The sequence below is a fragment of the Vicugna pacos genome, unplaced genomic scaffold, assembly GCF_048564905.1.
Source record: "Vicugna pacos unplaced genomic scaffold, VicPac4 scaffold_21, whole genome shotgun sequence".
Classification (NCBI taxonomy): Eukaryota; Metazoa; Chordata; class Mammalia; order Artiodactyla; family Camelidae; genus Vicugna; species Vicugna pacos.
In genome coordinates, this window is record NW_027328742.1 from 7688370 (window position 1) to 7760458 (window position 72089).

A 72089-nucleotide genomic window follows, 5' to 3' on the forward strand; every position below is an offset into this window, starting at 1 on the left:
AATGTCCACTGAGAGATGACTGGATAAAGAGGTTGTAGCATATTTGTCCAATAGACTACTATTCAGCCATAAAATAATAATAAAATAATGACATTGGCAGCAACATCAATGGACCTGGAGAATGTCATTCTAAGTGAAGTAAGCCAGAAAGAGAAAGAAAAATACCACATGAGATCGCTCATATGTGGAATCTAAAAAAAGAAAAGAAAAGAAAAAAGAAACAAAAAAACTTATCTAGACAACAGAAACAGACACAGAGACATAGAAACCAAACTATGGTTACCAGAGGGGAGAGGGTGTGGAATGAATAAATTGGGAGTTCAAGATTTGCAGATACTGATTATGTATAGAATAAACAGCAAGTTTACACTGTATAGCACAGGAGAATATATTTAATATCTTATAGTAACTTATGTTCAAAACGAATATGAAAAGGAATACAGGAATTTTCCTATTAAACTGAAGTGTTCTGCTGTACACAGGAATGTGACACATTATAAACTGACTAGACTTCAATGAAAATATTTTTAAAGAGACCAAAAACGAGAAAAAAGAAAAAGGATATTATCTAACAAAAAGAATAAAGTACTGATTCAGGCTACAATATGGATTAACCTTGAAACTGTATAATAAAATAAGCCAGACACAAAAGGCCAAATAGTGCCCTTTAAGGTGAACTGTATCTAAGCGTTTACTGTACTACTCCTGTAAATTTTCCAGAGGTTTGAAATCTATCAATATCAAAATAAAATGTATTATTCATTAAGAAAATAAAACACTTCCTCACAGGAGGGCTTTAATTATTAAATGCATAAAGGCATGTAAAGCTCTTGGAACAACAATTTGCAAGTCCATAGACAGTCACTGCTGTCACTGCCACTCAGAGGGTGGTGCCAGCGCTGATGAGAGCTGTCTCCACTCGCTCCCCTGCAGACAGTAGAGAAGGCCTGAGCTCTGACAGGCAGGGTGAGCTTGAACCTGGGTCAGACACAGCCATGTCCCAGACTCTGCGTTACCCAACTTTCTTATACAAACTACAACACGTAATGTAAACACGCTAGAGGGATGTATCTTACAACACAGGGAATACAGACAATGTTTTACACAGTAACTATAAATGCAGCATCTATTGTACACCTGAAACATATCATATTTTAAATCAGCTATATCTTTATAAAAATTAAAAAATAATTTAAAAATGTTATCACTTTAATATTCAATTCGGTTTTTAAGTAACTACTAAACAGCTTAGAATGTATAAAAGCTTTTAATTATGCTGTTTGTTTACATATTTATTTACTTTCAGCCTCCTGCTAAAAGAGAAATTAAACAATTTTTTAAACACAGCTTAACAACCATAACAACAAAAAGGCAAAACTGACAGTGAAGAGAAAATGGAGATTCAATAATTAAATGAAACCAGGGGGAGATAAAGTCATAAAAATGGATACCATGAAGTCAGGGCAAGTGTTAAAGGCCGACTAGAAGTTCAGCTGTAAGATTCTTGGCAGCTAAAGCAAAAAGAAAAAGATAATGGGGCGGGTGGTAGAGCGTGTGCTTAGCATGCATGGGGTCCTTGGTTTAAGCCCCAGGGCTTCCAATAACAGATAAATACACCTAATTACCTACCCCCAAAAGAGCCCCAAAGTAAAGAAAAAGAGGAATTTCTTTTCCAAAAAACCTTGATATTAAATTTGGATTAAATACTTAAAAAAAAAAAAAAGAAAAATAGAAAAGATAAGTGACACTGTGAAGGAAAAGCCCAGCTGGGCTAACAAGCTAAGTCACAAATCTAAGTGTGATAAGTGTTGGTTTACTGATCTAAGTTTTGCTGGGCTAATTGGTAAATCTGAAGTTTATTGTCAGTTTACTGGGCTAATAAGCTAACTCGTAAATCCAAGGTCAACAATTGTCATTAACGTGATCTGTTCCAAATTGATAAGCTTCAGTGTACTGATTCCTTGCTTATTGTTGTTTGAACCTTATTGGCTAATAGCCCCATACTTTTAATTAACCCTTTAAAACCTCATGTGCACGTCTTGGAGGTGCTCAGAGCTTCGGAACAGAAGCCCCTCTGAGCCCGCCGGCGTAATAAATCTCAGTACTCCCACCCTCTGAGTGGTGCTTGATTCTTGGCTGGCCTGTTGTTTCCCTAACAACACAAGCGATAATGACCGTGACATAAATCTGTGGTGGCTGCTGGCAGGTCCCAATGTCTCACGTGGGAAAATCTGAAACATCCTTCTCACCACTCAGAGTCATCCTCAGCCCACCCCACCGCTCCCCTGTTAAATGCAGGAGCAGAGATAGGGCCCCGCCTTTGCTCTCTCTGTGTCATCACAGTGAGACAGGATGGAAGGGGGCACAGCACAGCCATTCAAGGAAGGCCACAGCAATTAACATCAAAATGGTGAAGGATTCAACCCTCATTAGGCCTTGAGGCTCAGGATGAAGAGATTTAACTTCTAGCAGATCTTGAGCTTCATTATACACCCATTGTAATGGTAACATGGTGAATAACAGGGCCCCCGGGCACCAAGGCAATTCCAAGGCTAGCCACAAAATGTCATAGGGTGGGAAATGGCCAACTCCCTCGGAATCCCAGCCCCTTGCCCTAAGGCTGCTCCTTCTACTTATTAGCATATGAAACCACCAAGCCCAAGAAAACCAGCAACACAACACCACCTCGGGGTCACCACTCTCTCTCCTTCTTCAGAGAAGGCCCACACTCAGTCTGGGGAGTGTGTACCTACTTTTAATCTGAGCATCAAACCCCCACATCTCGTGATGTTTCTCTTGCCTTTCAATGTATCTCTCTGAATAAATATACCTATACTCAACACTGGCTTGCTCTTGAATCCTTTAATGCACGAAGCCAAGGAACAAAATCTGGTGAGGCACACCCCAGGGGCTCAACCAAAGCCTGGGACACAGCCCTTCTCATGCCCCACGTTTTTCTTCCTGTATCAACAGGACTGGGTTGTGAAGGGAGATCTGAGGCCCCAGCTAAGGGACAGAAGCAGCCTCCAGGGCTCCAATTGGCGGGCAGTCTCTCCCTCAGCATGGGCCTTGGCATCTGCCCGTTTCCCTGTGTTTCTCTGTTGTGCTGACTCCCCAGCCAGAGAGCGTTCTCCTAGGCCTGTGCCCACAAAACCCTTCTCTCCAAAATACAGGCACATTATGTCACAATCCTCTTGTTCAACCAGGAAATGTTCAACCCACTTTTTCCCTCCCTAGTAAAGTACCCAACTGTCCTCCCTTCCATCACATCACTTCTTTCTTTGTGAGAACACTGCACTCTCCACACACCATCCTGAACACAGGTGTCTTGCTGGCTGTGACCGAGATGTTTCTTTCTCACACAGCCTGCGTCCTTTCACTTTCCCCTTGTTACCTTAAAAAAGCCTTTCCTGAGTCACTCACCCCTCTGATTCTGAACTAACAAAGTGCTGAGCTTGCAGTCACTATGTGCATACCTCCCAGGGTTTGGCTAGGTTCCCTTCGCATGATCTTCATTAAGGAGCTGCATCAAGAAGTTTGAAGAGGCTATTCTTAAATCTGAGTGGAGGAGCCTGTATAAAATTTAAATGGCTTTGAAGAGAGAGTTAACCAGGGACAGAGAGGTCGCAGGTCCTAGTCAACAGTGTCATGAGGCAAACTGTTCTTCAAAGGCTCAGAGTGGCTTTTGAACGCGGAGTCGGCAGGGAAGAGGTGACAAGCAGTGAGTGGGGTGAGTGACACAGGGTACGCCCCCCCAGCTGGGGAAGAATTCGATTTTATTCTAGTTTTCCAAACAATTTCTTACTACCTTTTTCTCTTATTTTCATATACCATTTCCTACGAATTAATAATATCAATGTCAGTCATTTGGGCCACTTGGGAGAAGCTACACGATGCCATTCACAGGGCTGGGACATGAAAGCCACACCAGTCTAGGTTGAAAGACCAGTGGGGGTATTTACAAGGTAATCACGGGCATGCAGCAAACTCCCCAGCTTCAATGACCTCATCTGAAAGGTTGGGCCAATAAAACTACCAAGTAAAGTGCGTAATGATTATTGCCGACAGCTGTTTACTAGGTAAGTGCCTGTGACAGCTGCCGCTTAATGGGGAATGAGTATGACCAACAAGGCCCAGGCTTCCTGGCCACACGCGCCCTGCCTTCCTGCCTTGGTGCAGCAGCAGAGCTTGTTTAGCTGAGATGAATGCCCCCAGAGCAGCCCCAACGGGAAATCTCCCAGCTCTCCACGGCTAGACGTGTTCCTTTCCTTCTCAGAGCTGATCACAGTTGGCTGTCGTCTGTTTTTATGTTTATCCCTTTTGTAACTGCCTCCCCTCCGGAGTTTTTGCTCAAGCAGCACAGGGCCAGGTGTGTCTTGCGGCCTGCCAGACATTCTGGGTAGAGAAACAGCCGAGCCCACATCTGGCTTTGATGCTGGACGGAGAGGGCAGAAGGCCCAGGGGCCCATGCTGAACCGAGGACTCTGCACACAAACTTATGGCCTTACTTTGGGCAAATTACAGTCTTCTTTACCCTGAGATTCCTCTCTGTCCATGAAAATAACTGCCCATGGCACAGAGAGTTACAAGGATTAAAGGAAATCACCAAATTCACAACCTATTCAAGGGGCTACCAGTGCATCCTCAACAGACAAATGCTGCCTTTACGGCTCTGACACAAGCTAAGCGGGGCGGCCGTACACAGTGAACACTGCTAAGTGCCAGTGTGTTAAGTGCTTCATGTGTGCTATAATTCTCTTTACAACTTACAACAATCCCAGGAACACAAGAAAATTATCATTCCTATTTCACAGATTCACCAACAGGTTAAGAGAGTTTACATTCTAGTCCAAGGCCCTATGCTGAGAAAATGGCTATTTAAACCAGAATATGGCCCCAGGCCTGGGCTCCATCTCTGTCCCACCCACCTGACCACTTGCCTATGAATTCCACCTGTCCAATACCCAAGTTTGCAGCCGGCCAGCTCTTAAATGCAATGTGTGCCACCGTTTGTCAATGTTGGTTAATTACCATAAACTGTTCTCAGAAACCACTATAGTAAAGAAAGGTGGACTTAGGGAATTCTGCATTGCGTTCTCCTGTATGTGAAGAAACCCTTCCCTACACCTCCAAATCCAAATGTATGCTTCCTCCGTGTTTATATTTGCACACGGCTTATTAAAGCAGAAGGTACCTGCAGTAATTCCATCTCGGTTGTTTTCCAAGGTTGCAGATTATCCATAATCAGTCCGTGAACGAAAATACTACAATGTGAATGAAAATACTGCAACCATGTCAGTAAACAAAGAATGCTGCATCCAAGTCATTAAAGGCTGCCGCCACCCCCCAGCGAGGACAGGCCTACAGCCCAGCCTCTGCAGCCACTCACAATGGTGCCCTCTGAGCAGACTCAGATTAAGAAAGGACAGGATACTGGCCCTAGATAGCTAGGTGCCTGTCTAAAAAATGAATTCAGTGAGTCCAAATGTTTGCTTCCTCCCATACATACAAAAGCACTAAATTCTTGAAATTGAGATACCTGGCTTTCTTTAAATAACAAGCAATCTTTTATTGTTCCAACAACCTGATCTTTGTTGTAAAGCTCCTATATATCGTAGGTCCTCCTCAACGTCCAGCGAGCACTCCCTCAGAGAGATCTGAGAGGCTGTCATCCAGGCTCGAGTCCTCCCACCAAATAAAACATTACTCTTAACTTTTAGGCTGCACATGTATTTCAGTCAACAGATTTGGACACCATGAAGGGACCCAGAGCAGACTTCTCTCCACCTAAACTCTCCGAGTAACTGGAGCCTTGGTACCAGCAGTGGCCCTATGTACCCATCCACCTCCTCAGGGAGTCCAGATGAATTTGGGTGAGTCTCTCCTGGTTCTCGGATCTCACATATTGGTTGATGATCCTGAGTTTTATCTGCCGCTATATCCAGGTACCTGGCCCTCCAGTTGAAAGAAAATGCGGTGAATTACCCACCCAGTGGAGACATACTGGGTGGGACCTGGTTGGAAGATAACGGGAAATACCCACCTTGAGGAGATGTCCAAAGTGGGGCTGGTGGAAACATATGAGGAAAATATTCACCCAGTGGAGACGTCCCGAGTGGGTCCAAGTTGAAAGACACTGGGTTCAGTACTGAGTGGTTAGGTAAAAGGCTAGTCTAATATTTTCCTCAATTTAGTTACCTCCATTGAATTTTTCAGGGTAAAAGTAAAACTCTTATGAGGAACCTTTCAACTCCAAAAATAGGACCATCCTCCTGGCTGGTAACAGCTTTCACGGGTGACAGAGTAACATGCAGGAGTTGTAGAGGCAAAGACTTCATGCCATAAAGTTGTCCCTGTGGGAAATCTTACTAGCAAATTTGTTCTGAGAACCCAACCTTACAATGGGGAATAAAACTTTCAAAAAAAAATATAAAAAACAGAAAAGAAAAGAAAAAGAAATTACAGATTGTCAGCCTCCAACTATTACCCCAGCCAGGTTTATGTACGTACAAAACTTACAACATTAAATGGGAATTAGAAAAAAAAAAAAAAAACCTCACTCTGAAAGTAAATAACCATGCCTGATAAAAACATTTTTTGGAATTCTGAACTTATAAAAACAAAATCCCCTTTAGGGGGAAATTGGATTTCTCTTCCTGTGTCCTTGAAATGTAAATGTTTTATCTTTCTCTGGGTGTTTTAAGTGTGTGTATGTATATATATGTTTACTTTATTTTTCAAAGGAAACCTTGGACTCTGCCATACAAAAGGTTCAAGTACTGTGTACATATGGTGGCCACGCAAATAAATTGGGATTCTAAACAATTCTTTGATAGTACCAATTTTCAGATATTTTGCCATCTTTAACTTTGTTGCATCAGCCTGGACCACAAAGGCCTTTAGCTTTTGGAGAGTAAACCTGTGAATTTTATTTAGGTAACACCCCCACTCTCATGTGGAAGAGTCTCTTCATGTTATTGGTTTAAAGTCACTACATATATATATATATATATATATACATATATATATATATATGTATGTATAAATTGATGGCCATATGATATATCTTTTAATTTCAAAAACCTTTTACATTGGTGAAAGTTGAAAGAGATCTCATTATAAACAGCTGTTTTATTGGTACCTATTAAAATCAAGTTTAAAGGTAGAAAAATATATCTAATGGTTAACCTAAGAACTTAGTTAAAAAAATAAAACTGGTTTGAAAAGCTACATTTGTGTTTTTCCTTTCCGATTGATGTTTCTAGGGATGCTAATAAAAACTTAGAATAATTAATGTTAATTAGTTTGAATAACTGGAAAAAGGATTGTAAAAATGTCAAAAAAAAAAAAAAAGATAACGGGCTTATCCCAAATGGATAAATATTTTTATACTGTTATTTTGAATGAGATAAATAAAATGGACATTTTTGGATTAGGTACAAGGTTTTGATACTACACTACGTAAAGTTAAGAAAAAGGGCCAAAGAGATCACCTACACCCCTGAACATTAAAGTTGAAACAAGCCCGTTTTATTCACCACAGTTTAAAATATATGTATATATAGACTGAAATACTGATCAATGATTGGGACAACAAACCAATTAATCAAATTAAAAACTGTGAAGGGCCTAAGCTCTTTGGCTGAAACTTGGGCATCCTAGAGACTTCTATAAAATTATATACAATGCACAAAAAAAAAAAAAGGCTTCTGGCACTCCTTCTAGAAATAAGAATTATTGATTAAACCTAATAAATATAAAAATTAAAGGTATAAGATTTAATAAAATTGAGATAAAAGTTTGAAAAATTGGTATATTTAAATGGTCTTTATATAAACCTTTTGCTTAATTATGTTGTGGGACAGATATATTTCAATGGAAAAACACTTCCCCTTTTTGGTATTATAAGGCTGGGCCCATATCTGTCCCTCTGAAAATATTAATTGAACAAAGTAAAGAAACCAATAGAGTTACATGAGCCATGCAATATAACATAAAACTAAAAACTAATATTGTGTGGCTAATAAAAAAAATAATTATAGGTTTACCCTGGGTTTAACTTATAACTCAAGGAAAAGAGACCTTACTAACTGCTTTATGCAAGCTTTGGAAGACATGATAAAACAAACCTTAAAGTTTTAAAACATAGAATTCTTTACAGCTATTCTCACTGATACAAAAATGCCAATTAAGGAGATAAAATTCGGTCTGGGTGACAGAGCAGTTCTCTAGGGAACTGGAAGAGCGTGTCTTTGTCTTGCAGATCAGAAATGTAAATACAATAAACAGTGACCTAGGACTGAGCCTAATTAGCTCAATGAAATAAAACATAAGGCCAAGAAATTTTTGGCATTTTATAACTCAAAACTCTGACGGGTCCTTCAGACTTTGTGAAGAAATCTTAACTGTCTACTTCATAAATAGTAAGCCTTTGTGATTTGAGTAAGCAAATTCAGCTTACTCCAACTATTATTATACCTATTTCATAAGTAAGTTTTAAACTGAAGCTATGAGATCTCTAGCTTTTGTCTGTTTATAAGCCTGCGTACACATTATATATGTGAGATATTTCTACTGCTAAAAAAAAAAAACCAAAGTCAAAGAGCTCTGCTTAATTGATGTAAAAAATAAAAGCTTAAAAATTAAGTATTTTTAAAATAAAAACTGAACAAATTGACTTTCAGCATCACGTGAACTGGAAAATATTCAATATTAAGATAATATTCGATATTGTTTAGTTTAAGTATGTTCTAATTAATATAGACATCTTTAAAGTCATCAATATTAAGTGTAATACCTTTACTGTACCTAGGTTAAATGAAAGTCAAATAAGACCCTGTTATATCTGTTGCAGATTTGTCAAGAAAAAAATAACAGTAATGTGGTGTGGTAAAATTTTAAGTAAATGAAATGCAAATGAGATGAGAGCTTTGGGTAAATTATTAAAATATATTTTTAAAATGTATGCTTAAGATAATCTCTAAATGTTTGGTATCTTTGAATTCTAGAGTTGTGCTCAATTAAGTTTAATGATAGGATTTTATTAAATAGCTATGCCATTTTAAGATAAAATAAGATTGAAATATGAATTACTTAACACTTAACTTCATCTTACAGTGAAACTAAAGGTGTTTAGAAATATTAATAAATCATTGGTGCAACACTGAAATAGTCTCTATTAGTAAGGGAATGATCTAAGTATCCTAGGAAAGTAAGATAAATGTGTAAAGGAAAATATAAGAATGGAATTATATTTTGTTAATGAAGAACAGTGACTTTCTCCTGCAGCTGGTTACTTCTGAATGGAAGAGAAAATAAGGGACACACTAACATGAGTACAGAAAGCTGTGGAAGGTTTGTGGAAAGGGAAACCTGAGGAAAGTTTTCTACGTGGTCAGAATTGGCTAAGTTTAGTATCAAATTGAGCAACGTAAATGAATCTTAGACGTAAGCTGGTACAAGACTAGATTTGGTTTTCTCTCTGTTAAGAGGACAAAATTTTCTTAAAATATTAATCCACCTTCAGTAACAGATTGTAAAACTTCTTATACCACTTAGCTGATCTGTTTTGCCTTTACCTTTGATGTATTTTCTTCTTAATGAATAAGTACTACTTTACAGTGATCTATATGTTTATCTGACCAAGTGTTCTGAAATCTTTTAACAAGCTCCCCAAATATCAATTTCTAATTAAAGTTCTTTTAATCTCCAGTTAACTTTGGGATGCTCAGAGGGCCCCTGAAGCATCCCAAAGAGAGATTTTAAACTAGTAAGTTTCATTTGGCATGTTAAATAACATGGTATTGTCAAATGAATAATAAATCTTCTAAGGTTATATTGAATGAGAAAATACTATTAATATTGATATTGTAGAAATTATATGGACTCCCTAAAATTCTGGTATATCTGAAATGTTACCAGTGATAATTCTGGTTATAGTGAACAGGTTTCTTTAGCCATTATAGTTTAACGGTGTTTAACCATGCTTTTAAATCTTTTGTCATTTATAGACAGTTAATAGTTTTCTTCTGATGGTTTTGCAAAATGCTTTCTCTTCAAGCAGATTTACTGATTTCTAATACATTTTAAACTATAGCAGTGAACTAAACTGGGTAAGAAATTTTAAAGTTCTAATGAAAACTCTCATTAAAAAATTAGTTACATGGGACTGAGTAAACTGGTGAATATAGTTATAATTTTTGATTTTCTTTGAAATACTGCTGGCTTTTAACCTGTTTCCCAGACATAAAGAATCTCTTCTCCTTAAGCTAGTTATGATTCAAAGCAATTTAATAAATTATACCTAGGTAATCAGACTTTGAACAGTTATCTTTTCTCTCTATCTGATCCCTCAAGAGACTAAAAATACTTAGGTCTCCAGTGGCTCTACCAGACAAGTTAGGAAGATCATCTCCTAACAGATATAGGATTATAAAGGTATTTTAAGGATTTTAAAGAGAAAAGAATTTACCTAAATCTGTAAGGCAGAAACCCACTACAAGCCTTGACATGGCTTTCCTGGCCTTAGCAAACCTTATTAACATTCTACCCTTAAACTCTTTATTAAAACTTCCAACACAGCCAATTTAAAAAAGCCTATATGATCAAACAATCAGACTTAACTTATAAAGTAATTAATCTTCATTTGGCTTTATTTGGGAAAACTGAGGGTAACTTTAGAGATAAAAAAGATTATATTTTAGTGGATTTTAAATTCTAGTTTTGTTAATTGAGGTCCACATTTACTAAGAAACTTCCCAGATCATTCCTTGCTGTTATGTCACATAGCTGTACAGTTTAATTGAATTATGAAAAGAATACAGTAGGTTTGTTTCTGAAGCTCAGTAATCTATCCTTGGGTAAAGTTCCAATGCCCCATGACCTGCAGCCAGGGGATTATGCATACTGGAACAGGCATGACTTAAAGAACTGTCTCCAACCTGAATGGAAGGACCCTTCGTCAGGTACTCTTAACTAGATCATTCATACCAAATCTGAAGGAAACTGACTCTCGGATTCACTTCCTATCAGAAACAGCCCATGCCGTGCACTGGCCTATAGAGCATTGCTCACCTTAAAAAAATGCCCAAATGGAGAAAAAGCTACCAGGCCAGGATGAGAAGAAGATGACATCTGAGCTAGACAGCTGATCCAAGACACCGGACCAGGCCTGTATACCAATTACTTTGATAATTTCTCCTACCTTTGATTATGAACTCCAACTGTTAAGTTTATGGTAAATTACCTATGTCTAGTACTTCTGTGTTACCTTGGTGGGTTTCCCTACTCCAAGGCTCTAACTAGATAGCCCTCAGAAACGTTATTCTCAAAAGAAATTATAGTTCTCTTTAGGTCACTGTTGATCTTACAAGGTGGGTGACCTCACCTGGCCAATTAATACCTGCTCTGACCCTGACCGTAAATATGAACTTTCTCATAAGATCAAACTCAATCAAAAACACAAGCAAAATTTTAACTCAAAAATAAAACTTCTCGACTATTAAATTCTTACTAGTGACTTTTATAACGTTACTAGCTTTATTACTTATATACTGTCTATTTTATAAAATTGTTGTCTGTTATATTTCCCAATGTGTAACTAGGCCTACAAGATTGATGATGGCTAAACATCTTGAAGAAATAGATAAAATTTATAACCCTGAATAAAGTAATTGTAATAGTGTGATTCTAGGTATGGGAATGAGCAAAGAACGGTAAACACTTCCTGGATCATAATAGACTAGTAAGACAGGTGATCCAGAGAACTTTTAGTATCAACAGGGCCTGATAAAAAAAAACTAACACCTTGAATGGCAACTCAGAAGATTCTTCACCTGAACTAGGAATGAGCCATCCTAGCACCGTGGGACAAAATTGGTCGTGAAATGTCTCTCAAAATATTGGTCGAATTTAGGACCAAGGGGGAACACTGTGAATGAAAATACTGCAACCATGTCAGTAAACAAAGAATGCTGAATCCAAGTCATCAGCGGCTGCTGCCAAACCCCAGCGAGTACATGCCTGCAGCCCGGCCTCTCAGCCACTCACAGTGGTGTCCTCTGAGCGGACTCAGAGTAAGAAAGGACAGGATACTGGCCCTAGATAGCCAGGTGCTTGCCAAAGGAATGAATTCAATGACCCAAATGTTTGCTTCCCACCATACATAGAAAAACACTAAATACTAGAACTTGAGATATCTGGTTTTCTTTAGATAACAAGCAATATTTTATTGTTCCAATTACCTGGTCTTTGTTGTATAGCTTCTATATATCCTAGCTCCTCCTGTACCTCTTGGGAGAAGACCCTCAGAGTGATCTTAGGGGCTGTCATCCTGGCTCGAGTCCTCCTGCCAAATAAAACATAACTCTTAACTTTTAGGCTGAACGTTTATTTCAATGAAGTCCCAGAATAGATACAATTCATCAATTTTGTAATGGAACACACTGGATCAGGAAACAAAAGCGTGTTTTAGTCCGGAAAAACTTCGGGTTCCTCTTTCTTCCTGTCATTATACAATCCCACCAGAACTCATTAATTTGCTGTCTGCTCCTCTGGCAACCAAACTCATATAAGAGTCAACTCAGCAGAGAGTCCTGCTGGGGAGAACCCCCCCCGCAGAAGCACTGCAGGCTGCCTGCCCTCCCGCACGCTCTGCTGACCCTTGGTGTCCTCCGTGGAGACCAGGCCAACAGAGCTGTTCCCAACAGCTGCAAAGTCGCACACGTTAAATAAATTATTTTATTTTATACGATATTTTACGTATATACCGATCTCTGAAAACAGCTTTGCCAGAAGCCCAAATCTTCAACATCAATCTGCAAAGGCAAATCCGGTCCCCAATGGAAAACAACACTTAAGAAGACGCTAAAGCCTCCAAAGTCCTCGCCACCACCTAAGGCCTCCAAAGTCCTCTCAAGGACCTTCAACCAAACTGCCTGGATGTCTGCAGCTGCAGGCGGTTACATGGCTGCTTTTAAAGGAACCCCTTCCTGCCCTCGGGCGCTACAATGTCCCTCTACGCCCTCCCTTCTCAGGGTAAGAGCAGCCGCTGCAGAACCTTGCAGGGAAGCATTGACAGGACTGGAAAAAGAGGATCAGAGCTAAACTAAGCCTTCTCATGACACGAGATGGTCACTCTGTCACTTAACAGATGAAGATATATATATAGAGAGAGGTGGGGTGATATTGTTCAAAATGACACAGCTAGTAAGTGGCAAAGCCTATAACTCTGTTCTTCCCTCGGCGTGAAGCCCCAGCTGGGATGCCCACAGGGTTCTCTCGTGCCTGCCTGAACAGTCCTTTCCTGTCACTCATAACCCACCACAGTGTCGGACCCTAGACTGCCTTTTCAGCATCTTTTCCATCCAGTCTCTCAGGAACAAGGCGGTTTGGGTCACTGTATGAATTCCGGCTCCCAGAAACCTCCTTGCTCAGGCTGGTCTTGCCTATGCATCCGGCCCTCTTCTCAGAGGCTCTTCCTCCCCTGCAGGAGGACGTTTCCACTCTCCGCAGGGACACCCCCTCAGGGGAGCCCTCTTCTCGCCCTCAGGATGGCAGGTGTCCCAGGCCACATCCCCAGCTGCCGCATTAGTACAGCGTGCGCCCAGGTCTGCTAGTCACACCAGCAGCCCCAGAGCCAGGGATTATGCCCGGGCCACCCTGCAAACCTACTGCCCGCTTCACAGCCCCCAGCCAGCAGGTCACCTGGAAGTCACAGCAAGTGCCCTACCCAATCCAGAAGCCTCTCATTTGACAGCACCGCTGATGAGTGGTTTCCAACCTTTGGTCAGTTTCGCATGAAAGAGCACCTTCAACTGTGAAGCAGGGGGTTTTCACTTCTGCTCCCCATCCTTACTGGAAGCGTCAAGGGAAATGAAGAGGCCTTTCTCAACCCTTTTCTGATGACAACCTCCCACCCACAATACTCTCATGCTCAAGGGTTTGGGTCCACTTGATTTTGTTTCCCTTACACTAAGTGGCTCAAAACACTGCGGGATTCTTTCTCTTTTGAGGGTATTTCTACGCAGTTTCTCGGCTTTAATCTGTTTCTGTCTCTTTCTTCAGTATCCCTAGAAGTTGCCACTTCTTATCCCTTCATCAGCCTCCCTTCCAACATCTAGTCTAGGAAATCAGCTGTGATGAGGGGCCCGGGGGCAGTCACAGAAGATGCAACTAAGGCACAAAGAGGCTACATAATTTGCCCAAGAAGATCAGCTTCAATCCCCAAGAGTGTGTGTCAAGGACCTCTGTTTAACTCTTATGCTAAGCAAGCTAACTTTTTATAGATTATGGTTATAAACAGATGAGGTATAGAAATACATACAAGGACACCCATCAACTCTAAGATGTTCATTAACTCCACTATTTTGTTTCTATTTATTTGTATTAAAATAAAATTAAGAACCTCTGCAGTCAGAATAGCAAAATGTTACTGGGCTTTAAATCCAGAATATAGAGGTGTTAATTGTGTCATTACTCATACTAATTTGCATGTTCACAAGACAAACTGATTTGAAAGTCTCTCTCCCCTCCCCCTACTCACTACTGTCTCTCACCTGAGTTCCCAGACCACACATCTAACAGCCTTTCATTTTACCCATAACTGAACTCATCAGTTATCCCTCAGAAGTCCCTCTGCAGCTTTCCCTCCTCAGAGTAAAGCAGGACCATCATTTACCTCATTAATCCACACAGAAACCTGGGCCTTACGCCATCCTAACTTCACAGTCATCATTCATCCTTTCCTTTTTACCATCTAAACATGCCTTCAATCTGTTCCCTTTTACCCACTGATCGTCCCACCACTCAAGTGGAAGCCACCAACACTGCCCACCTGGACTCACGATTCTCCCATGTGGCCCCACAGCCCCTCTCCCCTACTTGAGACAAATGGGATTATGACACTCCCGCGCATTTTGGACTCTTTTCAAACCCACAGCTCTTAGAAGAAACTCCAAGTTCTTCACCTGGTGAAGGTCTTTGCCATGAAACTGTCCGCTCAGGGAGGGAAGGACACGCCCTCTCCCCTCGGCCCTGTCCTCTGGCAGAGCATCAGTTTGGGAGGACCTGCTGATCTACACCTGCCTGTATTCTAAACCTGGTCTTGAGTTTTTAGCAAACTGCTTCACTTATCCATACAAATCCAAGGTAGATTAGAAAGATTTTAGATGTTGAGCAAGACTATTGATTTGGGGATATTGCACTAGCAACCTGCAAGGACATGTTCTAATGATTGTGTCTTCTTAAAACCACACCCAGATTTAAGGAGTATTTGTGGAATGTCTTCGGAGTAAAAGGGACTGTACTTTTACAGACTTTATGTTTCATAACATGAACAACCCGGACAGGGTCACAAATGGAACTGCCTCACAAGTGACAGAAGACAGGTGAGAGGCATATAGCAACAGGTCACAAAGATGGTAAGAGCAAAGTTGTTTCTCCAACCCCCGAAAAAATTCCCTCAAGAACAGAAAACTCTGAATTTTTAAAGTAAAATACAATCACATAAAGAAACAAAATAAATAGTCCTCTTCATCAGGGTTTCAAGATCTGACTCCAGATTTTTTAGCAGGCCATACTGAATCCTAACACAGAAAAGTCAGACGGACTAGTGGTGAATTATTTCCAGGAAAACTGCAGTAATTCCTCCACTTGTGTAAGGACATACACTCACCTGTCGAAGGTGAATGCAAACCGCATTCTGGAGTAATTCGGAAGTTTCCAGGCCCCGCTTCTGGATGGCAAGGACACGGACAGCTTTGAAGCATTCTTATAACTGAGCCGCCGGCATTCTTACACTGCAGGGGTAAAAGGAGGCCCTCAGTCAAGAGCAGAGGCGTTCCTGTCGTGTCTCACAGGTTGTGCCTCGGGGACTCAGTGCCCTGCAGCAGCCCAGCCGCAGGCAAGGACCCGCAGTGTGGCCCACCCAAGCAGGAGGGGCACTGTGCTTGAGAAAGCCCATCCCCGATGTGGTCAAGAGGGGCTGGTGGGGTTGTGTGAACCTATAAATCCCCATAGAATTACACCTACATACAATAAAATGTTATAATTAACAGTAGCAGGCTATTTAACAAAATTTCAATTGTCAGTGGAAATTTTACCATTCCTTTCTGCTTGTCCCCTGAACTCTGAGACAGGCTTAGGCTCTCTCACACCTGCAGCTCTGATACAATAGATGTGAAGTTATTTTACTTTGCTGCAAGTGTCTTCGCTCTCCGTGTCGCTGTGACTGTCGTCTCCTAACAGTCAGTTGTCTTCCTGGATCTCTCCCTGAGTTCCTTGCTCCTGCTTCTCAGATCCTAAGATAAAGGGCAAGTGAAGACATATGACCAGAAAAGACACTGTGGACTTGAACAAAGTCCTCAGTGACCCCTAGGTGAGTGCTGCCCACCCCTTACCTTTGATTCTCAAGGTTCTGCCCAGGGTGACATCCAGACAGGAGTGTCCTGGGCCAATTAAAAGCTGGGTGTCTTGGGCGCAGGGACAGGTGCAGGAGCTGGTTCCGGGGACGGGCCCCTCCCCACCTCTACTCCTCTCTCTCCCGAGGCCCCGCTGCAAAGCCCTCAGGCTCCCTGAGCTTGTGTCCTTCTCTTCCTCTCTACTCCAATCCCTTTTACTCTTTCTTTAGTCCCTAATTATCCCCAGCTGAAGTGATTTTTCCATCACAGTTTCTGAAAAAAATTCCTGCACCTTAGAAAGAGGTCTCCAGAGTTCAATGCCCATATGCTGGTTCCTGAAGAGAGCCCCTGGTTAGGGGGACCCTCACCAACACGGGGCATCAGACATGATGCAGGGTCGACCACCCCCAACAAGAGTTTGCTGTGACCCCAAGGCATGCACAGCATCCCTGCTCAAAAAGCTGTAGTTTGCCCACTTTTCCGTTATTAAGAAGCAAAAATAATAAAAAGTTCATATTTCTTACTAAAATTATTTATCAGGTGGAAAAAGAAATTGTAATAGAAAAGAACAAATTTGACTCCAATGTTAGATGTGTTCCTTTGGCTTTAAACTTGTGCCCTGATTTATAGGCTCAGAATTCCTAGCTCTGAACCTTTTGTAAAAGAAATTTGCCTTTAGCCTGAAATACCCAAGAGGGCCTATTCTCCGGGATCTGATCTTAAAAGATGTTAGATCTTCTACACTTATGTAGAGATGGCAAGTTGCAAAATAGAGAATAAACTTTTTTTTTTTTTGAAGGTATTACAGGGGAACCATGATTTGAACCACATGGACAGCTGCAAGAACAAAGGATTCCAAGGACAAACAATTCTTGCAGCAAGAAGTTTGCAAAAACCAACCACACCCTCGCCACATTTTAGTATAAAAGTTGAATGAATTCTGACTTGGGGAAGAGGGTTCACCAGGATTATCAGTATGCCATCTTCTGGGTCTGCCAGCTTTTCAAATAAAGTCACTATTTCTTGCTCCAACACCTCAACTCCCGATTTATTGGCCTGTCATGCAGCAAGCAGAATGAGTTTGGACTTGGTAACAAAATGACTGCATTGGAGGTAGTAAATCTCCACAGTTTCCTCATTTGCAATATGTCACAACCTATCAATTTTATATGCTGTTTAACAACACAACCAAAAAACCTATCATAGGGAATTGATTCCATGGAAATAAAATTATTTCTACTATTTCAAAACTTTTTTCTATTCTAGTTTAAGTTGTTTTGATTATTGGAAACAAAATAAAACTCAAATCATTTTATTTCACATATTTTTGTTATAGCTACATATTTTAAATTCTACAATGATTTAAATTGGAATAAAAAATTGTTCATATAATAGTATAAAGATATGTAAACAATCAATGTGCATTTGGAAAGGAATGGATATTTACTAAAAATCCACTGCACATCTAGTCTTTTACAAGCATAAGCTGGAATATAAGCTCTATTATCAAGGGGTCTCCCACCCCCATTCTCACTGGCAAGTCCCTAAGAAATCAACTACCAAGGCACCAGCATAGAACCACGCAATCAGTATTTTAGGTATAAAATAGGAAATTAGCTCATTCAATTCTGTAACAAAAATCTTAAAATAAATACTGAACTTATTTACGGACAAAGAAATTTGGACACAAAAAAGTACAGTTATTTCCCCAAGGTCACAAAGCTAATAACTGGTAAAGGCAAGATTTGAACTCATCTGCCTGATTCTAAAAACTAAGGTGGAAATCCCATTCGACTGGGGAGAGTCCAGCAGCAGTCTATCACCCTATCTTTGTTCAGACCTAGCTTTAGCCTGAGACCGCACCCCATTCCTATGGAACTCGAGGGCAAAGGATAACAATAAAGGTTTTATATCCAGTAGTTTCTTAGGTCTCACTTATATAAAGTGTCAGCAGGTCAGCAGAAAATCTCTGGGAAATATGATTGGGTCCAGAGCTTTTTGCTGATTAGAAACTCAGTCTATCAGGACAGAGTGACCTTCCCATGAGAGGCCTCATGGACATAAACTAAAGGCAGCTGAGCAATGAAATCTAGCAAGACCCTGGAACTCAAGCAAGAAGGATCCCTACCATCCCGTGCCCAGTTGCCTGTTCACCCGCGTGGACATGATGGCAGGAGACCCAGGCTCTTGTCCAAGTTACACCATCATGGATTTTCACCCATAAAATGTTATGACTCAGTGCTTTCGTAAGTCCTTTCCAACTCAAATATGATGACACCAATATCTAAGCAGAATGTCTATGTCTCCACTTCCTCTTCTATTAAGAGAATATTTCTATGACCACAAAGCAGAAATTCAATTAAAAACACCATGCACGAAGCCAGGTGAAAGTCTGCGTAAGAGATTTTGCTCTCATGCCCAGTGAATGAAAACTCAGAAAAAGTGGTTCTTCTCCCTCAGCAAGTGGGAGGTAGGCTGATTGTGTGTGTGTGTGTGTGTGCGTGCGCGTGTGCGTGTGTGTGTGTGTAAATCAAACACAATGAATTCTGGGATGTGTACAGACTTTTTTTATGTTACTGTCATTTCATGAGGATGAGTCAACCTTTAAAGTAATTTGAACCTAATATTTTGAGAGATTCTCAGGCTCTTTTGGTGAAGGAGGGGAAAGGGGAAAGGGGAAAGAAAAGGAGGAAAGAAGTAAATGAAGCAAAGGAGTAAGAATACTGCTAGGGAAAGGCAAGACATTAATTTTGTTCCTACTTGCATATCACACAAATTAAGAACTGGCTTTCCTCCATGTCTTGTCGAGCACTGAGTTGCAGAAGAAGAGGCGACAGGCCATTTTTCACTGAGATTGTGACTGTACATAGCATCTTATAGACACAAATCATTTACCCTGATCAAACACTCTAGCAGCAGGCCGTAATTCTATTTTGAGAGACAAATAAACAGGATTTCAAAGAGGGTATATAACTTGACAAAAGTCAGAGAACCAGTAAACAAGAGAGGATGAATTCAAACTCAGATCTGAATGCAGAGTCTGATCTTCCCACTCACAGGGCTGGAAAATCCTTAACACACAGGCTCCCCAGCTCCCCTGCAATGATCCTGGCACCAAGCATTTCCAATGACGATGGTCTCCAGTTCTCACAGACACAGCACTCTGTGCAGCCAATGACCTTAATCGGACCTTGATTATCTACCTGCCACGCCCAAAAGGCTTCACCATAAAGGCAGGAAAGCTGGCTTTCAATTGCATACAAAGCCATCCCTGGTCTAACCTGGGATCTTCTGAGGCTCTCCAGCCTAAAGGCAGCCATGAAACTGCTCACAGTTTGTGCATGAGCCACACTACCTCTGTCCATCTGTCTCCCCACCTATACAACTTAGCTATGACCATTTTAATAATCTTGGAAACAAATTTTTAAAAACACAAAAGAAAGGATTGTGGAACAAGAAATTAATACTTACAATTTTAAATGAAAAGTTGCAAAGTGAGTATTTACAAACCAAATCTCCCTTCCTAGGTGTCAGTTTAAACAGTTAAAAAACATAATAGCAAAAAATTCTCACTTACATAATTAACAAAAACATCAACAATAATCTGGAATAAACTCAAAATTAATATCCAAGTTCTACATGGAGAAATCCACACGACTGTACTGAGGGGTAAATTAAGATGTGTGAATGTAGAGACATCAACATATTGCATGGAGGAAAGCAGTTTTGTAAAGATGTAAGTTCTCCTAAAGATAAGTGAAAACTTACTAAAAATTCCCATGAAAAATATTATCTGTTTTTTTTTTTAACTGGAACAAAGTATTTTAGAATTCTTCAGGAATAATAAAGTCATAATAGTAGCCAAGAAAATTTGGGATGTAAGAAAAGAATCAAAAAAAAATCGGACTGTCAGATATTAAATAAATTTTTACAATATATAAGATATAGCGCTGGGGTATGAAAGTAAGATTGACAGAAATAAATCATTAGCTCAAAAAGAGACTCTAGTGTACATAAGTATTTTGTACAGGTGGGATTTCAAATCAAAGAGCAAAGTATGGATTCAATAATTGTCCTGGGACAATCAGAGAATCACCTGGAAAGAGCAAATTCTATTCCTGTCATAATGACCACCAGAAAAATTCCAGATAGTGATGTAAATATTAGAAAGTACTAATAACAGCAAATACAACCCTTTGCTCACATTAATTCCACTTCTCCTCAGTATAACAAGTACTATTATCTTCTCCATCTTAGAGATTATAAAAACCTACAAAAGAGATTTATACCATTATAAAAATTATTTCTAAGAATAATACCAAAGATAAAACCCAAAAGGAAGACATTTACTATCTTAAGAATATTTTGGGCCACAACAAAGGTAAACCTACTGAACAAAATGAAAGGCAAGTAATGACAAGGAAAAGCTCTGTGATACATGTTGATGAAGACAAGGGGTTAATGTTCATAACATACAAAGAGCTGTCACAAAGCAACCAGAAGCTCCCTCACTTAAATGTGTGCAAAGGACAAAAGATCATTCACTATTTAAAACTCAGATGGCTAATGAGAGAAAAATGCTCAATACTTCACTGGTCATCCAATGCAAATTAAAACAATGAAAAAGCACTTTCGCTCATCATATTGGTAAATATTTTTAAAAGATATTCTAGCTAGTGTCCATCTGTGGGAGAACAAACCATGAGCGACCTTTTCAGAGGACATGTCAATGGATATGTAAACTCTAAGAAACGTGCGTACACACAAACTCAACTCCACTGCTAGGAATCGTTTCGTTTAGAAAAAAAATCAGTTCAAAAACATGTACTCATAAGGGCATTTACACAGCACTGTTTACAATGGTGGGAAGAAAAGCTGAAGTGAAATCATATGCAACGATAGAGAATTGGTTACATAAGTTATTTCACATCATTTCATTCCCCACTGGAGAAGGAATTTCTAGGGTCACTTGAAAGGAGCCTGTGAAGTATATAATTGTCACATACAGGGACTAAATTTCCAGAAGTCTTAACTAAGGGAATACTCATACAAGGTCACAGGAATATCTGTACAAGAAGGACGCCAGTCAAACATCCTTTCTGACAGTGGAAAATGGAGAAAAATTAAGTGTCCACCATCAAGAAAATGATGCGATAAATCACGGTGAGCTGCAGGCCCTGAAGGAGGTGGCATTTTGGAATGGTCCAGGGTCTTGTCCACAGCAATCTCCCACCAAAGGACTCTTTGCACAAGAGACCACACCTGTACATCCGGAGACCCCTCCACTCTATCTGAAAGGACCGGGTGAGTCTGGAGTGGGAGGACGTCTATGATATACCCCTGAGTGAATGAAGCGAGCTGCCGAAAACATACAGTATGGCCTTATTTTCAATAAAGCATATATACACACACATATACATATATTTCTGATATACATGTATGTATGTAGGTATGTATGTAAAGATGTATATATATGTCATAGGCATAAAGGTCATGAAATATATACACCACATTTTCAACAGCTATTACTCTCAGGAAATAAGGGGAAGGGAGCTAGGGGCCTTTACCACTGCTGTTCTCTTTTCAGTATTTCATTTAAGTATACTTGGAATTTAAAAGTTTATTTAAGTCCAAAGTAAAATGGATGATGCCTCTACAAGACAGAATGCTATACTGGTCATTAAAAATCATGCCAGGGGATATTGTAGAAAAACTTTTAATAAGCCGAATGGAAAATGGAAGTCTCCACACAGTAAACAGGCACAGAATGCTTGCTGGTTTTTATGAAAGAGCTGATACACACTGACGAAAAGAACAGAAAAAAGATGTTAAAGTGTTAATTATTATCTCTGAATAGTGGGACCAGGATAGCCTGTTTTGCCCCATTTTTCAGGCTTATTATATTAAATACATATTATTTTTACTCTGAAAAAAGCATTTTTAGATGTCTAGTACCACGCATTGGAGAAAATACACGAGTACTTTAGAAACAAATAACTAGGAGACACGGCAGCAGCGCCACACAATGTAGAACGGGCGATCCTGAATAACACCGCGCAGTTACATAAGGACCCACAAAGTGAGAGCACCTGCTATAACAGGGCACGGCCCCCTTCTATTTGTCAGTTGTGTCTTCAGGGCGGAGGCACTTCTGAGCACGGCCAGTGTCAGTGGTGGTGTCTGGATGGATGCCACTGGAGGTGAGGGCCCCTGAAAGCCAAGAGGAAGAACAGAAATTATCCTCTGCTTTTTCTGTCTTGTTTCTTTGTTACTTTTAAAGAGAAGCGTAAATAACATAAGCTGTGACTCTTCCCTACTGAAATTTCAGAAATGAAACCGTTTTTAAAGTCTTCACAGCTTATATTCTGCCTATAACTTTTTCCAAAAAAGCATCATATTTATTAAATGTTAATTAAGTCAGTTAATTAACTCTGTTGAAAACTTTTATTAAAGAACATGAAATGTAGAACGTGAAAACACCAAGCCTGCAGTGACTACCTTAGCTGTCTTGACGGCAGTGCAGTCAGCCCCCATCATCCCGTGGCCCTGAGCTCCTGATGCTGGTAAGAGAGCACGCTGCCGCCTCAGATGGAGAGAAACAATGAAAGCATTTTCTGAACCCTACAGCACTAACAAAACATAACTGACAAATCGCAGGCTCCGTTGAGGCTGTCATTATCTGTTTCTGGCCAACACCCTTCAATGAGTAGAACCACCCAATTCCCGAGCCATGAGACTCACGTGGGAAGCAGTTTTGGAGAAATTTCCAGATATAGAATGTAACCAACTATATATTGAAGTCTGACAAAAGAAACAATGAAATACTATGCTTTTGTAAGACACTCAAAATATTCTCCTAAGCCTTAGTAGCTGGAAAGACCGGGCTTCTCCTAAGCCACTTATTTATTTCAGAGCCAGTGAGCATCTCCCACAAACCCAGTTTCCCTGTGTCTGCTGGGAGCCTCAGGCACACTTTTGTTCTCCATCTTATAAGTGACAGGGCAGAGGTGTGTGTCTCACACCTGCAACCCTCACACAGGCTCGCCTCCTAGCCTCACTGTCTGAACTTGGCCCCATTGTCTCACCTGTTTATATGGTATCTGTTCCTCTGTAAGCTGCCTGAAATGCTTTTTGGAACAAATCAGAAGAATGAGTGGGTAGAGAATTGGACAGATGGACAGGTGAGAGATGGGCAGACAAACAGTGAAACTCCAAGAAAAGGGGAACAAAGAAAACTTCCTATGCAAAACCCTCTTCTAGTCAAGGAAGAAAACCACCACGGAGAAGTGTGAAGAGGTAGGTGGCTTAGGACTGTTTCCTGGATTCCATGAAATGTCACAACAAGAGATGAGAGGGTAGAACTATAAATAATAAAAGAAAATAAGCACGCATGCTTGAAAAATATATCTACAATATGCACTTTCTAAAGAATAGATTCAAATCAGCAAGGCTCAATAACACAATCCTTGGGTATTTACAGAAGTGAGAATCCCACCTCCAAACCACAAGGCATCCCTTTGGAGCACTATGAGTCTACACGGGACGGTCATAAAGCCGTCACCGCAAAAGGTATGCCATCCTGCACTTACGAGGTACGAGCAGCTGTGCTCGGGTTGCCTACGGGCATCATTTACACCCCTCAGCACCTCTTTGGGTGACGCCTAGCGAGCCCCGTCTCTGCAGGACAGAAAACAAGTCCGGGAGAGGCAAAGCCGACCTACCAGTTCTCTATCTCACAGGGCTGGTCACTCCAGAGCTGGACTCGAACTCGGACCCACGTTTGTAACCACAGTAGTACCGTGATTTATGTGTTTTTGTGTGTATAATTCATTTGTTTCTGGCATGAAAGGATATTTAATAAATGTTCGGTTGTGGTGTCTATCTTATTAGCTCACAATCAATCTATATACAGTTGAATTGTTCTCTTTTCCCCTGGAGAAAGGAACGGAAAGTGCAGGGGTAAGAATGAAGAGGGGCTCCATTCTTTATCTGGTACCTCATCTCATCCAAGTCCCCAAACAGGGTGAAGGAGCAAATGTTCTCTTCATCTTTTAAAGAGAGGGCTCCACTGAGGGTGGCTTACTGAAATCCAAAACCAAGGCTGGGGGAAGGGCACAGGCAGCAACGAGAGCAATATCACCTGTAGGAAGGCGAAAAGAGCTCACGGGAGGTCTAAGTGGGTGTGCCTCATTTAATTTCAATCGATAAAAGAATACCACAGTCTAAAAATACTAGCATGCAATGTATTTGCTCTTTCTTGACATCTAGCAAGTTTCCACAGCCCCCATGTAACATTATCATGTACCATTGAAAGGAAGAGTCTACAGACAGGGAAAATCAATGCCACAGGCAGGCTGAAAACCAGGCTGGAGGAAAGGAAGAGAAAGGGAATAGTTAAGAAGAGGGGAAAGGGTGGGAAAAAGACATCATCACAAGGACTCTCAAGCATCATCCAACAATCATATAATCATTCATTCAAGAGAGAGTTACTGAGGTCTTATTTTTGCAAGATTTTACCAAGGGTAAAGAAAAACCACAGCATCCATGGTGGAAGCAAGTGGCGGGGCTTACATTCACTTCTGATCCCTGTACATTGCACATTTGTCCTCAGTATAAAGGCAAAGAAAAAAAGTAAAATAATACTCTGTAAACTCAATTCATTGTTGAAAAAAAATTAAAGAAGGCCTAAATACCTGGACAGACACACCACGCACATTCCTGGATCAGAGGACAGCACTCTTGGAATGGCAGTGTTCCACAGAGCGATCCGTATATTCAATGTGGTCTCGATCACAATCCCAGTGGTCTCCTCTGCAGAAACTGACTAGCTGCTGCAACAATTGACATGGGAATTCGAGGGTCTCAGTAACCAAAACGTACTTGAAAAACAAGAACAACGTGATAGGACTTGTAATTCTCAATTTCAAACCTTACAGCTATATCTCCAGGTGAGATTAGAGGCCATTTTTAACTTATTAGAGTGTTTATCCTTATTTTCCAAATTCTCTACAATGAATATAACTTTTAAAATAAGAAAACTAAAAAGTAACGTATCTTTTAAAACATGCACACCAATTCATTCATTGGGAAAAAATATTTTAACTATAAATAGGTAAACAAATATCTAGTGAAAAAGGACTACTTAAAAACAAGAGTGTATTTACATTTTTCATAAGTTGAAAACTGAAAAGCACAAACACATCAAGTTTCTAGGGAGACCGATGCAACATATTAATAGTTATTTCCAAAATTCTAATTTAACAATGAAAACTGAAGAAAGGGAAAATCGTGATTGACAGCCAACTGCAAACACATGGAGAGAAAAGGCCTAGAAATCATAGTTCCTTTAACTCTGTTACTAACTCAATAGGAGAGGAACGTCCTCACTGAGGGGACAGTGGAATCCCATGCATAAGACAGGATACACAGTACAAACTGCACTAGAATCGGGGGTGATTTTCTTAGAAGAATTCTAAAGTTACAACATTGCTGAAAAACTATAAAAACACTGACAGACAGATTAAAACACACAGTCATATATATTATTTAGAAACATATGAAGTCTGCTCCCATGTTGCATAGAAATACAAACATATTTGTTCATTTATGGGCACTGATTACTTTATCCCAGGTAAAATATTTCAACTAAAACAAATAATAAATAATACACTCCTGTTGTCAAATCTAGTTGATAAGTTACTCTGCTATGTAAACATAATGTGTCTGAAATTGATCTAAAGTTAGTGAAAAAGAGCTTTGTATGGTTTCTTGAACACTTCTCAAAATACCAAGCTTAATTTTAAAATAGATCTGAGCAGTATTTCTACATGATCTTTTCCCTCGTGAAATGAACAACACAGTCTTTTTTCAAAATTCTGTCCATACAATGATTCACGAGCACCGTATCCTAACAAAACTGCTGGACAGCAAGGCACTATCCAGACACTGTGACCAAAGAAATGAAACACAAGGAAGACAGTGACCCTATTCTCGATGACTTATAATATGTGTCAATACCGAGGTTTTTATTTGATTGGTTTGATTGTGTAGCAAAATGAAATCAATCAAGTACTTTCTTCTTTGAGCATTCTGTAACTCATGACTGTTTTTAGTGTTATAAGCAGGAAAGATTTAAGCATGACTTGATTAGGTCAACTTGCAACACTCATCAATGGAGATTGAGTAATAAAGAAGTTAACTGATAGCAATTCTTCTGCCTACATGAGACCTAAGTTAAACCTACACTGACCTCTGCAAGGAAAATGAGATGAGGTCCCAAATGAGAAAACAAACTAACAAGAATTCAAAAAAGGAAAGATTTTTTCATTAACGATTCCAGGAAGTAGTGGAGCAAGCAGTTGAATATCACAAATGCTGGGGACAATCATGAGGTTCTGAACTCCCACAGCACTGGGTAGCTGTGACACTGATATTTCAGTGAAATTTTCTGCAACTCAGTCTCCGATCCATAGACTGGGGACAACAACAGCACCCGTCTCCTAGAACGGTCCTAACAATTAAGTTATTTTGTATATAAGAGTTTAAATAAAATACCTCATATATTATATAGTACCCCAAAAGCACAAGGAGAAAAGAAAACCGAGATAAATTGGAGTTCATCAAAATTTAAAACTTTCCTTCAAAGACACCATCCAGAAAGTGAAAAAATAACACACAGGAGAAAATTTTTTCTAATCATTTATCTGATTAGGAATTTGTATCTCCAAATTAAAAAAAAAAAACTCCTACAACTCAACAATAAAAAGGCAACTCAATTAAAAAGTGAATAATGTATATCAAAAGGTATTTTTCAAGGAAAATATACAAATGGTCAATAAGCACAATGAAACAATGCTCAATATCATTAGCTGTAAGGGAAATAAAGTCAAAACCACTAGGAGAAGCCGCTTCACACTCACTACAATAGGTTATAATCAAGAAAAGGGTAACAAGCACTAAAGAGGACACAGAGGAAGCTGATCCCGCAGCCCTTGCTGGTGAGGACGTAACACAGCGTGGTCACTTTGGAAAACAGCCTGGCAGGGCCTCAGAGACTTGAACATTTGGTTTCTGAATGACCCAGCAATTCTGCTCTCTGGTCACACAAGTAAGAGAACTGAAAAAAAATGTCCAGATGAAAACTCCTACAGGAATGTTCACTGCACCATTACTTATCACAGCCAAAAAGCAGAAACAACCAAAATGCCTATCACCTGATGAGTAGTTAAACAGTGGGGCCCAGCCATACAGTGGAATATTATTCAGCAATAGCAAAGTATAGAGTACTGACCCAGGCCACAACTTGGACAAACATTGAAAATGTTACTCAGTGTGAAAGAAGTCAGTCACAATAGACGGTTCCATTTATATGAAATGAATCAATTTACATGAAATGTCCAGCACAGGCAAATCCACAGAGAGAGAACAGTGGCTCCTTGGGGCTGGGGGAAGATGGGGAAAATGGGAAAGACTGCTTATGCATACGGGGCTTCCTGTTGGGGGATGAAAATGTTCTAAGATTGACTTGGATGCACAATTCAAGGCATAGAGTAAAAACCGCTGTATATTTTAATGAGTGAATTGTATTAAAATTGTTAAGAACAAAAACACCTCGGGCCAGTACCTTCCCATAGTAAATGCAAATTGCTAACTTTTATTACAGGAAGAAGAAACTGCCCTCAGCATGAAAGCAGGAGATCAGCAAATGTGAGTTAAGTGAAATTGGAGAAGAGCACTTCACTTGAAACAGTTGCTGAGTGTACACGAAATATTCAGAAGTAGGAAAATCAGTTTGACATCAAAACGAAGCATTCTGCTTCAAATGCAGATCAAGGATTCGGCAAGCCCTGCTGCTAAAAATGACCAGAGAAGAAACCTGGTTCTTAAAACAAGCACCAGAGCCAACAAGGAAATGGTGGTGAGGAAAGCAGGCTGCCGAAAATATGGAACAGTTTGCTGCAAATACTTTCTCCAATTAAAATTCAAAAATGAAATGAAAGTGATGCAATGCTGTGTTGACCTTACGTGAATGGGCTTCCTCCGGTGCTCGACAGTTCTGTAACCCCGAATGAGAGACTCAGGAGAATCAGCATGGCTCCTGGTAGCCCCAAGTGACTGCCCACCAGCACGCTGACCACCATCACATCTGCCAGGGATGAACTGCAGAGAAGAGACCAACTTCTGAAAGGCACAGGAAATGTTGACCAGGGAAGAAAAGGCTGTGGTCTGTCCTGGGACAGAGGCCAGAAGGCTGCAGGTGAACTGGAGTGGCCCTGGGGCAGGAAGGGATCACAAGGAAGAAGATATCAATTCTCTTCTCTCTCTCCCTCGGGTAGGAGAGATAAACTTGCATCCTTCTCACCTGGAACTGTGTGTTCTGGCAGAACTCTTACTGACACGGAATGATTATTCAAGACTGTGGAAAAAGTCCAGAAATCGATAGGGAGTAGGGAGCCAACTCCAAGTGCCTCTCAAATGCTCCCATATTTATTGTGTATAATAAAAGGAAATAGTCATTAACAGTTGTGAGATAGTAAGCAGTAACTTGGGGAAAGAAGGGATGAGACAGAGATTGTAGAATCCACCTTGAGTACAAATTCTTAGTGTATCTTTAAAGAAGTCACGGGGTGAGGGGAACAAAATACATATTTTAGATATGTGAATTACAAAGCAAACCACCAGACCAGCCAGGTCCTTGTTTTGGGGATAACAGATAATCTAAAAGCACTCAAGCCCAGCTTTTATAGCTGAGGGCCTGGGTCCTTGCTTTGCAAACAGCAGAGTGCTATCTAAAACCTCAACTACGCAAGCAAAGCATTGTCTCTGATTTTTAAGGCAAGGAGACAGGAGTGAGGATGCACAGGCCCCTGGTTGCAAAGCAGTTACTAAGCATATTTTTTCTTTTTAAATTTGACAGGCGGCCTGGGTCTGTTACACTTTGTTAACCCAATCAAGGGCTCCCACATGGAACCATTATGTAGAATACCCTGGGATGACAAATCCTGGTTTTGGGTCTTTTCCTGCCAGCTTCAGCCACTCTAGAAGGGTCTAGGCACATCCCTGAATAACGATCCCACAGAACCACCCAAACTCTTAACTCCTGGTGCTTGAAACTTAAATTTTGCTCTACACAACTTAACATAGAAAAGTTTCAGAAATAAAAGATATTATATACTTTTTATAGCTCATCATAGGACTGAATTTTCTGATTGCTCTAAACTGCTTCTACTTGGTAAAGCACCTAACTCTGCAGGTGAATTCAATACATTCCTTTGGGCATAACTAGCCAGTTTGGGCTCGCTAACTTCTATTGGTCAAATACCGATATGCTTAATTGATTTCATTGTTCATCAATTTCAGCCGGGAGGAGAGGGAGTGTCACTCTGTTCCACAGCCCACCCTCAACTCTTTTGTCATCAGCAACTCGGGCCTCCTGAAAACAAAACAAAGCATTTGTTTCCCTTCTTCTACACTTTCCACAAACCCAACAGGAAACATCAGCCTGAAGAAAGAATTCAAAACAAATGTTAAAACAAAAATCTATAAACCGGAAGTATCTCCATCTCCGAATCATGATACACAATGACATGAGAGTAACTGTGTCAGGCACAAAGCATGCGTGAGCCTAACCACCTGATTTATGCTATTCAAAGGAAGGAAGGTTTTCGTATTTTTTATTACCACTCTTTGTCATTGTTTCTGATTAACCCCAAAAGATTTTATGAAATAATTTAGCACTGCAATAACAGATTTTTGTTGTATCAATTACAGAAGGCATTCAGAGGGGATAGGAAAACCCACCTGATTAAAAAATTCAAAATATCTTCCCCTGTGAAGAACACGTATAAAAACTGCAATAGAGAATTCAAATTCTTGTGGAGAGGATCAAAAGCCACAGAACCAAAGCAAAGTAATACTATGAGTCAATTCAAAATTCACTGGACAAACATGCTCAATGCATTCAAAGAATTATAAAGGCACACTGCAAACAATTCACTTAATGTTCTGCAGGCTAGAGGAAGAATTTCCCTCTTTAACAGACAGCAGAAATCAATAGGGTGCCCCACCAAACAACGACCAAAGAACAATCAGTTTGTTAACAGTTCTGAGAAATCAGCATGTTCTAAAGATCAAAATCCAGAAATTTTAAACATTCATTCACACCACAATGAAACAAGCACTTAAAAAAAAAAAAAACCCAGAGAAACTAAGCACATAGATCATGTACATAGATCAATGAGAATTTCTTGTGCCTCTGGAAGAAAAAAGAGGCTATACCCTTTTACTTGAAAAATAAAACTACTTTTAAAGATAACTGCTAAAACACATTTCATCATTCATGTTGCCTTGAAAAATCTGAGGCATTTGTCTCTGATTAGAAAAGCAATTCTGAGTAATAGTATGTTACAATTCAGTGCCAGTTTGCTTTAGAAGAAAAAAGAAAAGCTACTGTTTCTCATATCCTGCATAAAGTGTGAAGTGCCTCCCTGCCTCTTTCTCCTACCATTTTCTAAGCTCATGCTCCCCAACCCTTCTGAAACATGTATGAGAACCACTTATTCCCACCAAAATGCCAAATGACAAAAGAAAATCAAATTATTTGTGTAAATATATGCCTATACCTCGAACTGGACAAGAAAGGTGTCAGAAGTCTATATGGAACTTATTCCTACATCCCTGAAATTACACACACAAAAGTTAACACAGACACAGACACATACCCCCTGGATTACTGGGCACTTCACAAGCTTAGGACTTCTGACTTCTAGAAGATAACTTTGTAGTTAGTTTAAAATACAAAACTGTCAGCTTTTGAAAGCCTTGATCATCTGCTAAACCATCCAAATATCAAACAGACTCAATTAGCCTTCTCTGTAGAATGTAATTTCCCATGATGTTAAAACAGACTCTAAGAAGTACTGGATGCAAGTCTCGTGTTCATCACTAGCTATGATGGTTTATAAGCACATTAACAGATGCAGAAAAGTATGTTCCAACAACATTTATTCTTATTGAAATAGTGTACATGTTCAATTCTCTATACAGAGTCTAGGTCCAAAGATGGTGTTTAAGAGCTGTTTTGTGTATTGCAATATGTATTTTTAAGTGCAGATAAGGAGGGTGGGTGTTACTCAGTTGTAGAGCACCTGCATAGCATGCACAATGTCCTGGCTTCAGTGTCCAGTACCTCCAAAAAATAAATAAAAATAAGGGCATATTTAAAAATAAGAATAAAGTTATAAAAAAATACAGACTAAAAACCACTGCAATCTAGGAACCACAATTTCAATAAAAAAACAAGTGTTTCTATCAAATATTGAGTATATGCCAATCACAGGACAACCACAAATCACACCTGACAACCATCACGTGTGATTCTTAGCAACCCTACTAAGTAGACACGGATGAGAAACCCGGCTCTGCGGATGAGGAGACGGAGCTCGGAGGAGCCGGGGACGCTGACCGTCCTGCTCCCCGTGACACCGCGTCAGCCCAGGGCAAGCGCTGACAGAGCTGCTCTGAGGGGACATCCAGCTGCATGGAACCTTGGGGCACTGGGGAGTCCCAGAAAACACTAAAAATTCTTCAGTGAAAAACCAGCTCAAATATATTACACTGTGACGCATTCTTTAAACAGGGAACATGATTGAGACCTTTATGATGCCTCCGTGTCCTTTCTGCCATCATCAGTTACTTGCCCTCTCAGTGTGACCAGTGATGAACTGGACCCCATATGAAGTGCACTCAGATGGCAGAGCTTTTGAAGCTGTTTTATGAAGTTTGTAAGACTCTGTCTATGCCTCACACAGGCGGTCATCCATCACATCTTCCCGGTGTGGATGTACCACCTGAAATCACTCCTTTCTGCTTTTTAAAATCCCTTCATCTACTCCAGACTTTTTAAAAGCAAAGAAGCAGCTCAACCACAGACAGTGGACAGCTTCTAACCAAATGGACTTGAACAGCTCATCGGACTACCTGGAAGCCCTTTTCTTCTATTAAACCCACTTTCAGGTACTTCATCATTTTCTGATTGGTGGATTTGGCCTCTGACTGGCCTTCCCAGAAAGCTCCCAGCCTCACATCCGGAGGTGGGAGAGGACCCTGTTGTTGGGGGAAATCAGTGCGGAAGGCGGACATACTCCAGTCAGGTCTGCACGGGTAGAAGTGCCACAAAGTGCTCAAAAATTATGCAGTCAGCACACCTGGGCTCCCATGGACTGGTTTCACATTAACCAAACTCATGACACACTGATGCAAGAAAACCAGACACTTAAATTATTAATGTAAGGGAAGAGGTGAAACTATGAACCAGACTGCAATATCAGAGTTCAACCATGAGTACATGTTCTCCTCAACGGCCCAGTAACGGGCAGGCAGTCACATGGCAAGCATGGACAGAAGCAGAGCAGGAAGGGTTTCTAGATTAACTCAATGGACTAAATTTCTTTTATACCAACAGATCTACTGCCTGGAAAACAATAAATGCTAATCACGGTGCACTCTCCGTGGACAGTGGCTGAGACACGACTGTGAGCACATGAGTAACTCTCCTTTCCCTGTCCTTTCTGGGAGAACTGATGCACAGAGGTACAGAGATCAAAGCATGCAGATACCTCTAAACACCCAAAACCCATCTCTGTGAGCCTCAAAACCAGACAGCCAGGGTATAAATACCAGCTCTGCCACTTACTAGTTCTCTGACTTTGGCCAAATTACTTACCCTCTGTGTGCCTCAATTTCAACACTAAACTGGGATAACAATCAAACCTTACTTACTCGCTTGTTAAGAAGATTGAAGGATTCATATCTGTAAAACTCTCAGAAAAGAATGTAGCACATTTTTGGTGCTCAACAAATGTCAACTTAATATTAAAGTGATTTACATGTCTCCCTTCTCATCATCTTCTGTGTTTCCTGGCTAGTCTAAGTCCCAAAGAAAATCCTTATTTCTCCATTTATAAACTCTTGGGGAGCACCCTTCTGTTCCATCCGACCACCTGTTTAAACTGAAGTAGGGGATGCCTCCTCCCCACTCCTCTGGGCCATGGAGAGTGCTTCTCCCTTCACACCCCTGACACCTGGCCCACAGCTAGCCCTCATCACAATACAGAGTGAGGTGTGAGTCCGGGGAGACAAGCAGGGCATGTGAAACCCTTCCTTTCACTCCACTGTTGACCACCCTTGGGAAGCACCTGGGATGCTCAGCCCCATGGCAGGACAGCCCTGTGCATGATGGGGCAGATCCTCTCAAGGGAAGGCTCGCTGTGGCCCAGAGATACCAGGGACAGGGTGAGTCTCTAATTTTGGGACAAAGTATCACGACATGCATTTTCTCACAGCCCTGAAGTTCATGGGGAATGTGGCTTCATCAGTAACAAAGAAGACATTTATCGCCTGCCTACTCTTTTGTGTCATCTCTCAGTTGGCTGCTGGAGACAACATGTGTATAAGTATTGGATCCCCTTAAGCTCCAAGATATATGAAGTAACAAAAAATTCTGTGGCTTATCATTGGTTCAGGGTGACTGTGTAAAAGTTCTGACCCTGCTGATGCTAAATTATGGGTATAGGAATTATGGAACCTCTTCAAATATCTTTCATCATAAAACCAGCTTTTCTTATTTTCCTGTTTCTTAGTAATTTCCAAAGACCATCAAATGATGGCTTCACACAAAACAACAGCTAAAGTTTAAAAGCCCTCTTGATATACCCACTGTGGTAAACACTTTACATAAGTTCTATTTCTCAAAATTCTACAAAGCAGATACGAGCTTCCCCATCTCACAGACGAGGGAAAAACTCAGAACGAGCTGACTCAGGCTCACGTGGCTCAGTGGCAGCATGTGAACGCAAACTCAATTCACAACACTACACCCCTTCTTATATGTACCAAATCACCTCCCACCAATTAACACACAGCTGCGTGTTCAATACTCAGGGAACTCAATACACTTTTCAGCCTTAAGGTGCTCCAGAGGCCGCTTCTAGCTGTTTTATAAAATCCCGGCTCACTGGTTTCTAACACTGGAAGAAAAGCCCGATTTTGCCACTGTTTACACAGCAAGTCTGAAATGTTCTCAGCGAGATGACAGAATAAAACTAAGATATAAGCAGAATAATTTTTCCAGGTAGACAGACACAATGGACATTGTGCTATTCTGAAGCGTTAAGCGAGGAAATCAAAATAAAATCACGTTGTTTAAGCCTTCTTTTACAAACAGGAAAATTAAGACTGTAAGAAGTTGCAATAGCGCCACCTATGGCTAAAAAGACCTTCCATGTTCCCGGTAAACATGCAACACAAAAATTGCCTTTAGGATCAGAAAAGAGAATCAGGTAACTTAAAGCTTACATACCACATACTACACTTTGCTTCAGGGGAAGGGAGGGCTATTCAGTATTTAATCTGATATTGCTAATAGTCCTGAATATAAACAGAAGACATAGGCTCATGGAAACTCATCTTCGAAGAGAGAAGAATACAGTCCAGCCACTTCATTTTACAGGAAGGGAGATAGAGACCTGGGATGTGTCCTCCTGGCAATCAGCAGCAAAGCTCTCCTTGGCCTCATGTCTTGCACTGTAGCAAAAACCAACAGATCTGTACTACGCCTATATTCATAAAAGTCACGTCTGTATTTTTCCAATAGCAGGTAATCTAAGCATCTTGCAAAATACTTCTCAAAGAGGCAGGAAATCATACAAATGTGTTGAAATACAAAAACATTTATTTACATAATAAAACAGCATGAGATTTATTCTATTAAAAGTGACATGTCAAATCAATGTTTTCATATTTTAAACGTGTTAAGAGTGGAAAAAAGTCAAAGTTTTCTTTAATCACAAAAGAGACAAGCTTACACCCTGAAAATGATCAATGTGGATTTTTCTAAACTTAATGGATCTGTTCAGAATCACACGAATTTAAATGTCTGAGTGGATGGTTACACGGCAACATGAATTCTGATTTGTAACAATACGTATTCTGAGTAAATAATCTTCAAGGTTGTCTGCTTAAGGCAATTTAACTAGTCCCTGTCTCACTAGAATGATATAGATTTCATTAAAACTTCATACTGCATATTCTCAGGCTAAAAAAAAAAAGAATATTTGTTACTTTAAACCAAATTGATATATATCATATATATACATATTGAATATGCATCAGAAATAAGCCACCCACTTTAGTATTCAGAGTTGATCATTCTAAACTATCTGTCATTGTGACAGCATATTTTTATTAAGTACCTCTTGGGAGCTTTGTTTACAAGGCGTCTAACTCTCACAGTCAGACATGGTAAACGATATTACTCAAATATCACAAATGAGGAAATGTACTTAAGCCATGAAAACAAATTACATATTCATCATCAGGAAAGAAAAGAGTTAAGATTTTACTTACAAAATTCACTGACAATATTTTCTTCCATACTGAGACTACATAAAACCCATTCACTCTTTTTAAGTATTTCTGTCAATAAGGGCCACTAGAGAAAAACAAGTAACATCACCAGCAATCGTTGGATTTTCAAAGCCCACTTTTATTTTGCAATATAATTACTTTTAATGTTTTGTTTTTAGTGCTTACTAAATTTTTAAGTCATTAGTTGAGAATAAAATATTTGTGAAAATATAAAATTTTAATTTATACCACTCTATCTCACATTCTCACTGGTATCTCTCCTTTCAAGGCCTCATCAGCCTGAGATCACTAAAACCGGCCATTTATGGACTCAGAGGGTTTCGGAAACCACTCAACGGGAGGCTGATCAGAGGAGCAATTAGGAATGAATCCTGTGCAGCCAGGGTCCCAGCACCGTGCTAGCCACCGCCAGCTGCCTGTGATGTGAAACAAGCTGCTCCATCTGAAAATCCCTCAGCTGCAAAAAAGGAGACACTGATACCTACCCTCAAACACCTGCCCTGAAGTAAAAACATGAGGAAAGCATTTTAGCCTTAGGAAGGTGTCCACTCATAGCGAGTTTGTTCATTATGATGATGAGGATGGCTGTTAATACATTAAGCTGGACCAAAAAGAAGAAATCACCATAAAGGAGAAACATTTTAAGTCAAAGAGCATTTCCTTTTGGAATGGATTGCAGAATATTGTATTGATTTTTTTAATAAACCAAGTTTTGTCCATTAATTATAGACTTACAGGTTCACGGACAAGCCTCCAGAAAAAGAATTAGAGGCCTCTAACCTCTGAAAATTAAGAAACTAATGTTTAAAAGAAAAATCAGAGGGGAGATTATACCTCATTTGGGAGAGTATGTGCTTAGCATGCATGAGGCCCTCAGTTCACTCCACAGTAACTCCATTTAAAAATTATTTTTTTAAGAAATGGAGAATTAAAGCAAAATGATGGAGGAATACAAATTTTTTTTAGAGAATCAACTCAGATTTAAGATGGGGAAAAAAACATCCATTTCTCAGAGGAAATCTTGAGAACTATGTAAACTGGATCTGAGATGTCTAGTCTTTTAACATTATTTAAGAATTCATATTACCAAGTCTTAAAACTACCTGATAACCCACAGTGGTGATGATCATAACAGCTGCCAACACGGATCGAGCTCCAGTTAGGACTGCTCTGTTCTGACATCTCTGCCCCTGAGGTCTCACCAGGCTGAGAGCACTAAATTCAGTCATTCATGAGCATCTCGTGTTAAGTCCTCCATTTGTGCTTCTCACTCCCCTCCTCACTAGCCCCTCTGAGGGACACAATGTTATCATCTTCCCCACCCGCAGATAAGGCCACTGAGGCACAGAGACTAAACCCTTTCCAGGTCACATCGGCATTAAAGGACGTCTGTATTTCTGTTGTTTTGCTTTTGACCAAGGAATCTGAGATATCAATTCAAGAGAGACTGTTAAATAATCAAGTCTGTCTGGTCTTCACCACAAAGAGCAGATACTATAAATTCCTGATGTAGGATGAGGCTGCCGCCACAAACTGACTCAGCTTGAAATTAACATCCAAGATGACGCAGTGGATACACGTAAATATTCACGATTGTCAACTCTGCTCACGGGTCTGGGCCCTTCACTGCCTGAACGGGGGTGAAATCCCCACCCGTGTCAGGGAAGAAAGCGCGGCTCTCCCAGGTCTCACACAGGCTTCAGGGGTATTTCCCCCCACAGCCTGTCCTCAACGATTAAAAAGCTCTCAAATTCTTACACCGTACAAAACTGAAAGACATTTCAGCAGATGGAGCAATTTCACAGTCTTAAACCATTTTTGCCTACACTCAGGAAATGGGAAAAAGAAACATGACTCTGCAAAGTCTCTGAGCCTCACCTCTCACAGGAGTAGAACGGTCACAGCACAAGATGACTCTTCACATTGCAGGGTGAGAACAATATAGAGCCGCCCCTACAACAGGCACTCCCAGAGACAGTGCTCAGCTATCTTCTGCACACTCACTGTTGTGCAGCCCTCTTCACCATCTATTTCCAGAACACTCCATCATTCCAAAAGAAATCCCCTGGCCACTAGCAGTCACTCTCCATCCCCCCTCCACCTAGCCCTTGTAACCAACACCTGCCCTCTGCCTCTGCATGTGCATATTCTGGGCATTTCAGATCACTGAAATCAACAATATGTGGCCGTTTGTGTCTGGTTCTTTTCAATTAACATGCTGTTACAATGGCACGGCCATGTTGAAATGATATCAGCGGCTCTCTTTTTTTTTTTTTTTTGAAAATGTTAAAGTTTATTAGAAGGTGGTAAGTACTATCAAAAAAAGTAGAGTGGAGCATAAGGGATTGGGTTTCAAAGGGAAAAGGGCGGGTTGAGCAGTCAGGGTGCACTTCCCAGAACAGGTGGCCTTTTTCAACTTCCCCTTTATTTTTTTTTCTTTTTTATTCACTCTTACGTCTGAATAATGTTCCACTACATGGAGATACTACATTCTGTTCATCCATTCAGCAGCTATATATGGACGAGGTCCAGAAGAATGAGTGTAAGAGGTGAGTAGCAGGGATGGCATTTAAGCAAAGGACAAGATGTGCTTTAAAAAAAAAAATCCAACCAACAGAAGCACAAGGAAATTCAGTGAGTTTCTGAGCAAAGTGCATGCTTGCTTCAGCAGGAATACCGTGCAGGGCTCGGGCGGATATTGGGAGGAATCACGGTGAGGGAGTCACCTGAGAAGATGCCCCACTGAAAGTAGCTCAGCCAGCTCTCCTCCCTCAACCTGTATTTTTGAGCCATGTTTCTATGTTTCTCTTATTTCAAGTAATAGCACTTTAACTACACATCTGATCATCTGCATCAGACCACCTTACCTCCAAGCCACAGAAAAACATTCACTGACAGGAGCAGCTCCACGACAAAACGGTGATGGATCTGGGAGTCCAGCATTCCAGCCTGCAGGCACAAACCCCACAAGTGCCCTGGTGATGTCCGGAAAATAAAATGCATTGAAATATCTCACTGCTGGTACACGACATCTGCCCCTAAATTGCCCCAATATCATGCCGGCAAAGCACTACTCAAACCTCTCACTACCAAAAAAAAAAAAAAAAAAAAAAAAAAGAAACAAAAACAAAAAACCCAAAAAACTAAGAAGGCAAATTTAGGCTCTTCCATTGAATACCAGCAACCATCAATGCCAGTATCTGAGCTGGAATGCTCCTGACTTCAAAATCCACTACACAGTTACTTTTGAAACGTGAAAGGCACATATGTATTCCACGAAGATAATATTACAGTAGAAATTTTCTTTCAAAATTTCCAGTTGCAATATTAGCACAAGAAAGTTTATGTTTCAGCTTTAAAAAAAATCAATTATCTTCCACTTTCTTAATGTTGATTCTATTATTATTTTTTAAAGGGATCTATGCTTCATATTATAAACCAACTCTTTGGCTTCTGCAAACAAGACCTTTATGACCTCACTATTTCAGAGCAAACTTTAATGATTCTTTGGGAGGTGGGGCCTGGGGCGCTCACTAACAGCTCTTTACATACTGACAAGGATGTGCTATTAAGTAATGCAAAGGCTATAAGCCCACATTAACTCAGAAACCAAAGAAACTACACCAAAGCCTTGCTTTATCACTTTTATATATTCCTATTCTTTTGAATATTAATGTTCTTAAAAGATATGATTTTTTTGAGAAAGATAACAGCTGTATTAAATTTCCTCTCACCAAGAACGCAATTTTTATCAAGAATAAAACCGCTATGGATATCCAAAAGATGGGACGTTTCTAGCTAAGTGAACATCCAGATCTGAACACAAACCTTGATCCTATCAGATCTCACTCGAACGATCACAACAAAGTCCTGGGCTACCCTGGAACTTAGCTCTTCTGTTCCAAATGTTGACTGAGCTAAGATAATCACACAAGGCAGGGAAGGAGAGAAGAGGATAGTCCACCTGGCGGCCTCCATCTGTTTTCTTCCAGCCAAAAGGTGCCTCTAGGGCAGCCCCGCTAACAAGCCCTCCCCATAAGGAAATCCGGCATCCACACTTCCCCTGCCGTCCCCAAGCAGCCCGGAAGCCCCTCTCCCATGGGTCACCTCCCAGCCTGTGAATGGTCTTCTAATGACACGCCCCAGTTCGTGGCACCCTCCCCCTCTTCCACGCTACACACAAACACGCACACATACACAGAGCCAGGGTTCTGAAATCACAAATTTGATTACATCACCCCCACTTCAAACCCTTCAGAGGCTCCCTGGTGGAGGTTCTAGCCCCCCGTCACTGCTGGCCCAGCTTCACCTCAGTACCCAGGTCCCCAGTGACCTCAGGGGCCCCCTGACTTCCTCCTACTTTCCACTTGCCTCCAGGCTCATTTTGACTGTTTCTCCAGGAAGCCTTCCCTCCCTCCAACCTCCGCACTTTGTTCCTCTGTTCCTAGAACATTCTAGGCTAAGTCAACTTCTGACACTGTTAAGCTCCCAAAAAGCAAATACATATTGCTTTCTAATGTGGGTCCACCCTCTCTCCCCTAGAAACTCAGAAGTGCTCGTGTTATGAATAAATGAATGACAGGGTGGGTCTCGAAGGGACAGAGATACCTGCTTTCACCCATCCTGACCCTTCTTTCTGTAGAATATCAGAAGCAAAACCAGAAGTACCCTTTCTGAGGGTCACTTCTTGCTGACAGCCTTTACTGCCTCCTGTGTCAGTTCTAGTAAAACCCAAACTCTTCAAAAGCCCTCTTCCCAGTTCCTCTCCAGTGTCCTCCCCAGCAGGGCAACTTCCACCCTGGACCACACAAGGCACTCTCTCCGAGTCCCCACCCCACAATCCTCCAGGCCTGCGCCCGGGATGCACCTGCCACGTGAGCAATCCTCTTGATGCCTTCTCCTGGCTGACACTTATTATGTCCTCACAACTGAATTTAGAGCCCATTTCTTCCAGGAAGACCTCTCTGATAATGTCCTTTAGGTCTTGGCTGGGCTCCATCTACAGCAGCACTGCATGGTGACCAACTGGGTGTTTGCCTGCTCCTTTGAGACCACGACCTCTTGGGGGCCACGTGGGAAGGAGTGAGAGATTACAAGAGGGGTGGGAGAAGCAAAAAGCAAAAATCACAGCCCAAGTCCCAAATTCAAGGTTCCTTTCTCAGAAAAAAAGAATAAAATATTTCACATGTGTGCAATTTGGCTACTATTTTTGTGTCTTGTGGACGGCTAGAACTTGGTGTTCTAGTCCAAAACCAAGGTTACATGCAAAGAAAGTATATATTCATATCCAAAGGAAACCAGAGCTGTTCAACAACAGTTTGCAGTTAGAATTGAAAGGACCTTTGATAAAGGCAATCTCTCTCTCTCTCCTCTTTCTTTTCTAGCATCATATAATTTTAGAAGTATTTGCGTGACTAACAGACGGCTATATCCCGTGATTCTGCACTAGAGTGTTTGGGGCTGAGGAAGCCCAGATTACATTCACTGTGTAAATGCAATCACACCAACACACTGACAGGCGTCCTGATGGTGGAGCTGATGTTCCAAAGCAGGCAGCCTTATGCAGCAAGAGAGCTCTAAATAGAAAGTAAGAAATGCAATGTTCTGTACTCAATTTCATTCACTTTATGGGCTATGAACTGATAGTGTATCTTGTCTAATAAAACCCAAAAATAAATTGTCAACGTCGATTTTCTTCATCTGACCGTTTTATGCTAACTTTGGATATCAAACCCTCACTCCATACGGAAAGCTCAGGCCTACGCTGCAGCACAGCTACATCCCGCGGAAGAAAGTATATCAAGGGAGAACCGGAGAGTTTCCCTTCAGAAGCTGCTAAGTCTGGCATTGCACCTGTACGTCATTTGCAACCACATCATCGTCAAAGGAGTAAGACCTTACCTCTGTGGGGCGAAAAGCACTGCGGTGCTTCCGAACCATCAAAGAACACTGAGCTTTGTGAAACAGTCCTGAGGCACATAAAGCGTACTTTTTCTGAAAGGCTCCAAAACTGACGCACTTCACCATTCCATGTACAACAGGGGGGTACTGGAATAAGTAGAGAAAACATGCCCTTGAAGTCTGACAAGGCCCTGCTTGAATCCTGCTACAGCATTTACTAGCCGCTAAATGGACCAATTCTTTAACCCCTCTGAGAAGGCTTCCCAATCTGCAAAAGGGGGCTGCCACCGCCCACCTGGGAGGCATGGATGTGAATGCAACACGCAAGTAGGGCGGCCGACTGGTACCTGACACGGCACGTGGCTAGTTTCCCTCCGCTGCCCTTCTCCCTCTTTAAACTTGCAAGGTTCCCCCTTGTAAGGGTCAAGCCCCCGGAACAGACTGCCTGAATTTTCCGTGTATACTCGGATACATGACTTACATTTAGGAGGCCAGAAAAACAACTGTCTCCTCCCCAGTCACCATCAATGTTCTTAAGACTCTGAGATTTTCTAACTCTATTTTTCAGGGAGACTATTCCAGAACGGCCCAAGCACCATTCTCCAGGTTGGCTCTTCACCCAGCGCCCATCCCTTCTCACCTCAGATCCTCTGTCTGATTGCGTTCTGTTCATTGGAAAGCGAGTCTGGTAGGGTGGGAACTCCCTAGGCCTCCCTCCGTCTCTCACAGGTGAGTGTGACTACCTTCTCCCCACTCCAACTCTAGCTTCTGAGGAGTCTCCCCTCGAGGACCCTGCAGCCACTTCATCACCCCAAGACGCGTACACGTGGCCACAACCTTCCCTTCAGATTTCTTCCTGGGTGGCCCTCCCCACCCCCAGCCCCTTAAGGACAAATCACATTGCTCTGAAAATCGCAAACGCCGCTGACAGACACACCAAAGCTGCATGGTCTGGGTTTTCCTCCAACAGTGGCACAGCTCTGTCCCCCCTCAGCTTTAGTCTGCACCTCTCGAGATGAGCTCATCCACCTACACGGCTGTGAACACTAGCTAAGAATGACGGCTCCCAACGTGTATCTCTAGTCCGACTCCTTCACCTGTGCCCCAGGCTCATAGACTCGAGTGCCTATCTGAAGTCCTAACTTGGATGACAGATGGCATCTTAAAAATGCCTCATGTCCACCATTTACTCTGGAATTCGATTCCTGGCAGGTACCTCCCAGGCGCCCAATTTTAGTAACAGCCCCAGCACCCACCTAGATGTTTGAGGTCACACTAAATTTCCCATGTTCCCTCCCCCCAGCCCTGCCCTGGAATCTGTCTTGTCATTTCCATCGCTAAGCCCATCTCAAGTCTGGTTCTGCAGGGACCACGGCCGGAACCCCACAAGCTCACAGCGTGGTGCAGTGAGTCACAATCCTCCGAAGGGAGCTCCCTGGAGGTGGAGGCATCTCCTGCCGCTGGTCACCTCAGAAGGCACTGGATTCTCACAAATGAGGCCTAGGAGATGGGACTCAAGGTTCTCCCGTGGTCTGAACTTTGAAGGGCCCGAGGCCTGGGGAAGCTCCTAATTAGCAGACACACTTACCAGTGAGCAGATGAGGATGGGGGAGCACAGGCAAGGCTGTTCTAACTCCGACCCCTGGGCTCTTGGGAGCCACGGGATAGGCCTGTGCCCAGGGCACAGCCCAGCCATCACAGATCCCAGCCTGCATTTGCCAACCCGGACAGCCTAGACTCCTTCTACTTGCTACACTTTAATCTGTTCTGTTCCCCCCGAGAATGTGATGGACTCTTTCAGAAATTCTGGCCTGTCTCAAGCGAGACCAAGTCAGTGAAGGATGAAGTGTCCACATTTGGACCAGAGCATGAATGGAGAAACAAAGCCTCATGGCCAGCATGACGGTGGTGGCCAAACCCTTCCCCTGGGTGAGATGAACCAGGATGGGGGTGAGAATCCAAGGTCCTAGGTCGGCCAAAGCATCTTCCTTCACGGCTGACTGGGGTGTTGGAGACTAACTACTGCAAACTAACGTCACGGCCATCAGTGGTGGACGTCAGCTGCAACAGACACAGAGTCAGCTACTTACTGCCAACATGTTTTAAAAATATATTCCTGTTCAGGGAGGCCTGCATGACTGCTGAGCCAAACCACAGACCTGGCTCTGCATGCCCACTAGCTGAAGCAGAGAGGAAGCCACGGTCCCCTTTAGTGGTCCATGTGTCCACCAGATCCAGGTGAGCCAGCTACTAAGGAGAAGGCCATGTTGCCCTGATACTCAAAAAAACCAGCCTCGTAAAAGGAACAAAAGAGTGGCATGTATTTTAGACCCACTTCTGCCCATTTATGAAGGCAAAGTAAATGGCATGGGGAAGTTGAATGCAAAACAAAACAAAACAAAACAAAACGGTGACTGCTTCCTCCAACAGCGTCCCCGGCAGCTGCTCCCCCCGAGCCTGCCACTTCCTCACCAGTGACCGCCGGCCAGGCAGCACCGTCACGCACGTCAAAGAGAGACAGCCAGGAACCACGTGCCCAGCACATTTGTGGAAAAGCAGGAATCGTGCAAGATGCTGCAGACGTTGAATTTACAACTTTAAATACTCCATGAAAATAATCCCTCAGCAGCCGCCTAAATCAATTCGTATCTCACTTCTTCAAAACTTTCAAACAAATTTAATAAGGGCGCATTTGTCACCAAATATAAGGAGGACCAAACAGGTTCCTCAAAGCAAGGATTTTAACAGTTATCAAACACCAGTTGGTGATGTGCTAACAAAGCAAATATTCCAAAACTTAGAAAATAAAAAGATGACTAGGATAATACATGGATCAAGGCAGCTGTTAAGTTTTTGCTTCTTAAAGCGATGGAGACAGCACGGAGGGCGATCTGGCTATTTCCAATGCAGGATGTGCACAGCCCACCTTTTCAGAGGCAACAACATGCTCACAGAGCAGTACAAGAGAAAAAGGAAAAGAGGAACAAGCGAAAATTAGAAACACACAAGAACAGAAATTACTTTGACAGCCTGTACAAAAATTTACGTGAGTGTGTAAGGCAAGGGTTGCGGGGACAGTGAGACCCACCCTCACCTCCTGCTCCAGGGAAGTCAGGGGCCTGTCTGGGGCAGGGCTGCCAGGGGACCCCAACGAGGTCAGCGCCCCTAACCAAAACTCGACCTACATGCGTCTAGGCAGCTTTTGAGCTACAAAATGTGGTCGCATTTCAGGCTGGACAGTTTTACTCACTCCCACCAAGAGTAGCAGGAGAGAAATAGGCTCTGCTCCTGCACCAAAGCATTCTTTTAAAAATTAATGACTGTGGAATAGTGAAAGCAACAATGGAGTAAATGTGACTGGAGGAGAACTTGCTTGACCCAAGCTCACTGGCCACGTTGTCTCACTGATGTTCAGATGCTGGCTGGGCGCTTATGGTACCAAAACAGACAGACCCACCAGGAGGGAGGTTTAATGCGTTACTGTATTCTGATGCCGAGAGCCATGCCTGGTACACGAGGTTCTGGTAAACAATGGTGACAGTGTCGACCACTATGGGCTTAACACACATGCAGCTACTCCGCCAGATCCCAAGGGCAGACTTCATAAGGCAAAAACAAGCTGGCATTCTCTCGTGGGTCTGCAGACTCAGAGCCAAGCAGTTGCTGAGGAAAATGTCACCAGTGCCTCCTATGACAAAAGTGGACGCACAGGCCAGGGGGCTGGTGCAGGGCTCCGGGCTTCCACTGCTCACCCACCAGTCTGTCCAGGGGGAGAAGATGGTCCCTGCTTACGTTGCAGTGATGCACCTAACTTGACTAACACCTGGGGTCTCAGCAGGAGGTGACAGGTGACGTGAATGGAGCCAGCCTCGGTGTAGCACGATGCTGGCAGCTGTGCCCTCAGCAGTGCCCAGGCTTCTAAACCTGCCACATCATCTCCAAGGAGCAGAAGGGGAGTGGGGGCGTGCAGATCTCAGGGCCCTGGGAGGACAAGTACAGATCATGGCCACGACATGTCTCACCCCTTCCTTAAGCCATAGAGCAATATCCAGGGAGGAAATGAAAATTCATCCAGAGCCCACCAGGCACAACACGCAGGTGGGACTTGGGTCCTCTGAGGCTCTTTCTCACAGGGCTGGTCTGGACTTTCTTTTTATCAATTCTCTGGCATCTTCTCCTCCAACTTACCAACAACCAGAAAGTAGGATCTGATCTTAAAAACGTTCAAGAATCACAGAGCACTGCCTCCACAGCGGTCCCAGTAGCACGTGCCAGGTCCTCCAACCGTCACCTGTGGGACCGCCATCAGCGCTCTCCGGACTCAAGGCCCGAGGCCATAGGCCGGGGGGACACAACTTCCCTCACTCTCCCCAGCAAAAGGGGACCACTTCTCGGCAAAGGCATCTCACCCTCTTCTGCCCGAGGGACAGCACGATGGACACACGGGGAAACAGAGCAGAATGTGGGGGGGGTAGGCAGCCCAGAAGAGCTCGTCTGCACTTCCGTGGCAAAGTGGGGCCATTGACTTAATCACAGGGACAAAGTGAGGAGGAACCTTTCCCTGCTCTGTCCCCTACTCCATGACACAACTTTCCCTGCAAAAGGAGTTCATTCAGAAGTCCCTGGCAGTGTTTCTGATGTCCTAACTTGGCATGGTGGCTGTCGGGCAGGAAGAGAGGGCCTGAGCCGAGCAGGTGCTGGGCCTGGGAGGCAGGAGACACCAGCTCCACCCCCAGCTCAACCAGCGCCTCGTTCTGCATCTCGGGATTCAGCGTCTCATCTATAAGCAAAGGGATGAGACTGTCCCAGGACAGGCTGCACAACAGAAATGAAATGAGAGCCATGTAAAGAAAGTTTCCCAGTTGCCACATTTAAAACTGTAAACAAACAAACAAACAAAAAACAAATACTAGAAACTGATTTTAAGAACAGATATTACTGTTCTACTGTATGTAAAATACTATGATTTTGACATGTAATCAATATAGAAAGTAACAAGATAGTTTACATTCTTTTTCCTTGACAAATCTCAGCATCTGATGTGCATTTGACCTACAGCACATCTCAGCTCAGACCAGCCTACTCTCCAGCGCTCCTAGCATCAGTGGCTGTGGCTAATCTATTGGACAGTAACTCCAAGGGTCCCACCAGGGTTCCTGGCTGAAAAGCAGGAGGATGTGTCCACACTAACCCTAAAAGGATCTCTCTGAAACAAAGGTGGATTCACTTTTAAATGTCTGTAAACCGGAGGGCTGCACCTCCCTCCCCCCTTCGCTACAAGACAGCCCTCTTCCTTCCTGATCCCTTTCTGGATGTAGGGAACGGCAAAGAGCCAGGGCGGAAGGGCCGACAGGTAAACTTACTTTCAGTCTGTGTCCAGTCCCGTGAAGTCCTCCTTCTCAAACAGGATGCAGAGGAGAGGGATCTTGTCCCCAGAATTGTCGAGGGCCCTACTCAGCCACTTAGACTTTAGCAAGATAAACAGTGATTCAGGGAAATCCTTGATCCTCTTCACCACCCTGCAGTCCTCGTAGATTGAAAGACACGTCGGTGCTTGTCTGCTCGGCTACCTCCCCATGCAGCACAAAGACAAAGAGCTGAGAGTCATTAAGCGAGGTGCAGTACAGCTCCTCTGCATGTCGAGCTTATCGAAGGCCTTAGCCAAGAGGCCGTCACTAATGGTGACAAGGCCCACGAGCTTGCAGTTGGTCTGGAATTCCCTCCACCCATTCTCGGGCGTATAGTGGTGCCTGTAGTGGATAAAGAGTGCCAACTGGGAGCCGCACGGGCTGATCTGGCTCACCAAGGGGATTCACTTATAGATGCAAAAGAAATTCTCCTCTGAGATGATGCCAACGGCTTGGACCACCACGGGGAGAGTCTTGTAGTCCTCAGCACACTGCACATAGTCAGGGATGCTCATGTTGCAGGCCCTGCTGAGAGGGGAGAGGAGATCGAGGTATATACTGTGCTGTGGGCTGCAGGCACCTCTGGGTTGTGGTGACCTGGTGTGTACCAGCCAGAAGGCAAGGAAAGTCCAAGCAAAGCCAGGGGTACAGTTTGTCCTCAGAGTCTGCACATGGCTACCGTAGCTCGGATCACATTACCTAGCTTTTGGTCTAGGCTTCCTGACCCTGCAGAGAAGGGTCATTTCTTGTTTTCTGTTTCCAAGCACCTAGCCAGACCCTGATGCAAAGTCAGTGCTCAAAACTGCTGAATAAACAAATGAACAAAGGAACAGTTTTCCCCAACCCACTTCAGCAGAATATAAACAAAAGAACCACAGTGGGATCAAAACATCTGGATTTCAACTCCAATTTATTTGAACTCCTAAGCTGTAGAATAATGGATAAGAAAACTTGCCCTGGGGAGGAGGGTACAGTTCAGTGGTAGAGAACGTGCTTAGCATGTACGAGGTGCTGGGTTCAATCCCCAGTACCTCATTTTAAAAAAATGAAACAAATAAATAAACCTATTTACCCTAATCAAAAAACATTTTTTAATTCAAAATTCAAAAACACCTTGCAATTGACACAACATTATAAACTTGACTATACGTCAATTGAAAAAAAAATCCTTGCCGTACTAGAATATATCTGGATTATGGAAGTTTGCAAATGTAAAATGCCTAGGGTACCACCTGCATAAAAAGGGGGGACTGTACAGATTTACTATCCTTCCTTTATGAGCTATATATCCTTTGGGGGGGTATAACTTCTCAGAGCTAATTTTCTCAGATTAAAAAAGGAAATATTACCTGATTATCAGTACTGCTGAAAAATCAGGTAACCCTAAGGAAGCATCTGACCCACTGAGGTTACTTAATAAGTGTTTGTTGAATGAATGAATAAACAAGCAAAGTGAATGCTGCTCCCTGCCACAGACCATCATAATGGTACTTCCTGGAAATCCCAAGCCCACATTCCACTTGACTCTACATTAACCATGTGGGTGACCTGGGCAGACCTGTGTGCTTCTCTAAGCCCCAGTTTAATAATGAATAGAAATGAGGGCAATAATACAAACCTCAAAGGGTTAGTGAGTCAGTAATGAATTGTACCCCAACTTTGCAAGAACGGAACCATTAAGGAAAATTGGGCAAAGAGTCCAAAGGCCCTCTCCATATTATCTCTTATGACTACATGGGAATCTACATTACATCTTAAAGTAAAAGTCTAGTTTTTTAAAGACGCTTTTGAGGTTAAATGAGCTCACTGTCTAAAATACGGAACACATAGTACAAATAGGACAATGCCCAGCCCATGAGATACACTCAGTTAAATTTCCCACTGAACCCACTGGTCCCTCCGACTTCAGAGCATGAGGATGGGTCCTCGTGGCCAGAGGCCACTGCACCTGAAGCAAACAAAGCTAATGGTCCCCACTTCCAAGTGCCCCTATAACTACCATAGGTCTAAATTTGTATTCATAATTATTTTTCTTTTTATTAAATAGAAACCCCCAATTGCATAGCCTTCAGGTCACCAAAACCTGATCACAGAGATCATGATGGCAGCCCTCCTTGGTGAAACAATAAAATGAAGAGTCATTTCCACAAAACCTCTGTGTAAATCTACTAGGGAACTTCATCCTGGTCTGAGAGGAAGAGGACTAGGGAGGAGGGGGCAATCTGGGGCACAGAGAACCATGGGCAACCTGTCCCACAATGGACTTTAGACTCAACTCTCACATTCCAGAAACTTCAAAATACACACAGAGTGCTATGGACAAGTTTTTTTTTTTTTTTTTTAAGAAATCCCTGACTCCCTAGCAGGTCTTGTTTCTAACGAGACACAAATGGCTTATGTGCATAATGTTTCACAAAAGCCTTAAAATATTATCATCCCAACATGATACATTAAGAAACTGAGGGAGAGAGGTTTATCACATTGTACAAGATTAGAGAGAGGCCACGTCAGACACCGTATTTAACCCCAAGACCATGCTCCAGTTCTCACACTATAAAGTGTGACATACTGACCCTTTCCTGCCCTCTCCTTGCAATAAATCACTGAAGAGTCTTTTCTGTGCCACCTGGAATCACAATCACATCCATTTTACACAAACTGCTATGTCACTGCTTGGAGGACTTATCAAAATCTAAAGGGTTACAATGGGAGGAGAGATTTGCATTTTCTGTTTCTCAAAGGAAACATGGCTTGAAAATAAACTGAAAAGTACTTATCTAGTCTAAGCTCTCATTGTGCAGAGAAGCAAATGGAGGCACAGAAGAGATGAGGAAAGTGCCTTATTAACAGATATTGCCTCAGCGCAGCACCAAACCATCCCTGGGCAATTCTGGGTGAGGATCTGGGGGGCCAAGGAGAATCAGTGTTAGAAAAAGGAAAGAGAAGAAGCATACAACTCCCTGTCTCTACACCACCATAACATGAAGTTTCACCAAATAACCCAGTATGGGTGCAGCCAATATTAAGGTGGGCTAAACAGATTATAGAAACCTGGAAGTCTCAAACATAGTGGAAATTCCAACATTTACTATGCTTTTTTCACAGTTCAAGCATCAGCTCAGTGGGTGCTCCATACCAGGGACGACACTAGGCCTGGAGTTCTCCCAAATACAGATCTCTATTACCACGTGTGCAAACCACATAAAGGCCCACCAGAAGAAAAGCGCTCACAGATAAATGGAATTACAGAAACTGAAAGCAGCCAACTAGCATATATTACTAGGAAAAACGGTGCTGCTAGAAATGGACTCATGGACATAGAAAGCATACTGTGTTTAGCAGGCAGGAAAGGGGTGATTAACAGATACAAATTAATAAATATAAAATAAATGAGAAGAACCTACTATATAGCACAGGGAACTATATTCAATTTCTTGTAATGAGTTGTACTAAAAATAATCTAAAACATATGTATATACATATGAATATGTTTATAACTGAATCTCTGTTGTACACCTGAAACTAACATTGTAAATTGACTACACTTCAATAAAAAATAACTTTAAAAAATAAGTAAAAATAAAAGCAACGCCATTAAGAAAAAATAAAGGAAAACTCTAATCCCCTTAGCTGTAGGTAGTGGAGAATTCTGGTTGCAAGCACCAAGTCAACTGGATCACTCCAGCACTGGCTGTCACTCTTTCTCACAATCAGAGAGTTACTTGGCTTCACTGAGGTTACTTTTCTCTCATGTGAAAGGCAACAGCTGCAACTAACGATGTATAGAATCTCATCATTCACAAGCCCAAAAATTAGTGAGGACTTCCCAAGGGCCAGGCTCTGGACAGATGAAAAGATAGGGTCCCAGATTTATTCATGCGTAGAAGAAGTTTAAGCCATAAAGACATTAATTCTTCCTGTTTTGATAGATTCAATGCAATTCTGATTAGAATACCTACCAGATTTTTCATGGAATGTAACGAGATATTTTATGGTCAGGAACAGCCAAGAAACTTCTTTAGAACCACCACTGGGGAGGAGTGGATAGGTCATTGATTTCCACTGTTATTTCTGAAGTGATGAAAACATTCTGGAATAATAATGGTTTCACCACTGTGAATATGCTAAAAGCTGCTGAATTGTACCATTTAAATGGATGGACTTCAAGGTTTGTGAACAATATCACAATAAAGCTGTTATATGAAAAAAACATTTCTTGACAATTATTTTCCCCTCAATACAAGTAGTCTGCCACACAATTTAAGAAAAACCAAAAACCAAAACAAACCAAACTGTGCCAGGAGCTCTTTAGGGCTGCAATGTCCCTAGGTCTCCAAAGCTTCTGGTGGTGCTGTTCCTGTTAACACACACTAGCTGGGCTGGACTTGTTTGGGACTGTAACTATCTTTCTAAAATCGACGGTCACACGTTTCAACCTGGGAGAGGGAAGCCTGGAGGATGTCACAGACTCATGCATTCAGCCCAGTTTTAACTGAACCAAACCCTGCTTTCAACACAGTACTCTCTCTCACTATAAAAACATGTGACATCAACAAGCACCGCCATCTTAACACCTGAAAGTGTTCAAGGTACTTACCTGGGGCAGAAACACTGAGGGAGGAGACGGAAGCTCCCTCAGCACTGAAGCTTCCTTTTGCCGACTTCACCAGGAGAAGCTGGTATTTACAGCCTGAGGCTCTCAGCCCGGGGATCAGCGCCCACGCCACTGAGCTGGTCCTCAGGGATCGGGAAAGGGAGAGCAGGGCAGCCCCGGGTCGCGGGGCAGGGAGAGCGGGGTAGGGGACGCGGGCTGCAGCCCCGCTCGGAGGCCAGCCCCAGACCCAGCCCCAACCGCCCGCCCCTTCCGGGCCCGCAGTCCCCGCCCGCCCGGGACACAGCCCGCCCAGGGGCGGGGAAGGGTAAGAGGCCGAGGAGAGGGAGCCAGGGAGGAGAGGACTCGCGGGCGGGAGAGGGGAAGGGGACGCCAGCCGCGGACTGAGGGGAGCCCGGCTGGGGCGAGAGGCGGCATGTGCACACCTGGCCCTGGGCAGCTGTGGCCGGGGCGCCGGGGCAGGTGGCGCGGGCAGAGGGGCCTGACACGAGCAATTTAGCTTAACACACGCTGACTCGCGCCCTCGCGGGCTGTGACTCGCCGACCGCCCTCCCGCAGCCGCCTGAACCTTTCCGGTGAGCCCCCCACCTTGTACTTCTACAGCCGGAGTCCCCGGCCCAGGGCAGGAGCCAAAGGCCTACCGGGCGACAGAGCTGAGAAGCCTTTGGGGCCGATCCTCGGCTCGCAGTTGAGGCTTCCATTCCACGGTCCAGCTGGCACCGACTACGCATGCGCAGGAGGGCCAGCGATCCTCTGGGTTCTGTGAGAGAAGCTGGGGAAGTGAGGGAGGGAGAAGATGGGAGGAGGAGGGGAGGAGGGAAAAAGTGGAGGTAGACAGATGGACAGGAGGTGCAGAGAGAAGGGAGTAATCTGGAGGGGGGTGGGGAGTAGCAGAGATGGAAAGATAAATCTTTACCTCTGGGCGCACCCTAAAACAGGCGGCAGTCCTGCCTCTGTACCCTTCTCTAACCCTTCAAGGCCCGCAGCTCAAATTTTACCTCCCTGGTCCAGCCCTCCAGCCGAGGCCTCTGCAGAACCCCTACGGGGATCACACCAGTTGCCCCCACGGGGAGCTGGGTTTCCTGTTGCTCTGGGAACCAAACACCCGTGGGTGTTGTTGCTCAGAACTACCTTGGGAATTGTACATTTTCCCCTTTTACACGCTAGGAAATAGACAGGCAAGATCTCTGCCTTAGCTCCACTGTCCCAGGTGTTGGGCTGGCGGGGAGGGGGGTGGTACAATATCAGAGCCCCAGAGGGAGCAGACTGCCTGATTGTTGGTGCATAGTCCTCATCCCTCCTGAGTAAACCACACCCCACCCTAGGGGAAACATCAAGGGCTCACAGTAGGTCCCTGGGTGTGGGAGAGCTGCCCTCAGTTCCAGTGCCCAGCTTTCTAGGTAGATAAGAGTGTTACCGAGTCCAAATTCATTCTCCTCAGTGCAGGACAGGCCAATAACTTGGGAGACCAGGTGTTGGGGCATGGAATAGCAAGTTTCCGTAGACCTAGATGGCAAACTAATGTTGGAAAACCATCAACCCACGTCAGAATTCAGGCTCCTTTCCTACGTGCTTGGTTGTTGGAAACTTCTTGGTGTAGGAATTCTTTGTTGTTAGAATCCTTTGTTCTTGCAGCTATCTGCCTGGCTGGGTCAAATCTCTAAACCTCCAAGAAAACAAACGTTATTTTCTATTCTGAAACTCGTAATCATTTTATGAATGAAAATGTGTTAAATATCCTTAAAGGGCAGAGACTTCAGAATAGGCTCTCCTGTATATTTAAGGCTCTAGGCACATTTTTATACAAGCAAGATGAAGCCTAAGAGGCAGAGCACAGGATTAAAGTCAAAGGAACAGATCTAATATGGAGACAGGTTTGTTCTTTCTATTACCGGGGAAGAAGCCACTTCAGGGTTTATAGCACTTTAAGTTAAATATAACTAAAACTTTAAGGGAATATACATACATAGGTGGGAATGTGCATAGCATATCTGGAAAATCACACAAAGTGTAGTAAACAGTGGCATCTCCAGGGAGGGCTGAAAGAACAGAGGATGAAGGAAAACTTCTCTCACTTGTGTAATTTTGTGCTGTGTTTCAATTTTTTTAACCATATGCATGTATTTGTTTTTCAGTTTAAAAATGTAATGGAGCAAAGGAATAACTAGCACAGCAAATACAGCAGCCATGGAATCGATGAGCTATCATTTTTGATTTAAGCCAGGAAGTATTTATTGACTCTCTCCTATGTGCCCAGTGCTGTTTTAAGTATTCTATTATTATTATTTTTTTAATAATATTACAACATACTATCCCTCACCCCTGCCCATGGTTGGTGGAAAACCCACTGATTTTTTATTGAGTTGTTTTCCAAGGTGTAGGGATGAGTTATAAACAGAACACATCTATAGGGCAAAACAGTCGGAGTGATTTTCCAGTAAGCCAGACAGCTATGAAGGGTTTGCAATAGAGGCGCCCAGAGGCTGAGAGGGAAAGCCTCCTGGACCCTACAAGAAGCTGCCCAAAGTGCCTTCTACATGGCACTACTGAAATAGGAAAGAACAAATCTGACTCCATTTTAGATCTGTACCTTTGAATTTAACAAAGCCAAGTTAATACGCTCTGGTCTTTTCATGGGTTATGATGTCACAGAGGAGACGGAAAGGTCAACAGGGAACCACTCTGCATTGATCACGGAGCCAGGGAACGGGAAGGGCAGCAAGATGTATGACGCATCTGCAGCTGTGCCCACGCTTCTAGGCAGGTACCCAAAGTCACCTAGACGAGGTGCCAAATGCTTGTGCACACGACCTCATAACCTGATATGTATTAAAGAGAAATGGAAACCTATAAAGATCCAATACCCTTGGTGGGTACACCGTCCAAAGAGCAAAGTCACAGTTTGACAACTGGCCATATCTGTTCCTGGGATTCATTCTTGCAGAACCTTAAAAACCACTCCTCTGTCCTCAAGGAGTGCTGCATATTTGTCCTATATTTCACTCAGGGATGGACCATGTTCAAGTGAACTTCAATGTCTGCACAGATTTGACTGTCTTTCTCCAGGTTCACTTGTCCATTCTAAAGAGGCCTGAGCTAAGTGCATCCTCCATATGATCTATTCCCTCCAGTGAAAGCTCTTTGAGCCTGCAATTAAAAGCCAACTGAACAAGACTGTCCTCAGCTAAAAAGTTCACCCACTCTTCACTGATTTCTTAACCTCCTTTCCTAGCTAATTGCAACAGACTAATACCTCCCTCCACCAAGCTACCCAACTATGTCAATTTGTCTCCCCAAAGAGAAAGTAAGGTCCATAAAAGAGGAGACAACTTCATAGTCACCTCTGAATTCCTAGCATATAGTAATGTCAATAAATAGAACTATGATTATGGCTTTTTCCTTTAAAACCTTTCTGGTTACTTAAATGAGACCATGGAAGGGAGGTGTTTGTGGTCCAGTATCTTGATCCAGAAGACTCTGGAGGCCTTTTTCGGAATGGCTGTTCACTGATCCATTCAAAACACAACTTCTCATTCCAGGAGTAGCTGTGTTTTTCTGCCAGGAGTTTTTGGTTACTCTCATGCCAGAACAGCTTTAAATTATATCCTTACTTTGGATTTGTTATTTTTCCCCTCTTCCAACAAAATTGACTTTCCTTAATTTCTTGCCTTGAGGAATTTTTTTTCCTAGTTCCCTTTAGTAAACCATGCTTCTCGGGATCTGCTTGGCCATACATATGATTAGTCATCCAACTCGCAGTGTGAGAGGCCTGGGGCTCACCTCCTGCCCTCCTGTCAGGGCAACTGAAACCCAGCTCAGGAGCCAAACGGCCCCCCCAGCGCTTCTAAGGCTCGCTTACTTCCCAGAATCCCTTTCTGGTTTGTCTTGGATTCTGAGTATTTCCCCTCACTTTCTTGACAATGAGCTATGCAGCTTGAAAGATGAGGAAGGAAGGTTTTATTCCTTAACAGCATTTTAAGGAACTTGTGTAATGAAGGTTTTAACGAGTTTCTATATTCCTCCATTGCTGAGACAGGAAACAAACTAGATATTTTCTAAATTTAGATATCATGAGCATTTTTTCTTTGCTTTTGTTTTCTTAACTAACAGATAATTTTTAATTAAAAACAATAAGGCCACATATAGGATAGAGCCTTGAAGTGGCATACAAATTTAAAGGGCAAAGACAGACAAATGAGAAATACTCTACAAAGTTAATAGAATACATACACTATGGATCAGATCAGCAATTCTCTGTAACAGCTAGCTGAAACATGACCATGAGGTAAAACTTCTCTCCTGTCATGAGACGGCCAACAGAAAATAGAATTAAAACAACAAACTAAAATTCTACGTCTGGTGAGGTATAGAAGGCTACCAGCTAATGTGTCTTCTTCTGGAAAAGAGGGAGGCTCACCAGCTCTTTACTGTGGAGCCTGAGCCCAGGGGAGGGCAGTGAAGAACCGCCCTATAAGTACCCAAGTAGCAAAGTGAGTGAAGAATAAAGAGACGTGAGCTTTGATGACAGAGATGATACTACTATTCACTTGTCCTGTAAAGTATGACTTCACGTTCAGTGATCAATACCTCTGCGTCCTCAGGGATTGAGATTATAGGAAAGTGCACAGCCCGGGCCCAGACCTCCTCTTTGAGCTCGTGAAATTGCATTTAGATGTCTCAAGGGCACTTCCAACTCCACATACAAAGACCTGACTTCACGGATCTCCTCCCATAGCAGGCCTGCCCAGGGCCCCTGGTCGGGGGGCAAGGTCTCCCTGCCTCTCCCAGCACGGGCCCATCACTCACAGACGTGACTGGACCCATCCTTCAGGGCCCAGATTTCCACAGTCACCGAGCCCCACCACCCACACCTGTCCTTCCAGGTACTCACTGGCACTCACTCAGCACTGACTCTGTGCTGGAGACCACGCTGCACACTGCGCACACATTATCTCACTGGATCTCCACAGCAGTCCTGGGAAGTGGGTGCATCACTTCTTTAATTGATTAAATTGTTTCACTTCATTGAGTGCGTCATCCAAAGTGACACGGCTACTGAGCCACAAACCTGGGACTGAAAACCACTTGAAAATTGAACACTGCTACACCTCGCAGCCACCCTACTCTGACTCATCACATCACCTCCTGCCGAGCTTTCTAAATGTTTCCAAGCATTCTACAATACAAAAGTGATCTACGAGAGCACCACAATCCCCTACTTAAATCTGTCAATGATGGTCCACTGCCCTTAAGGGAAAGCCACACCTGGCCTGAGCAGAGCCCAACGGCACGGCATCCGCGTTCCCTGCGCGGCCGCGCCGCCTCACCCACTACGAAGCTCTGCACTGGCCGTGTCCAGGACAGGGATGCTGACTCCGTACAACCTGGGGCTCATCTCACTCGAACAATGATCACCTTCTTCAGTGGTCACCCTCTTCAATGCTGACTCTCAAAAAAATGTTTTTTCAGGATGAATCAATATCTTTTTCCTTACAACTTCAAGTCATTGATAATGAGTTCCCCCCAAAAGAGAGAAGATGTAATTCTCAGTCTCCTTATCTGTAAAGTGAGAATAACAAGGAAATACGTGAGGTTTCAAGAGAAATAATATTCATGAGGGGGATTTCCATCATACAGTAAGCACTCAATATGTGCTTACTTAATATTAATAAGAATATATTGCATTCCAGCAACCTTAAATCAATGCTTTATGGCTTTGTCCAACAGACTACAAACAAAATGTTGGACGAGCCCCTTTGAGCAGATCAGCAGAAGCGTACTGGGAGAGGTAAGCGCTGACTCCAGTTACAGCTGCAGCCACCCAGCACTACGGGGCGGGGGCAGTTTGCTCAAACTCTTACATGTTGATTGAGCATTTAGTTGTCTTTATTGAATAAAGACATGTGTTCTTTAGTCAAAGCTTCTGAAACATAAATCTTCAAAGATTGATGCAAATTGGGTTTCAACTACAACATTCTCACTAGAAATTATTTGAAAATGATAGTCTTAGCTCCTCTGCACATCAAAAGGGCATGTTTTTAATGTATCTGACTAAATACACCGAAAGGGTTGTTTAAAAGAAATTACGATGAAGCCATCCTGAATAAGCTCTCAGTATCATCTGCACAAAGCCCCACCCAAGGGTCTCATTTCTCACTTCCACATAGGTGTTCAGGTAGCCTAACTTGGGTCTTCGTTTCTTATACCACGGGGGTGGGAAGAGATGCGGATAGATTTATGTAGCAAATTTAAACCTAGGGTATTTGCTGTGTAGGAATCCTAGAAATAAACAAATTGATATATAGTCCCACCCTTAAGAAGCTCAGTCTTTCCATTTATAACAGCATTAAAAATAAAATAAGAAATACATTCAACAAAAATTTACAAGATTTGTACATTGAATATTTTGAAGTATCACTGAAAAAATATAAAAGATTTACATATATGGAAGACATCCCATGTTCATGGAATGGTAGACAATATTGTTAAAAATGTTAAGACTCCCCAAAGTGATCTACGAATTCTGTGGAATCCCTATCAAAATTCCAGCTGACTTATTTGCAAAAATTGAAAAACTGATACCAAAATTCATATGGAAGTGCAAGGGACCCAGGTCAGCCAAAACAATCTTGAAAAAGTAGAACAAATTTGGAGGACTCACTTTGAAGTTTACTAAAATGCTATAGTACTCAAGTCAGTATAGTGCTGGCATAAGTTTGGATAAATAAATCAATGAGACACAATAAATCCCAGAGGGGAAATACTTACATTTACAGTCAGTTTTCCACGAGAGTGCCAACAACACTCCATTGAAAGAAGAGTCTATTCAACAAATGGTGCAGGGACAGCTGGGTATCTGCAGGCAAAAGAATGAATCTGGAATCTGGACCCCCATATTGTATATAACAAATAAAAATTCATTCAAAATGGATCACAGGCAGAAACATAAAAACTAAACCTATAAACTTTCTAAAAGAAGACACAGTATAAATCTTTGTGGTCCTAGGATAGGTTTTGGTTTCCTATATACAATACCAAGAGCAGAAGTGACAGAAGATAAAGGCAGATAAACTAGACTTCATCAAATTTAAAACCTTTTTCTTTCAAAGGATATCATCAAGAAAGTGAAATTACAGGTGTAGGAGGTATCTCAAGTGATAGAGTGTGTGCTTAGCAAGAAAAATAAAATAAATCAATACATCTAATTACCTCCCCTATAAAGAAATTGTTTTAATGTTAAAGAAAACAAAAGTGAAAGGACAATCTGCAGAATAGGAGAAAAATTTTACAAAGCATATATCTAATAAGAGACTATTATCCAAGATATATAACAAATGCTTAAAATTGAACAATACAAAGAAAATCGACCCAATTTTTAAATTTGCCAAGGATTTAAATAGATACACAAATGTCCAATAAGCATATGAAAAGACGCTCAGCATCACTAGCTAAATCAATATCAAAATGTGATCTCATTTTGCACCCAATAGGATGGTTATAATCAAACATGGACAATAACAGGTGTCATTCATGAGGAAGAGATACCTTATATGTAGCCATTGGAAAGGGACAATGGTGCAGCTTCTTTGCAAAAGTCTGGTGTTTTCTCAAAAGTTTACAGGTATATGGCTCAGCAATTCCACTCCTACATATTGAGTCATCCCTCAGTATCCTCGGGGGGTTGGTTTCAGTAACACCCCACCCTGGATACCATAATCCAAGGATGTTCGAGTCTGTTTACAATCAGCCATCTGGATCCATGAAGTGGAAACTACACATAAGGCCGGCCAACTCTGCAGCCAAAAGAATGAAAACATATTCTCACAAAGCTTGTACATCAATATTCATAGCAGTATCATTCAGAGTAGCCAAAAGTTACAAACAATATCCATCCATCAATGAATGGATAAATAAAATTACCAAGGCTCGTCCCACAAACTTCTGGTCTTTGAATCTTTGACAAAGGAGGTGAGAACATACAATAGAGTAAAGATAGCCTCTTCAGCAAATGGTGTAGGGAAAACTGGAGAGCTGCATGTAAATCAATGAAGTTAGACTACTCCCTCACAGCATACACAAAAATAAATTCAAAATGGCTTAAAGACTTAAGCATGTATACAGGACGCTATAAACCTCTTAGAAGAAAACATAGGCAAATCATCTGACATACATCTCAGTAATGTTCTCCTACAGCAGTCTACTCAAGCAATAGAAATACAAGCAAATATATATAAGTGGGATCTAATTAAACTTACAAGCTTTTGAACAGCAAAGGAAACAGTAATCAAAACAAAAAGACAATTAAGGAATGGAAGAAAATATTTGCAATGAATGAACCTGACAAGGGCTTAATTCCCAGAATATGTAAACAGCTTTTACACTTAATAAGAAAGAAAAACAAACAATTCAATCCAAAAATGGGCAGAAGACCTAAACAAACATTTCTCCAATGAAAACATACAAATGGCCAATAGGCACATGAAAAATTCTCAATATCATTATCAGAGAAATTCAAATCAAAACTTCAATCAAGTATCACCCCTCACCAGTCAGAATAGCCATCATTCAGAAGTTCACAAACAATAAATGCTGGAGAGTCTGTGGAGAATTTGGTACGCTCCTATGGTGAGAATGCAGTTTGGTGGAGCCATTGTGGAAAACTGTATAGAGGTTCCTCAAAAGACAAAAAATTGACCTCCCATATGACCCAGCAATCCCACTCCTGGGCATATATCCAGAAGAAACCCTAATTCAAAAAGACACCTACAACCCAATATTCACCACATCCCTATTTACAATAGCAAGATATGGAAATAACCTAAATGTCCACTGACAGATAACTGGATAAAGAGGTTGTAGTATATTTGTACATTAGACTACTATTCATCCTTAAAAAATAATAAATTAATGCCATTTGCAGCAGCATGAATGGACCTGGAGAATGACATTCTAAGTGAAGTAAGCCAGAAAGAGAAAGAAAAGTACCACATGAGATCGCTCACATGTTGAATCTAAAAAAAAAAGCAAAAAACCCAACAAACAAAAACATAAACTTATCTACAGAACAGAAACAGACACAGACATAGAAACCAAACTATGGTTACCAGAGGGGAGAGGGTATGGGAAGAAATAAATTGGGAGTTCAAGATTTGCAGATACCGACTATGCATAGAATAAACAGCAATTTTATACTTTATAGCACAGGAAAGTATATTTAATATCTTATAGTAACATGTTTAAAAAGTATATGAAAATGAATACAGGTATGTTCCTATATAACTGAAGTGTTGTGTTGTACACAAGTAACTGATGCAGCATTATAAACTGACTAGACTTCAATTAAAATATGTTTAAATAGACCAAAAATGAACAAAAAGTAAAAGGATATTATCAAACCAAAAGAATAAAGTACTGATTCAGGCTACAACATGGATGAACCTTGAAACTTTATGCTAAATAAGCCAGACACAAAAGGGCTAATAGTGCCCTTTTAGGTGAACTGTATCTAAGCGTTTATTGTACTACTCCTGTAAATTTTCCAGTGGTTTGAATTCTATCAAAATCAAAATTAAATGTATTATTCATTAAAAACATAAAACGATTCCTCACAGGAGGGCTTTAATTATTAAATGCAGAAATGGAACAACACTTTGCATGTCCACAAACAGTCACTGCTGTCATTGCCACTCAGAGGTTGGTACCAGCGCTAATGAGAGCTGCCTCCACTCGCTGCCCTGCAGACAGGAGTGAGGGTCTGGGCTATGACAGGCAGGGTGACCGTGAACGTGGGTCAGACACAGCCACGCCCCAGACTCTGCGTTACCCCACTTTCTTATACAAACTGCTACATGTAACATGAACACGCTACAGGGATGTATCTTACAACACAGGGAATATAGCCAATGTTTTACAAAAACTATAAAAGGAGAATAACATAAAAAATTGTGCATCTATTGAACACTCTGAAACTTATATCATATTGTAAATCAGCTATACCTTTATAAAAAACTAAAAAATAATTTTAAAATGTTATCACTTTAATATTCCATTCGGTTTTTAAGTAACTACTAAACAGCTTAGAATGTATAAAAGCATTTATGTTTGATAAATTTGTTTACATATATATTTACTTTCAGCTTCCTGCTAAAAGAGAATTTAAACAATTTTTTAAAGACAGCTTAACAACTGTAACAAAAAAAGACAAAAGTGAGAGTGAAGAGAAAATGGAGATTCAATACTTAAATGAAACCAGGGGGAGGTAAAGTCATAGAAATGGATGCCATGAAGTCAGAGTAAGTGTTAAAGGCCGACTAGTTATTCAGCTGTAAGATTCTTGGCAGCTAAAGTAAAAAGAAAAAGATGATGGGGTGGGTGGTAGAGATCAGTGGTAGAGCGAGTGCTTAGCATGCACGGGGTTCTGGGTTCAAGCCCCAGGGCCTCCACTAACAGATAAATACACCTAATTGCCTACCCCCTAAAAAGAGCCCCAAAGAAAAGGAAAAGAGAAATTTCTGTACGAAAAAAATCTGATATTATATTTCGATTAAATACTTAAAAGAAAAAGAAAAATAGAAAAAGATGTGTGACACAAGCGGTAATGCCCGTGAGATAAATCAGTGGTGGCTGCTGGCAGGTCCCCAAGTACCACGTGGGAAAATTTGAAAAATCCTTCTCACCACTCAGAGTCATCCTCAGCCCACACCACACATCCCCCAGTTAAATACAGGAGCACAGGCAGGGCCCGGACTTTGCTCTGTGTCATCATAGTGAGACAGGATGGAAGGGGGCAGAGCACAGCCATTCAAGGAAGGCCACAGCAATTAACATCAAAATAGTGAAGCATTCAACCCCCAATAGGCCTTGAGGCTCAGGATGAAGAGATTTAACTTTTAGCAGATCTTGAGTATCCTTGTACGTCCACTGTAATAGTAACATGGTGAATAACACGCCCCCAGGCACCATGGCAGTCCCAAGGCTAGCCACAAAAGGTCAAAGGGTGGGAAATGGCCAACTCCCTGGGAATCCCAGCCCCTTGCCCTTAGGCAGGTCATTCTACTTATTAGCATATGAAACCACCAAGCCCATGAAAACCAGCAACACAGCGCCACCTCGCGGGCATCTCTCTGTCTCCCTCTTCGGAGAAGCCCCACACTCTCTCTGTGGAGTGTGTACCTACTTTTTTTTTTTACTTAGCATTAAAGAATTTTATTTCAAAATACAGACGTTTTGTAAGCATTACAGCCAACAGATGAAAGTTAAACTCAGCAAGGCCTTGTTTACGCTTTAGCCCTAGTTCTAACAGATATCATACTCAAAAAAAAACCAAAGAAAGAGAGAAAGAAGAAATTGAAAAAATAAAAACCCTGCCATATTTGAAAGAATTAAGTTCAACTATGGTCAACTTTCAAGTAAAAATGCATTCCACACAAAATAGAGAAAATGCTCAAAAAGGGTTTTATATCTGGAATTATCCTTTGAAAACTTCCTCACATTTTTTAACATTTTTATTGATTTATAATCTTTTTACAATGTTGTGTCAAATTTCAGTGTTCAGCACAATTTTTCAGTCATACATGGACATGTAAACATTCATTGTCACATTTTTTCTGTTAGTTACCATAACGCTTTGTGTAAATTTCCCTGTGCAGTATAAACTTGTTAATCTATTCTATAATTTTGAAATCCCAGTACCTACTTTTATCTGAGCATCCAACCCCAAAACCTTGTGGCGTTTCTCTTGCCTTTCAATGTATCTCTCTGAATAAATCTACCTTTACTCAACAGGGGCTTGCTTTTGAATTCTTTCCTGCATGAAACCAAGGACCCACATTTGGCGGGGCACATCCCAGGGACTCAACCAAAGACTGGGACACAGCCCTTCTCATGCCCCACGTTTTTTCTTGTATCAACAGGACTGGGTTTTGAAGGGAGCTCTGAGGCCCCAGCTAAGGGACAGAAGTGGCCCCCAGGGCTCGAATTGGCGGGCAGCCCATCCCCCAGCAGGGCCCTGTTGTCTGCCCAGTTCTCTGTGGTTCTCTGTTGTGCTGACTCCACAGCCAGAGAGCGTTCTCACTAGCCTATCCCCACAAAACCGTTCTCTCCAAAATACAAGCACACCATGTCACAATCCTCTTGTTCAACCAGGAAATGTTCAGCCCACGTTTTCCTTCCCCAGTAAAAACCTAACTGTCCTCCCTCTGATCCCACCACTTCTTTCTTTGTGAGAACTCTGCACTCCCCACACACCATCTTGAACGCAGGTGCCTTGCTGGCTAGGACAGAGATGTTTCAGTCTCACACAGCCTGAGTCCTTTCACTTTCCCCTTGCTACCTTAAAAAAGTCTTTCCTGAGTCACCCACCCATCTGATTCTGAACTTCACAAAATGCTGAGGTTATAGTCACTATGTGCATAAATCCCAGGTTTTGTCAAGGTTTCCTTCGCAAGATGTTCATTAAGGAGCTGCACCAAGACATTTAAAGAGGTTAGTCTTACATCTAAGCAGAGGAGCCTGCATAAAATTTAAATGGCTTTGAACAGAGTTAACCAGGGACAGAGGTCGCAGATCCTAGTCAACAGTGTCATGAGGTAAAATGTTCTTCAAAGGCTCAGAGTGGCTTCTGAACGTGGAGTCGGCAGGGAGGAGGTGCCAGGCAGAGAGTGGGGTGTGTGACACAGGGCACGCTCCCCCAGCTGGGGAAGAATTGGATTTTTTTTCTGTTTTTCCAAAAAATTTCTTACTAACTTTTTCTCCTATTGTCACATACCATTTGCTACGAATTAAGAAAATCAATGTCAGTCATTTGGGCCACTTGGGAGAAGCTACACGATGCCATTCACAGGGCTGGGACATGACAGCCACACCAGTCTAGGTTGAAAGACCAGTGGGGGTATTTACAAGGTAATCACGGGCATGCAGCAAACTTCCCAGCTTCAATTACCTAATCTCAAAGCTGGGGCCAATAAAACTATCAAGCAAAATGCGTAATGATTATGGCGGACATCTGTTTACTGCCTAAGTGCCCGTGACAGCTGCCACTTAATGGGGAATGAGTATGATCAACTAGGCCCAGGCTTCCTGGCCACACGCGCCCTGCCTTCCTGACTTGGTGCAGCAGCAGAGCTTGCTTAGCTGAGATGAACGCCCTCAGAACAGCCCCAATGGGAAAGCTCCCAGCTCTGCACGGTGAGACGTGTTCCTTTCCTTCTCAGAGCTGATCACAGTTTGCAATCGTCTCTTTTTATTTTTATACCTTTTGTAACTGCCTCTCCTCTGGAGTTTTTGCTCAAGCAGCACAGGGCCAGGTGTGTCTTGCTGCCAGCTGGATATTCTGTGCTGGGTGACAGCCGATCCCACATCTGGCTCTGGTGCTGAATGAAAAGGGTAGAAGGTCCAGGGGCCTATGCTGAACGGAGGCCACTGCACACAAAATTATGGCCTGACTTTGGGCAAACTACAGTCTTCTTTACCCTGAGATTCCTCATCTGTCCATGAAAATAACTGCGCATGGCACACAGAGTTACAAGGATTAAAGGAAATCACCAAATTCTCAACCTATTCTAGGGGCTACAAGTGCATCCTCAACAGACACATGCTGCCTTTACGGCTCTGACACACACCAAGCGGGGCGGCCGTACAGAGTGAACACTGCTAAGTGCCAGTGTGTTAAGTGCTTCATGTGTGCTATAATACTCTTTAGAACTTACAACAATCCCAGGAACAAACGAATATTATCATGCCCATTTCACAAATTCACCAACATGTTAAGAGAGGTTACATTCTAGTCCAAGGCCCTATGATGAGGAAATGGCTATTTGAACCCGAATCTGGGCCCAGGCCTGGGCTTGATCTCTCTCCCATCCACCTGACCACTTGCCTATGAAATCCACTGGTCCAATACACAATTTGCAGTTGGCCAGCTCTTAAATGCATTGTGTTCCACCGTTTGTCAATGTCGGTTAATTACCATAAATTGTTCTCAGAAACCACTACAGAAAAGAAATGGGGACTCATGTCCCTGCCCGCATAGGAGAGGAATTCTGCCCTGCCTTCTACTGTAATGTGCAGAAACCCTTCCCTACACCACCAAATCCAAATGTATGCTTCCTCCGTGTTTATATTTGCACACGGCTTATTAATGAAGAAGGTACCTGCAGTAATTCGATCTCGGTTGCTTTCCAAGGTTGCAGATTATCCATAATCAGTCTGTGAACGAAAATATTACAATGTGAATGAAAATACTGAAACCATGTCAGTAAACAAAGAATGCTGAAGCCAAGTCATCAGCAGCTGCCAATACACCCCAGCAAGGACAGGCCTGCCGCCCAGCCTCTTCAGTCACTCACAACGGTGCCCTCTGAGCACACTCAGAATAAGAAAGGATGGGATACTGGCCCTAGATAGCTAGGTGCTTGTCTAAAAAATGAATTCAGTGGGTCCAAATGTTTGCTTCCTCCCATACAGAGAAAAGCACTAAATTCTTCAACTTGAGATACCTGGCTTTCTTTAGATAACAAGCAATGTTTGATTGTTTCAACTACCTGGTCTTTGTTGTAAAGCTCCTATATATCCCAGCTCCTCCCCAACCTCTTCGGAGCAGTCCCTCAGAGCGATCTGAGAGTCTGTCATCCCGGCTCAAGTCCTCCTGTCAAATAAAACATAACTCTTAACTTTTAGGCTGCACATGTATTTTAATCAACAGTTTTGGACACAATAGGGACCCAGAGAAGACTTCTCTCTACCTGAGCTCTCTGAAGAACTGGAGCCTTGGTACCAGCAGTGGCCCTTTGTGCCCATCCGCCTCCTAGGGGAGTCCAGATGAATTTGGGTGAGTCTCTCCTTGTTCTAGGATCTCCCATAATGGTTGTTGATCCTGAGTTTTATTTGGTGGTGTGTCCAAGTACCTGGCCCTCCAGTTGAAAGATACTGGGGGGAATTACCCACCCAGTTGAGACATGCTTGTTGGGGCCTGGTTGAAAGATAACGGGAAACACCCACCTTGAGGAGACGTCTGAGGTGGGGCTGGTGGAAACATACCAGGAAAATACTCACCCAGTGGAGACGTCCCGAGTGGGTCCAAGTTGAAAGACACTTGGTTCAGGACTGAGTGGTTAGGTAAGAGGCTGGTTTAATGTTTTCCTCAATTTTGTTACCTCTACTGAATTTTTCGGGGTAAAAGTAAAACTCTTATGAGGAACTTTTCAACTCCAAAAATGGGACCCTCCTCCTGGCTGGTAATAGCTTTCTCCAGTGACAGAGAAACTTGCAGGATTGGTAGAGGCAAATACTTCATGCCATAGAGTTGTCCCTGCGGGAAAACTTACTAGCAATTTTATTTTGAGAACCCAACCTTAGAATGGGGAATAGAACTTTCAAAAAAAGAAAAAAAAAAAAAAAGAAAAGAAAAGGAAAAGAAATGACAGATTGCCAGCCTCCAACTAATACCACAGCCAGGTTTATGTACGTACAAAATTTACAACAGTAATTGGAAATTAGAAAAAAAAAAAAACTCTCTCTGAAAGTAACTAACCAGGCCTGTTAAGAAGATTTTTTGGAATTCTGAACTTATAAAACAAAATCCTCTTTAGGCGGAACTTGGATTTCTCTTCCTATGTCCTTGAAATGTAAACATCTTATCTTTCTCTGAGTATTTTATGTTTGTGTACGTATGTATATATAGGTTTCCTTTTTTTTTAAAGGAAACCTTGGACTCTGCCATACAAAAGGTAGAAGTATTGTGTACATATGGTGGCCACGCAAATAAATTGGGATTCTCAACAATCCTTTGATTGTACCAATTTTCAGACATTTTGCCATCTTAAACTTTGTTTCATCAGCCTGGACCACAAAGGCCTTTAGCATTTGGAGAGTAAACTTTTGAATTTTATTTTGGCAACACGCCCACTCTCATGTGCAAAAGCCTCTTCATCTTATTGGTTTAAATATATATATATATTTATTTTATTCTATTTATTAATATATATATATATATATATTGATGGCCATTTGATGGATCCTTTAATTTGGAAAAACTTTTAAATTGGTGAAAGTCGAAAGAGCTCTCATTATAAACAGCTGTTTTATTGGTGCCTATTCAAATCAACTTTAAAGGTAGAAAAATATATCTAATGTTTAACCTAAGAACTTAGTTAAAAAAATAAAACTGGTTTGAAAAGCTATATTTGTGTTTTTCCTTTCCGATAAATGGTTCTAGAGATGCTAATAAAAACTTAGAATAATTAATGTTAATTAGTTTGAATAACTGGGAAAAGGATTGTAAAAATGTCAAAAAAAAAAAAAGATAATGGGCTTATCCCAAATGGATAAATATTTTTATATGTTTATTTTGGATGAGATAAATTAAATGGACATTTTTTGATTTAGATACAAGGTTTTTATACTACACTACGTAAAGTATAAAAAAAGAGCCAAAGATATCACCTACTACCACCAACATTAAAGTTCAAACAAGTCCGCTTTATTTACCACATTTTAAAATATATGTATTTGTAGGGCTAAAATATATATATATACTGAAATACTTGATCAATGATTGGGACAACAAACCAATTAATCAAATTAAAAATTAAGAAGGGCCTAAGTTCTTTGGCTCAAACTTTGGGACCCCAGAGGCTTTTCTATAAAATTAGATAAAATGCACGAAAAACAAAAAAAGGCTTTTGGCACTCCTTCTAGAAATAAGAATTATTGATTAAACCTAATAAATATAAAAATTAAAGGTATAAGATTTAATAAAATTGAGATAAAAGTTTGTAAAATTGGTATATTAAAATGGGCTTTATATAAACCATTTGCTTAATTATGTTGTGGGATAGATATGTTTCAATGGAAAAACCCTTCCTCTTCTTGGTAATATAAGGCTGAGCACGTATCTGTCCCTCAGAAAATATTAATTGAACACAGTAAAGGAAACCAACAGAGTTACATGAGCCGTCCAATATAACGTAAAACTAAAAACTAATATTCAGTAACTAATAAAAAAGTTTAAATAGAGGTTTACCCTGGGTTTAACTTATAACTCAAGGAAAACAGACCTTACTAAATGCCTTTTGCAAGCTTTCAAAGGCAAGATAAAGTAAACCTTAAAATTTTAAACATGGAATTCTTTGTTTACAGCTCTTCTCACTGATACAAAAAAGCAAATTAAGGAGATACAAATTGGCCTGCATATCAGAACAGTTATCTGGGGAACTGGAAGCGTGTGTCTTTGTCTTGCAGATCAGAAATGTAAATACACAAAACAGTGACCTAGGAATGAGCATAATTAGCTCAACAAGATAAAACTTAAGGCCAAAGAAAATTTTGGCATTTTAGAGCTCAAAACTCTTTCGGGTCCTTAAGACTTTATCAAGAAATCTTAAATGTCTGTTTCATAAATAGTAAGCCTTTGTGATTTGAGCAAGCAAATTCAGCTTACTCTAGCTATTATTATACTTATCTCATAAGTAAGTTTTAAAGTGAAGCTATGAGATCTCTAGATTTTGTCTGTTTATAAGCCTGCGTACACATTATAGATGTGAGTTATTTCTACAGCTAAAAGGAAAAAAAAAAAAAATCAAAGTCAAAGAGCTCTACTTCATTGGTGTAAAACATAAGAGCTTACAAATTAAGTATTTTTAAAATAAAAACTGACCAAATTGACCTTCAGCTGCACGTGAACTGGAAAATATTCAATATTAAGATAATATTCGATATTGTTTAGTTTAAGTATGTTTTAATTAATATAGACATCTTTAAAGTCATCAATATTAAGTATAATACTTTTACTGTACCTAGATTAAATGAAAGTCAAATAAGATCCTCCTATATCTGGTGCACATTTGTCAAAAAAAAAATAATAGTAATGTAGTGTGGTAAAATTTTAAGTAAATTAAATACAAATGAGTTGAGAGCTTTGGGTAAATTTTAAAAATATATTTTTAAAATGTATGCTTAAGATAATCTCTAAATGTTTGGTATCTTTAAATTCTAGAGTTGTGCTCAATTAAGTTAAATGATAGGATTTTATTAAATAGCTATGCCATTTTAAGATAAAATAAGATTGAAATATGAATTACTTAACACTTAACTTCCTCTTACATAGAAAATAAAGGTGTTCAGAAATATTAATAAATGGTTGTTGCCACCCTGAAATAGTCTCTATTATGAAGGGAATGATCTCAGTACCCTAGGAAAGTAAGATAAATGTGTAAAGTAAGATATGAGAATGAAATTATATTTTGTTAATGAAAAATAGTGACTTTCTCCTGAAGCTGGTTACTTCTGAATGGAAGAGAAAATAAGGGACAAACTAATATGAGTATAGAAAGCTGTGGAAGGCTTGTGGAAGAGGAACCCTGAGGAAAGTGTTTTGTACATGGTCGGAATTGGGTAAGTTTAGAATCAACTTGGGCAAAGTAAATGAATCTTAGACGTAAACAGGTACAAGACTAGATTTGGTTTTCTCTCTGTTAAGAGGACAAAATTTTCTTAAAATTTTAATCCACATTCAGTAACAAATTGTAAAGCTTCTTATACCACTTACCTGATCTGTTCTGCCTTTACCTTTGATGTAATTACTTAATGAATAAGTACTACTTTACGGTGATCTATATGTTTATCTGACCAAGTGTTTTGAAATCTTTAAACAAACTCCCCAAATATCAATTTCTAGTTAAAGTTCTTTTAATCTCCAGTTAAGTTTGGGATGCTACAAAGGGCCCCAGAAACATCCCAAAGAGAGATTTTAAACTAGTAAATTTCATTTGGCATGTTAAATACATGGTATTGTCAAATGAATAATAAATCTTCCTAGGTTATATTGTATGAGAAAACATTATTAATATAAATATTCTAGAAATTATATGGACTCCCTAAAGTTCTGGCATATCTAAAATATTACCAGTCATAATTCTGTTTATAGTGACCAGGTTTCTTTATCGATTATAGTGTAACGATGTTTAACCATGCTTTTAAATCTTTTGTCATTTATAGACAGCTAATTGTTTTCTTCTGTGATTTTGCAAAATGCTTTCTCTTCAAGGAGATTTACTGGTTTCTAATAAATTTCAAACTATAGCACTGAACTAAACTGGGAAAGAAATTTTAAAGATCTAATGAAAACTGATTAGAAGAATTAGTTACATGAGACTGAGTAAACTGGTGAATATGGTTATAATTTTTGATTTTGTCTGAAATACTACTGGCTTTTAACCTGTTTCCCAGACATAAAGAAACTCTTCTCCTTAAGCTAGTTATGATTCACAGCAATTTGATAAATTAAACCTATGTAAGCAGACTTGGAACAGTTACCTTTTCTCTCTATCTGATTCCTCAAGAGACTAAAATCTCTTAACACCCCAGTGGCTCTATAAGACAAATGAGGAAGATCATCTCCTAACAGATATAGGAATCTCAAGGTATTTTAAGGATTTTAAAGAGAAAAGAATTTACCTAAATCTGTAAGGCAGAAACCCATGACAAGCCATTGATGTGGCTGTCCTGGCCTTAGAAAACCTTATTAACATTCTACCCTGAGACTCTTTATTAAAAGTTCCAACACAGCCAATTTAAAAAAGCCTATATGATCAAATAATCAGAATTAATTTGTAAACAAATTAATCTTCATTTGGCTATATTTGAGAAAATTGAGGGTAACTTTAGAGAGAAAAAAGATTATATTTTAGAGGATATTAAATTCTAGTTTTGGTAACTGATGTTTATATATAATAAGACACTTCCCAGATCATTTCTTGCTGTTATGTCACATTTCTGTAAAGGTTAATTGAATTATGTAAAGGATATTCTAGGTTTGTTTCTGAAGCTCAGTAATCTATCCTTGGGTAAAGTTCCAATGCCCCATGACCTGCAGCCAGGGGATTATACATACTGCAACAGGCATGACTGAAATAACTGTCTCCAACCTGAATGGAAGGACCCATTATCAGGTACTCTTAACTAGATCGTACACACCAAAGCTGAAGGAATCGGACTTTCGGATTCATTTCCTATCAGAAACATCCCCTGCATTGCACTGGCCTATAGAGCACTGCTCGCCTTAAAACAATGCCCAAATGGAGAAAAAGCTACCAGGCCAGGATGAGAAGGAGACGACATCTGACATAGAGAGCTAACCCAAGACACCGGACTAGGCTTGTATACCAATTATTTTGACAATCTCTCCTACCTTTGATTATGAACTTCTCCAATTGTTAAGTTCATGGTAAATTACCTATGTCTAGTACTTCTGTGTTACCTTGGTGGGTTTCCCTACTCCAAGGCTCTAACTAGGTAGCCCTCAGAAACGTTATTCTAAAAAGGAAATTATAGTTCTGGTTAGGCCACTGT

General features: G+C 41.5%; 1 long non-coding RNA gene across 2 annotated transcripts; it reads right to left on the reverse strand.

The window, feature by feature from the left end:
* Positions 1–22382: 22382 nt before the first annotated feature.
* LOC140694314 (uncharacterized) lies at positions 22383–51862 on the reverse strand. Of its 2 annotated transcripts, none has more exons than XR_012070044.1 (3): positions 51729–51862; positions 25091–25228; positions 22383–22607 (listed from the first exon to the last, which is right to left on the reverse strand). It is a non-coding gene; the product is annotated as an uncharacterized lncRNA (long non-coding RNA). The 2 variants fall into 2 exon arrangements; XR_012070045.1 differs by lacking the exon at positions 51729–51862 and adding an exon at positions 28422–28556.
* Between the last annotated feature and the right edge of the window lie 20227 nt (positions 51863–72089).